Consider the following 72,089-nt stretch of genomic DNA (forward strand, 5'->3'; position numbering starts at 1 on the left):
TACATTGTAATTTCTCTCCAAAGATATTGCTTTTTCATTTCTCTAAACACGTTTCTGTGTGTTATTAGTCCTCCTTCCACCATTTGCTTTTGTTCCAGTGCCCGGATCATAGAAGGGTCCATGCCGTACGAGAAGTCAAAAGCAGTCTTGAGTACTCAGAACGCTTCTGCCAGATTGTCTAATGTCAATTTGTTTTCTGGCACTGCTTCTTCTATGTCTTCCTCCTCATCATCCAGCTCTGGTTCAGAACCACTCATCTCCATCAGGTCGTATTCTGTTAATTCCTCTGCTGTAGGGTCTGCTAGCTCTTGGATATTTCCAAGATCCATATTTTGGGACTCTTCACCCCTCCCACCTTTTCATGCTATATCCACGGTCTCTTTCATGATTTCCTTAACTGGCTCTGTCACAAATCCTGTGAAGGCATGTACAACACCTGGACAGGTTTCTTAAGCGGGAATTTATTGTTTGGGACTTTCATGGGGGTTTTTTGGTAACAACAATCGCGTCTTCAGTCATGTAATCCTTCCAGACTTCATGATGTTCTATCAGGGTTCTCTTCCATAGCATGGGCAATCATTTCCATAGAGTACCATGTGTAATGACCCTTAAAGTTTCCTTTGACCCTCTGACCTAGAGGCTTACTTAGAGATGTTGTGTTTAGGGGAAAGGAGACACTTTGACACCTTCAGTGTTGGACTCACAGGGTTCTGGGTGGCCAAGGCACTGTCCAGTATCAAAAGAATTTTAAAAGGCAGTCCCTTACTGGCAAGGTACTTTCTGCATCCAGGGACAAAGCACTGATAAAACCAATCCCCCCAAAGGGTTCCTGCTCTCTAGCCTTCTTGCTGTACAACTGAAACACTGACAGATGATGGTTATCATTTCCCTTTAAAGCTCAGAGTTTGCAGCTCTACAGGTTAGGGGAGTCCTGATCATCTGCACAAAAACCTGACGACATTTACACAGAATCATAGAATTAGCCTATCTCTTTCTGTCTCAAATCCTGGAGCTCATTTCCCTTCCTTACCCATGAATGTACTTTGTGGCATTTCGTCCAGAACAGGGCCCTTTCATCTGCCTTAAAACCTGTCCAGACAGATCTCCTTTCTCCTCAGGGATTTTCTGTTTTAAATTTTATTGGAGTATATTTGATTTACAATGTTGTGTTCGTTTCAGGTGTACTGCAAAGTGACATATATGCACCCTTTTAGAGCCTCTTTCCTCATATAAGGTATCACCGAACATTGACTTCCTGGTTCTATACAATAGATCCTTGTTGGCTATCTAGCGTAAATACCGTACTGTGTATATGTTCATCCCAAGCTCCTGATTTAACCCTCCCTGCCACGTTTCCTCCTTGGTAGCCATAGGTTCATTTTTGATATCTGTTTACTCTTTTTCTATTTTGTAAATAAGTTTATTTCTATCATTTTTTAAAATCATATTTCCACATTTGAGTGATGTGATATTTGTCTTTGTGTGACTTCACTTAATATGAAAATTTCAAAGATGTCCATTTTCTCCACTTATACTCAACATGATTTCAGAAGTCCTAGCCGTGGCAATCAGAGAACAGAAGAAATAAAAGGAATCCAAGTTGGAAAAGAAGTAAAACAGGCACTGCTTGCAGATGACATGATACTAGACATAGAAAGGCCTAAAGTTGCTACATGAAAACTACTAGAGCTCATCAATGAATTGGTAAAGTTGCAGGATACAAAATTAATATCCAGTGATTTCTTAATGACATATGGGAAACCACCTGTTGCCTCTTGATTTTGCAAAAGCTGCTTCTATTATTTTGATATTTTTAAGTCAAACTTCTTTCTGAAATTATCAGATCACCCTTTGCTGGCATTAAATTTTCCAGCATTAGATCCTTCGCCCACTTTTGCTTTAGGTTGTCATAATGACTTTGCTTTTTCTTCCATCATATTAGAGTCTATAGATATGTCTTGCTTTTAGCAACCCTGCACCCACATACAAGTTATATTTTCAATACAAGATAAAAATGTATTTCACAAAAAGCACAACATTTTCACACCTGCTGGTGTAGCTGCACTGAAGGCTTCATAAATTTCCATTTCTTTTCCTTACAGTAGTCCTTATGCTGGATTCATTCATCTTGAAACAGCGGCAACCATGACTGCAGATCCAAACCGGTATACAACAAGCAATTCAACTTTTTTGTATAATGTCATGACTTCTCTCTGCTTCTTGAGAGCACTTCCAGCACCACTAGCGGCACTTCATATGAGTCCTATTGTGTTACTCAAGGTTTACGGTATCGTACTAAACAGAGTAAGAAATAGCTGTGAACCATTGGTGATCACATTTTTTGAGATAACAGTTTAGTATAGAAACTGTTCATCAGAGATGAATAGTGCTATTCATGGTCCATAATCGTGTGTGTGTGTGTGTGTGTGTATGTGTGTGTGTGTGTTGTTCTTACTCATTTTAAGTGCAGCTGGTCTAAGTTTTATGCTTACCTGTGGTACTGCAAATTCTTCATTGGATTCTGGACCTTCTATAAAGGTTCTTTTGCTACTTATATAATTTTAAAATCTGGGTTGCTGAGGGGAAACAGGGTCTTGGAATTCCTGTTCCACTCTATTGCAGATGCCACACAGGCAAGACCCTTTTTCTCATTTCCTGATATGAACAATTTCACTCACTGTCCATTATCATTGGCAAGAAACTCCCAATTCTCTTGATATGTCATCTTGTTCAGAACCACAAAAGGAGATTCAAGGATTTTTGACTCATTATACAAAATATAAAAACCTTTGTATTTAACTGAAAAACAGCAATAAAGGGATATACTTTTTTCATAAACACAACTATGGAAGTGAAATTAACCTTCAATTTTAAGAAGAGTATTTGAATAGTGCCAAAAAGAAAGCCCTAAACAGGAAAAGATACATCTCCCAGTTACTGAGGTCAGGCAAGAACACAAAAAGACATAAAATGTGTTCCCTTTGGATCCACCTTGGCACTCAATTACCTGGAATACTTACTTCTCCTTTCAGCCTCAAGATGAAGGATCCGCCCTGGATGTCAGTATAGAGGAGCTGGAAGACTTGGTTCTGGAACATGCCTTCCCCATGGCAGTATCGCTTTCTCTTTCTCAGCTCTCAAGGCCTCTCTCTACCTCATCCTATGATGGAATTCAGGACTTCTGACGGCTGACAGCAGGAAGTGGATGCTACAGAACCCCAGTGGTTCTGGGTGGCTATTTCTTCCACTTCTTTTTAAGGGGCTTCCCATATATATCTGACAATTTCTACTCTGACCTGTGATTGCCCTCCTTAGACCAAAGGTTTCAAGTCCCTGACAACTGTACTGTGAACAAAATGTTCAGCTTGGGAGCTCTGCCTGGAGCCTTCTTACACCTACTATTCTAGGGTGTTGCATTCCTCCGTCCATGGAGTTGCATGGGTGTCTTCCTAAAGGCCCTTCTCCCTTTGATTAAAGACTTCTTGGGAAATGCCACATGCCTGAAAGGCCCTGAGTACTTTCCCTACTGCACACCTTGCAGAGAAGGAGTCCCTGTCCTAGGGGTGAGAGGAGATGGGAAACCCATGGCATAAGTAAGGGGCCCAGGTAGAGACCTGTGAGAGAAACAAAACGCGGTAACCTGTCCCTTCTCTCCTTCAGCCAGACTTCTCAGGCAACTTCTGTTCTAATAATTAAACTTTATATTTTACATCTAATAGATATTACTTTAAGCAAAGAAATGGCTGTGAGATGAGTTTTTTGAGTCCCTTACTGATCTTATAAGCTGATCTGAAACTTAAAACTGTCATATCTTTTAAGATGTTTGAAACCTCATACGTATGGATAGATGATCCTATTGTCAGCAAATACTATCTCTTTTTTCCTCTCTTCATATGTCACATTTATTTCGGCATTAATATTATTATTGGTCTGGCTGTGTATTACAATATCATAGTTCGACCCGAGAGTCCCTCTTCTTAATCCTTCATACATTTCTCAGTAACAAGAATAAAAAGGGAATTAAGGGCACAAGGTCAGATCTTGTGTCTTCCTCTCCTCAGTCCTCCTACATGGGGCCCTCATCTTGCTTTCTGTGTCTTGGATTAACGGCCTTTGGGGAAATTCCATGTCTCTACAAACCCTTGAGCTATGTTTGCTCTGCAGTGCTACAGAGAATGGGTCCCTGTCCCAGGAGTGATGGGAGATGGAGAAGCTCTAGTCCAAGGCAGCAGGAGTCCCTGGACAGGTGGTAGTCCTTTAGGGAGAAAAAAGGTAGATCTATCTATCACAGCCAGGTGAAGATTCTCATGTCATTCCCGTTCTGATAGGTTTACTTTGTATAGAGAAGAGACTGTAAGGATGATATGGAAACTCCTTGGTCTTCAGAGGTTACCTACCAGGGCCAATGTACATGCTTACACTGTCCCTGAATATTGTTTCTTTCACTTATCTATGAGGAATGAACAAGGGATACGTATCTTTGGTTAAGTATATTTGGTATTCTTAGTGCTCCGGCTACACATTTTGATCCAGTAACTTGAGCACAAGGGCATTCTTTTCTATCACCTAGGACAAACTTTGGAGTACGGAGAAAAGCACAGAAATAAAAGATAAAGGGTGGGGACTTTCCTCGTGGTCCAGTGGCTAGGATTCCAGGCTCCCAGTGCAGGGGGCCTAGGTTCTATCCCTGGTCAGGGAACTAGACCACACGTGCCACAGATAAATCCAGCACAGCCAAATAAATAAATAAATAAAAAGAAAATAAGGAAAAGGAAATGTCAAATGTTCAAAGTACTTGTTAAAAAAAAAGAAAAGGGTATGTCTCAGGTTGGGGGGAGAACAACAGTATGAGTGCTAAAGTAGTTTAGAGCAGGAGTCTATTCCCAGCTGTCATTTACCAGCCATATGTATTTCAGCACAAAACCAAACTCTAACTCTTTGAGCCTTGGGCTCCCCACTGTGAAGTAGTCGTGATAAGTCCTTTCTTGTCAGATTGGTGGAATATAAGTACTTATGGAAAGCTTCTGTCATGGCACCTGTCTCTATTGAGACATTAGGAGCAATGTCAGTTATTACTATGATTATCTTCACCTCAGATGTTACATCAGCTAGATTATTTTTGATCTATCAGATGTTAGAAATTATGCAGTGTTCCAAGTTGAAAAAAAAAAGACCCAACCTCCCAAATCAGCCAAAATTCCACTTAGCAATGAAACCAAAGTAATATGTTGTCTCCAACCCCTCTTTATCCTGCTTCTTTCTTGTTCTTCTTGAAGTAGAATGTATCTCAGCCTCTTCCATAGAATGACAGCATCTCTGAGAAACTATAATGGATGGAGGCTAGGACTTGTTTTGACTAAACATCACCAGTACAAGCATGAAGACTTCTTAAGAGCAGATTCTCAATGTTTGTGTAAAAGAAGAGCCACAAATAAATCATTTGCTATAATTTATATTCTCAAACATTCTTGAAAACCATAAACCATTAGCAGAAGAAAGCATGTATCTTTTACATGTACAAAAAGGGAGACTAAACAGAGAGTAAAGCAAGCCAAAAACTGAAGCAATTTCAGCTATCTCCCTACCGATGTATCGATGTTCTGAGCCTCTATTAGTGTGGTGTCTTTCACATTTCTAAGGACGTTCTTATCCTAAAGTGATGTTCTTCTCATTCTGGATCACAAAAGTGATGTGAGGATTTCCAATATTTATTTCAGAAAACAACATTCTTACTGCTAAATTTAACAAACAGCAAACTGTGTGTGACCCATGTTATTCATATACTTATATCATCAATCTAAATAAACTTTGTTGAAAAATTTTAAGAACTGAAAAGTGGGGGAAATAAAGTCAACAAGTTATTGATGCATATCAGGAACACAGGTTGACAGGCTTCTTTGGCCACAAAGTGAAGAAAGGCTTCAGACCACCCTAGGGGCGAGATGAGCTGCCAGATGTAGCCCTGGGGTGTGCAGTGGCCGAGGCAGTAGTGCCAGGCCTAGATGAAGCAGAAGGGCCAGCACTGGCCACGGCAGTAGTGCCAGGCCTAGTTGAAGCAGAAGGGCCAGCCCTGGCTTCAGCTCTGGCTCCGGAACTCTCTACCTCCTCTCTGCAAGCCTCCTCATAAAGCAGCGGGAAGGCAGTATGGACCGAATTCATGACCTTGGCCAAAAACTCCAGGATTTTCGTCTTGCTGGTTTCTATGAATGCTTTAGGACCCCACAGGAACTCATAGCGAGGGGGATCGCTGCCAGGCACCTGGCGGTACTCCAGGTACCTTTCCCGCACCAGATCTTCTGTGATGAGCTTCCGGGGCTCTCCAAAGATGAAGTGACTTCTTCCATCATAGATGCCCAGCGTACTCAGGAACTTCCAGATCTTCTCCTCAGGGACGTGGTTATCATTCAGGTAGATGATAGCTAGGAGAGGCATCAGAAGACCATTCTTCGGCATCCCCCATTCACTTCTCAAAGCCTCACTGTCGCTGAGATCTAGGTTGCTCACCAGGGTATAGGACTGACTGTTGGGCCTGACTTCCTTCAGCACCATGCCAAACACCACCTCCATGCGCTCAGAGGCCCTGCTGAGGATCTCAGGGAATTGCTCCTTGTACCTTCTATTGATTATCTTCAGCATTTCGGACCTCCTAATCAGCTCCCTCACCCTATACTTATACAGCATGTACTGCATCAACATGTCTGCCTTCCTGGTCAGAAGATCTGTGTGATAGCTCTCAGCAGCAGCTGAGGCCTGGCCGGAATTTTCACCTTCCTGAACTTGGCCCTCGGCACCTACACCAGATCTTTTGCGAGCTTTGGCACCTACACCAGATCTTTTGCGTATAGCACCTGCAGCAGCACTGGTGGTGCCTTGGGCTCCCTGAGGCCCCTTGCGGGTGCCAGCAGCAGAAGAGCTTGAGGGAGCGCTCTCTGCATCAGGAGGGGAGGAGTAGGTGGTCTCTTCTCCCCCAGATGTGGTGGTCTGATCATGAAGACCCTGGGTCTCAGCCCGGGCCTGGCGACGTTTCTCACGAGCACGGGCCTTACTCTTCTTCCCACGGGGCATCACGGCTGTGGTCAGGGTCCGCAGGCAGGAGTCTGCGTCGATAGACAGGGGATTGGTGCACCTGGAGGAAGGAGAATGAGGTGACATGAGCACCTTACAACAGGGAGATTCCACCTTCGGCTTCATCAAAGGCCGCCTCTGCAGGTGTCCTTGAGGACACTGCCCAAGAAACCCAAAAGGTTCCTGTTTTCCTGCTCACCCTGTCCCCACAGAATCCCACAGAGAAAGAGCAGAGGCCTTACTTTTCCTCTGCGTCCTCTCAGCCCTGCTTTGGATTTACTCAGGTGCCAGCAGTGGGGTTTTCTAAGTTTTACTTCAGTATTATCACGTCAAGTCCTGGCGAAGCCTGGGCACCCTTCCCTCTGCTACTCGGATGCAGACACTTTAGACCTCCCCATGATCCAGAAGCAAGTGAAGGGATGCCTCAGTCTGCTTCCCTGCCAGGAGATAGATAACATGTGCTGAGAGCTCATTAAGGTCTTTTCTATCCTCAGTTCACTGGGATCATCATTCAAGGTCCTTACCTTGGCTCCTTAAAACGTTTGGTATCATTCTCCGTTTGCTGACTGGTGTCTGACTCTTCAGACTAGGTATTCCCCCTCCCATAGACTTTGTATTAAACAGTATAGAAGATGCTCAACCTCACAGTCCTTCCCTGGTATTTCCTGGGCTGAAATCCGAGGGTTGGGATGGATGCACTCAGTCCTCACTCAGGTTCCTCAATTGAGCTCCTGGTAGAGAAGCTCAACTTTCTCCTGAAGTGATGACTGCTCGATAGGAAAAGCCAACTACCCGGTGTCCCAAACGTAGGAAGTGAAGATGACCTTATCTTACCAAACATGATCTCCTGAGAATAAAATCTGTTGCAGGCAGGTTCATGTCCCTGTGGACCCTCACGAGATCCCAATTCAAGGTCTAAAATATATTTTTGCATCTGTTTTCTTCTGTATGTCTTCCTAACAATAAATTTATTTTTTATATATTACAATATTAATTTATAATATTCTACCAGTTTCTGCCACACATCAGTATGAATCCGCCATAGGTGTGTCTTATGTCACCTCCATCGTGCAACTCCCTCCTACGTCACACCCCTTATAAGTTGTCACAGAGCACTGGGTTTGTGCTCTCAGGGTCATGTGACTAATTCCCACTGGCTATCTATTCTACACATGGTAATGTGAATGTTTCCAATGTTACTATTTCAACCTGGCCCTCCCTCTCCTTCCCCCACTGTGTCCACGAGTCTGTTCTCTATGTCTGCATCTCCACTGCTGCCCTGCAAATAAATACGTTCATCAGTACCATCTTTCTGGACTTCACATGTATGCATTAATATACGATATTTGCTTTCCTCTTTATGACTTAATTCACTCTGCATAAAAAAAACTAGGAATAAAACTATCACACGAGCCAACAATCCCACTACTGGGCATATGCCCTGAGGAAACAGTAACGGAAAAAGACACTTGTACTCATGTTCACTGCAGCACTATTTACAATAGCCAGGACATCGAAGCAACCAAGGTCTACAGTTGACTCATGACAGGGTCTAAGATTTCTCCCTCTGCTGACCACTCCATTCAGACCAAGACCCTTACTTCCCCGTTAGCCTGCAGTGGGAACCGACATGTATCCTTGAGGTCTCTCAGCCATGACGACAGGGAGATGTGGTCCGAATGACGTGGTGTGGAACATCCACAGCCCCCAAGGTTCTCTCCATCCACCAGGAAACCTGAAACCCTCCCTTGCCAACCTGAGGCTGCCCCCACTGACCTGGACCCTCACTTCCCTGAGATGTCCCTGGAAGTGTCAGGTCAAAACTCCCGATTCCCCCAGGCCTGAAAACTGGGCTGGTGCTTTATGCGACTCCATTTCTTATGGGAGGAGGCCCCATCCTCACTCTGCGTCACAGCCATTAATATTGTTGGGGACTAGGTCCCTTTGTTGAACTGGCTTTATTCCATTAGAACAAGGCTCTCACCTCCCCGATACCACCTCCAGAGGACACCAGGGGGCACCACAGTTGGCCAGCTCTACCCGGGGCCTCCTAGAGCCCAGTATAGGGGAGCCACTCAGTGTGACCCCCTTGCAGTGTCGAAGTCTGCTAATCAGCCCTCAGGGCCATTATCTAGACCTAGACCTCCTCTGGGGGTAGAATCCAGGCCTACACCCACAGACCAACGCCTTCACCCTGAGATACTCTAGACCGCATTCAGCCGATAGCTCTGAGGAACTCACAAGAGCCATATCACAGGGGTGGGATGTGGATGGGTCACTTTTATTACTGGGAGTGTTGGGAAAGTCCCTTCAACTACATTCAGGTCCTCACCTTGGCTCCGGATGAGTCCTGGACCCTGAATCACCACCGAACGGATGCCACGGCTTCCTGTTGCTCCGCTCACTTTCAAAGCGGAAGTGGACGGGAGCTGCGTAAGTTCCTACGTGAGGTCTCCCAAGGATGACTGCAGGGGCTGCATGCTACGGGAACCCAGTAGCTCAATATTCATCCATCCCTGGGTCCTCCTTGTGCAGCGTATCAGAGCCCAGGATGCCTCCTTCTATGAACCCGAGTCTTCCAGCTCCCAAGCAAAGCCCTCGCCTTCCCAAGTCCCTAGTGGCGGGAGTCCAGCTCTGCTCTGAGCATCTTTGCTTGTCAGGTGGGTCGCCAGTCTGTGAGCCTCCCTCGTTGGGGAAGAGATCCTCTCACTAGCACTGATGGTTCTCACCTTAAGTCCGGTTATGATCAAGACACCCCTATCCGCAGATCTGGGTTCTGATCTGGCTAGAGGAGACTCAGCCCTCCCTGAGATCACACAGGTTGAATGAGGGGACCACTCAGAAGTAGCTCTTTTGGGTCTCTCAGGGCTAAGAATTTATAGAATTGTTTGGCTCCCTCTGAAGGGGTCCCCTCTAACACTCAGCATCGCATGTGAGGTCCTCCTTGGGCTCAGGTCTGTCCCTCTGCAAAACTGCGGCTGATTGTATTAGGCAGATGTCTCACCTCGCTAAGACGTTGTAGACTGAAATAAACCTGACATCTGTGCCCAGATCTTCCTGGGGACCACAGCGTCAGTGATTTTCCAGGGCCTCCTTTTATAGTGTGTGCTACCGTGAGTCTACTTTCAGGTCCTTACATTGACATGTGATGAATCCTGTAATTACACTCTCTGCTTTATGAAGCTTCTTGTCTTACATCAAGGTCCTAGTCTACTGAGAATTCCAAGTTGGAAGTCAGGGTGATCCTCGTGTGATCCTAGTCCATCAGGGCCTCTGAGAATAGACAGTGGGGATGCAACTTGAGTCCTTCCGCATTCCTGTTGCTTAGCATCCTCACTACATCTACCACAGCCTGGGACTGCCCCTTCTAAGGATCTAAGATTCCTCTTCTTAGTCTTTGGGTGACCCCCATATTCAGGGGTGAGGGTCTCCTCAGCCCTCCTTCATGGAGGTTCCCATATCAGTTTCTGTCCCTTGATTAAAGGCTTTCTTGGAAATGCATATTCCTACAAATTGTGAGCAGTTACCCTCAAGCAAATCTTGGAGAAAATGGGTCTCAGTCCCAAAAGTGATGTAAGATGAGGAAAACACAGCAGAAATCAAGGAACTCAGGAGAGATGTTATGATGTCAGAGAGATATAGGTGATATATTCCTGGTCTTCAGCCAGATTTAGAGTGTGTGCTTAATCACTCAGTCATGTCCCACTGTTTGTGACTCCATGGACTGTAGCCTGCCAGGCTCCTCTGTCCATGAAGATTCTCCAGGCAAGAATACTGAAGTGTGTTACATGCCCTCCACCAGGGGTTGTACCCAACCCAGAGATCGAACCCAGATGTCCCGCATTGCAGGCACATTCTTTACCATCTGAGCCACCAGATTTAGGGTAGTTCTAAAATACTTCCTCTCTGCACCTCCCTGTTGGTCCAGTGGTTATGCGCTCCCAATGCAGGGGTACTGGGTTTGATCCCAAGTCAGGTAACCTGATCCCACATGCCACAACTAAAAATCTCACATCCAACAACTAAGCGATCTTGTGCCACAACTAAAATCTCACATTCCACAACTAAAATCTCACATTCCACAACTAAAGAGCCTGCATGTGGCAACAAAGATTCCAAGTGTCACAACTAAGACCCAGAGCAGTCAAAAAACAAAGAGAAAGAACTATTTTCAATTAAAAAAATAAAATGTTTACTTTCTACATAGGAGAGTGCCAGATAATCTTGTAAGCCCTCGATCACTTGAGGGTGTCTGAATTTGCACATGCAGATGATCATATGGTTACTGAGCATTATCTCCTTCTCTCCTTTAGTCATACCTCTTAATTATTTTGGTATTGCCTTGGCTATCTATTCCATCACAGTGTTTTTGTCACAGAGTCCTTCTTTCTGTCACTCAAGACACGTTTTGGAGTGCTAGAAGACAGTGAATTAACTGACTCATGAGCACCTCAGGCCGGGATAAGTGGAAGGGTACGTGCTGTGGATAAATTCAGACCAGCACTCTATTCCCAGCTCTGTCTCTTATCAGTTGTGTGGACTTGGGTCTATCCCGAAACCCTGGGAGCCTCAGGTGAAGTGCCTAGTGGCATGTAGCTAAAGTACCTGGCACAGTGCTTGGACCACACTGAGACTTTACACAATCTCTGTTTTTACTATGATTATTTTCATCCCGGAGGATACCACTGACCCTGATGAATTTTTTAAATCCAGGACATGTCAGAGAATCTGTGGCATTCTTGGACATGGAACACCAAGTCAGTCCAAAATGTTGTTTAGAAAGAATCTTTCATTTCCTCTACTAAATCATATTTTGAGTGTGGGGGTAGTTTTTTATCTGAATGAAATTCAAACAATCTAAATGTGATTCCAAGACTAATTCTGTCTTCCTTCCCGGCTGCTCTTTCATCTAAACAACTCCTAGAGTCTTCCTTAGTGATCCAGGGGTTAAGACTCTGTGCTCCGAATGCAGGAGGCCTGGGTTCCACCGCTGATCAGGGAACTAGATCCCACACGCCACAGCTACAACACAACTAACAGTTCGCATGCCACAACTAAAGATCCTATATGCCACAGCTAAAACATTCCTCGTGCCGCAACTAAAGAACTCTCAGGCTGCAAGGAAGATCGAGGATCCTGCGTGCGAAAGATAAGACCCAGCACAGCCAAATAAATAAGTAACTAAATAAATAAGCCCCTATCTTCATCAATTTCACCATCTCCTAAAATATACTCATCTCACAGACTTTGTGGAATTATCACCCTAGCTATAAACGCTGACTGGAATGCCCTTTCAATAAAATGAGCTCTGACTCCACGACTCACAGCATAGAGTGTCACCCACTGGCTTCTGAGTTCCCAGTTTCACTCTACTATTACTTTTATTTCACAGAATCTCCTTGGACATGATGTGCATGAAACATCTAGGTTGTGCACTGTGTTCACGTGCACTGGGACAGGAGCACAGGGCACATTCCGTCCCCACTCCAGGGGGGATTTCCCTCTGGTCTACTCATGTTGCTGTTTAGTCGCTCAGTCGTGTCTCACCCTTTTCTACCCCATGGACTGAACAGATTGCTCTGTCCATGGGATTCTCCAGGCAAAAATCCTAGATTGGGTAGCCAGTTTCTCCTCCAGGGGATCTTCCTGACCCAGGGATTGAACCCATGTCTCCTGCATTGGCAGGCAGATTCTTTACTACTGAGCCACCTGGGAAGCCTCATAATTCCAAAGCAATTGTTCAGGGTAGTTTTCCATTCCAGGATTAAGTCTCTCAACTTTGAGACCTGCCATCTGAGGGTTTGACCCCTGTTCAGTGTTTCCACAGCCTCATTTGTGGGCTCGCCATGTAGCCTAACTTAAAACTACCTTCCACTGCCAGACTTTTATTGTCCTAAAGTCTCCAAGTGCTTTGCCTCAGTGTATTTACACTAGACTCCTCATGAGGAAGACCTCAACCCCCTCACCTCCTTATACCTCATTTTTTTGGGGCCCCTAGATCTTTGTTCACCAGCTACTTTATATGAATGCTGCTCTTAGACTCTAGAATTCTATAAGAAGGGGTTGAGTTTATTTTTCTTAGCATCCCCAAAACCACCCAGTAGCCTTCCAAAGAGCAGATGCTAAATTGATATTTGAACAATTATAGTGCAAGTGTGCCAGAAATCAGTTTTACTGGGATTTCACTTCCTCCGCATTCTTAAATAAGCTAAGCCAATCCAGGTAAATAAACTTCAATTTTACAAAGAAAGACTAGAACGAATAAAACAAACCAATAAGTGAATACCTCTTACGATGTTTTTTTCTGTATCTTATAATCACACAGAATTCACTGTGGAAAAATTTCCATTTTCACAAAAAAATCCATATTCCAATATCATGTTGTCCTGTTCCGAATGACAAGAAATGATTCAAGGATTTCAATCTGTGCTATGTAATATGAAAATTCTTATTTTTCTACTTGATAATCTGCAGTACATCTGGGAGCTGTGCCATTAGTATACATAGACGCTGAAGCTAAACCATCTTTAATTAAAAGGAATGACATTTAAAAACAGAAAAAAGAAAAATCTCCAATTTGTGCATATTGTATAGGAACACAAATACGATATACTGAATTTCCATGAGCCCCAACTTGGTCCTCCGCTAGTCGGAAGATTGCCTGCTTTCTTGAAATGCAATGTGAAGTATCTGCTCAGACTTCACTAGGGGTGGGAGGAATGACATTTAAAAACAGAAAAAAGAAAAATCTCCAATTTGTGCATATTGTATAGGAACACAAATACGATATACTGAATTTCCATGAGCCCCAACTTGGTCCTCCGCTAGTCGGAAGATTGCCTGCTTTCTTGAAATGCAATGTGAAGTATCTGCTCAGACTTCACTAGGGGTGGGAGGAGCTTTGGACATGCTCTGGAAAGTGCACTGGCCCTGGCACGGGAGGAGCCCTGACTGCAGCTCTGGCCCTGGATTTCTCTTCTTCAGCTCTCAAAGCCTCTTCATACCAGGGTGGGAAGGCAGTGGCTTTGGTATCATTGACATTAGCCCCAAACTCTCACATTCTTTTATATATCTATATCTATCATGGAAACATCCCTTATTAGTTTACAAAATTGTACTCAGTCCTTTTTATAGCTATATAGTACTCCACTCTGTGGATATAACATGTTCCCTCAATTAACATGTGTATGGACATTTATGTATTTTCACATGGTTGTGGATGTCTCTTCAGGGTTCATTTCTGAAAACAATGAATTACCGGCTCAAATGTAAAAGCATATTTAATTTTCTGACATTACCAAATTGTATTTATGCTCTAATATCATTCTTTGACATGTCAGTACATTCTCTAACACTATGTACAAAAGTAAACTGAAAATGGATTAAAGACCTAGATATAAGAGTGGAAACCATAAGACTCTTGGAAGATAATATGAGCAAAACACTAGTTTTTTGGATCTGTCTCGTAAAGCTAGGAAAATAAAAGCAAAAAAAATAAATGGGTTGTAATTAAAGTTAAAAGCTTTTGCACAGCAAAGGAGACCATCAACAAAATGAAAAGGCAACCTACTATATGGGAGAAAATATTTGCCAATGATATAACCAGTAAGGGGTTAATATACGAAATATATAAACACTTTATTTAACAGTTTTAAAGAAACAATCAAGAAACAGATGGGCAGAAGACTTACATACACATTTTTCCAAAGAAGACATACAAATAGCCGAGAGGCACATGAAAAGATGTTCAGCATCGTCAACCATCATATGAATGCAAATTAAAACCACAATGAGGTATTATCTTATACCTATCAGAAGGGCTATCAACCAAAAGGAAGAGAAGTAACAAATGTTGGTGAGCATGTGGACAAGCTCTGTACACTGCTGGTGGGAATGTCAATTGGTGCAGCCATCATGGATAACAGTAAGAAGGTTCCTAAAACCTAAAAATAGAACTAGCAAAAGACCCAGCAATCCCACTCCTGGGTGTATATCTGAAAAAAAAATAACCCACTAATTTGGATGGTCTCCTTCAGGTACTCGATGCTTGTCTGAGTCTAAGGGTTTCCACTGCTCATCTCCCCTTCCCCTCCAGCCTCATCTATTCTCTGCCAGCGACCCCACCCCAGTCCAACCTCCCTGTTTATTAAGAAGGCACCTGTGTCTGGCAGAGCCAGTGTGAGATGAGGAGACAGTCCTTCCCAGCCACCAGAGAACCAAGAGTTTTGGCCGGACCTTTGAGCACACAGTGAGACAATGAGGAGTCAGACAAAAAGCACAGACTATGGCGCTGAAACAGATGAATAAGGAACTTAGTGATGTGGCCGGTGACCCTCCAGCACAATATTCTGCAGGTCCAGTTGGGGATGGTACATTTCATTGGCAAAACACAATTATGAAAAACAACTTCAGCCCATATCGAAGCAGTGTATTCTCTGTGACAATTCATTTCCCTAAAGAATACCCGTTCACACTACCTAAGGTTGCATTTGCAACAGAATTTATCATGCAGACATGAACACTAGTAGCAGCACTTGGGTCTATATTCTAAGATCACTGTGGTCTCTTGCTTTCATGATTTCTAAAGTTCCGCTATCCATTTGTTCCCTGCTATGTGATCGGAACCCAGATGATAGCCTCCCCCATGCCAGAGGTTGCATAAATGCATAAAACAGAAATAAGTACAAAAGAATTTTTCAAGAATGTACTCAGAAGTATGGCATGTGGTGCGACCTTAAAGTCTGAATAACCTGCATTAAAGCTTGAATAAACTTTAAATTACTGCTAAAAATGAAAAAAACCCCACTAATTCAAAAAGATACACACACACACACACAATGGAATATTACTCAGTCAAAAAAAGAATGAACTTTTGCCATTTTCAAGAACATGGATGATTGTAAGGTATTATGCTGACTGAAATATGTGAGATAGAGGAAGACAAACGCTGTATAGCACCATTTATATGGAGAATTAAAAAATAAAACAGAGTTGGGAGATGAAGCAGAGAAGGCAATGGCACCCCACTCCAGTACTCTTGCCTGGAATATCCCATGGATGGAGGAGCCTGGTAGGCTGCAGTCCATGGGGTTGCGAAGAGTCGGACACGACTGAGTGACTTCCCTTCACTTTTCACGTTCATGCATTGGAGAAGGAAATGGCAACCCACTCCAGTGTTCCTGCCTGGAGAACTCAGCGAGGGCGGAGCCTGGTGGGCTGCCCTCTATGGGGTCGCACAGAGTCGGACACGACTGAACGGACTTAGCAGCAGTAGCAGCAGGGAGATGAAGCAGACTCACACATATAGAGAACAAGCTAGTAGTGTTTACCAGTGGAGAGCAGCAATGGCGAGGGTATGGGCAGGGATAGAAGATTAAGAGGTGCAAACTAATATGTATCAAATAGATAAGCTACAAGGATATCTTGCAAAACAAAGGGAATATAGCCAATATTTTGTAATAACTATAAATGGAACATAACCTTGTAAAACTGTGAATCACTTAGTTGTGTACCTGAAACATAAAATATTGTACATCAACTATGAAAACGAAGTGAAAGTGTTAGTTGCTCAGTCTTGTTCAACTCTTTTTGACCCTATGGACTGTAGCCCGCCAGACTCCTCTATGGATGGAATTCTCCAAGTAAGAATTACCCACTGGAGTGGGTAACCATTCCATTCTCCAGGGGATCTTCCTGACCAAGTGATCAAACCCAGGTCTCCTACACTGCAGGCAGATTCTTTGCCCTCTGAGCCACTAGGGAAGCCCACATCAACTATACCTCATTTTAAATATATATATTCTCTCAGGAACTTTCACATAGACAATACAGTATTATTAACTATGTGCTTCCCTGGTGGCTCAGTGGTAAAGAATCTGCCTGTTGATGCAGGAGATACGTGTTCAATTCCTGGGTCAGGAAGATCCCCTGCAGGAGGACACGGCAACCAAATCCAGTATCCTCGCATGGAAAATTTCAAAGACAGAGGAGGCTGGCAAGCTACAATCCATGGGGTTGCAACAAGTAGGAAACCACTTGGTAACTTAACAACAACAATTATTAAGTACAGTCACCATGCTGTACATTATATCCCTAGGACTTCTTTATTTTGTAAGTGAAAATTGTGAATGTTTATGTCATTTGGTCACTTACACCCATTTCATCCATCCTCCAACCCCCTCTTGTGGCAACCACCAATCTGCAACATGATGGACCTAGAGATTATCATACTGACTGAAGTGATTCAGACAGAGGAGAAATATTATATGACATATCTTATATGTATAATTTAAAAAGAAATGATAGAAATGAACTTAATTACAAAATAGAAAGACTTACAGTCTCAGAGAACAAATTTATGGTTGCCGCTGGGGAAGGATGTGGGACAGGGATAGTTAGGGGATTTGGGATGGACATGTACACACCGCTATATTTGAAATGGATAAGCAACATGGATGTACTGTATCACACGGGGAACTCTGCTTAGTGTTATGTGGCAGTATTGATGGGAGTTTGGGGGAGAGTGGATACGTGTATATGTATGGCTGAGTCCCTTCACTGTTCACGTGAAACTGTCACAACATTGTTAATTTGCTATACCCCAACACAAAATAAAATAGTTAAAATTAAAAAAAAAAAAAACCTCTGCCTCCAGTGCAAGGGGTGTGAGTTCAAACCCTGCTTGGGGAATTAAGATCCCATGTGCCACATAGCAAACCAATCAACAAAATATCATCACAGAAAAAAGTGATGGGGATCAATGAAAGAAATAATTGATAAGCTAGATTTCATTCCCTTTAAACTTCTGCCCTATAAAAATACACCATCAAGAGGACAAGAAGATGAGCCATAGTCTGGGAGAAAATATTTGCAAAAGACATATCTGATGAAGGCTCTAATCTAAAATATACAAAGAACTCTTAATATTAATAAGAAGAAAACTAACAATCTAATAAAAAATGGAAAAAAGATATGAATATATACCTCACACCAAGGAAGATACACAGATGGCAAACAAACACATGAAAAGATGCTCTACATCATATACCATTAGGGAAGTGCAAATTAAAAAAAACCAAGCAGATACCACGACATGCCTTTCAGAATGGCCAGCATCCAAAGGAATGACAACACCAAATGCTGGTGAGGATGTGAATCAACAAGAACTCTCATTCCTCGGTGGTGGTGATGCAAAATGGTAGAGCCACTGTGGAAGACAGTTTGCAAGTTTCTCAGTAAACTATACATACTCAACACTGCTGGTAGGAATGTAAATTGGTACAGCCAATTTACAGGGAAAACAGTATAGCAGTTCCTCAAAAAATCAAAAACAGTGAAATAGAAGATGGCAGAGGAATAGGACGGGGAGACCACTCTCTCCCCCACAAATTTATCGGAAGAACATCTGATTGCTGAGCAAACCTCACAAAACAACTTCTGAACGCTGGCAGAGGACATCAGGCATCCAGAAAATCAGCCCATTATCTTCAAAAGGCGATAGGACAAAATATAAAAGATAAAAAGAGAGACAAAAGAGTTAGGGACGGAGACTCGTCCCGGGGAGGGAGTCGTAAAAGAGGAGAAGTTTCCAAACACCAGGAAACCCTCTCACCGGCGGGTTTGGGGGAAGATTTCAAATCTCGGAGGGCAACATAACCGGGAGGAAAAATAAATAAAACCCACAGATTACGTGCCTAAAGGCAACTTCCAGCAAAGAACCCTAGACGCTCGCATCCGCCACCAGCAAGTGGGGGCTGAACGGAGAGGAGCGAGCGGCACTGCTTAGGGTAAGGACTGGGCCCGAACGCCCTGAGAGCAATCTGAGGGAGCTAAGGTGAGATAGCAACCTAAACTGTGGGACAGCCAGAGAGAGAACTATCCCGCGAAAAGCCCAAATCTAAGGCACTGCCGGCCTGCTCACAGAACAAAGGACTGAGCAATACCAGAGGAGAGCTAGCCGGCTGCGGACCGCCCCATCCCCCCCCCCCTACCAGACGCAGCGGGCAGGCGGGGACCAGCCAGAGCTGGAAAGGGGCAAACTCGACCCCAGAGAGGGCACCCGCTACCAAACTGCAAACAGGCTTCCAGTTTCTAAGCAAAGACTGCCTGAGATCCCGGAGGGTCGACAGCCACCGGGAGGGTCACAGCCAGAGACCAGCTCCCCAGAACTGACACAAAGCACACCGGAGCCGGGTGCGCCCAGAAACCGAGGCAGGGACCAGGGAGGTGATAAGTCGCACCACCCCAACAGGGGAGAGTGCGCTCGCCAAACTCCTGGCTGCCCGAGCTGCTCCGACTGGATCGGCACAAGCCGCGGGCCCAACCGAGTCTGCGCCTTTGTGGAGTACCCGGGAACCCGAACCTGAGTGGCTTAGACCTGGGAAGTGCACGCATCTCAGGGCCCACTCCCCGGCAGAGTAACCTGAAGCCTGAGCAGGGTAGACGGGGAAAGCACACACGCCGTGAGCGGGGGCAAACCCAGTGCGGCCAAGACACTGCGAGCTCTCCACACACACGCCAGTGATACTGGTTTGCAGTGATCCTACCCACAGCACGACTGAACAAGCGAACCTAAAGAGACCACCTCCGCCCCTTTGTGTCAGGGCGGAAATTAGACACTGAAGAGACCTGCAAACAAAAGCCAAATAAACAGAGGGAACCGCTTTGGAAGTGACAGGCCAACAGATTAAAATCCCTGTAGTTAACACCCGACTACATTGAAAGGGGTCTATAGATCTTGAAAAGTATAAGCAGGAACAAGGATCTATCTGAAACTGAACTGACCCCACACTGCTCACAACAGCTCCAGAGAAATTCCTGGATATGTTTTTACTATTATCATTTTTTTTAACTTTAATTTTCATTTTTATAACCCACTATTACCTTGCAAAAAAAATACCCTATTTTTAAAGCAAACTGCATACATATATCTTATACTTTTTGTGATTTTGGTGTTTTTTTTTATATTGTATTTTTTTAAGAGTCTAACCTCTACTCTAGATTTTTAATCTTTGTTTTACATATTTGATATCAATTTTGTACATTTAAGAACCCAATCTTTAGTACCCATTTTTACTCAGGAGTGTGATTACTGGCTTGATTACTCTCTCCCCCTACTGACGCTCTTTCTTCTCTCCCAGGGAACTTCTATCTCCCACCCTTCTCCTTCTCTTCTCAACCCAATTCTGTGAATCTCTGAGGGTATTCTGGGCACCGGAGGACACTTTGGGAACAGAATACTGCTCAGATCTCTCTCTCCCCTCTTGATTCCTCCCTTTTTACTCATGCTCACCTCTATTACCTTCCTCCCCCCTCTCTAAGTATCTCCGTGAACCTCTCTGAGGGTTCCAGACTGTGGAGAGCACAGAGGGAAGTGATTACTGGCTAGACTGCTCTCTCCACGTTTGAGTCCCGCTCTTCTCCTCCTGGTCAACTCAACCCCCCCCCCCTCTTCAGCTCTCCATGTAACTCGGTGAGCCTCTCTGGGTATCCCTCACTGTGGAGAATCTTTTCACCTTTAACCTAAAAGTTTTATTATCAGTGCTGTATGGATGGAGAAGTCTTGAGGCTACTGCAAGAATAAGACTGAAAACCAGAGGAAACATTAATTAATAAGAGATCATCCAAAAGCCTCCATACATACACTGAAACCAAGCTCCACCCAAGAGCCAATAAGTTCCAGAGCAAGACATACCACGCAAATTCTCCAGCAACGCAGGAACATAGCCCTGAGCATCAATATACAGGCTGCCCAGAGGCACACCAATTCCATACACATCTCAAAACTCAATACTGGACACTCCATTGCACTCTAGAGAGAAGAAATCCAGCTCCACCCACCAGAACACCGACACAAGCTCCCCCAACCAGGAAACCTTGACAAGCCACCCGTCCAACCCCACCCACAGTGAGGAACCTCCACAATAAAGAGGAACTTCAAACTACCAGAATACAGAAAGGCCACGCCAAACACAGCAATCTAAACAAGATGAAAAGGCAGAGAAATACTCAGCAAGTAAAGGAAAATGATAAATGTCCTCCAAACCAAACAAAAGAGGAGGAGATAGGGAATCTATCTGAAAAAGAATTTAGAATAATGATAATAAAAATGATCCAAAATCTTGAAACCAAAGTGGAGTTACAGATAAATAGCCTGGAGACAAGGATTGAGAAGATGCAAGAAATGTTTATCAAGGACCTAGAAGAAATAAAAAGGAGTCAATATATAATGAATAATGAAGTAAATGAGATAAAAGACACTCTGGAGGGAACCAACAGTAGAATAACGGAGGCAGAAGATAGGATGCTTTCATAAAATTTATCTTTACACTATACGATAGGCTATTAAGTTGGCAATAGCATTATGCCTCAGAATAATATAGATATCTTAAATAAAAACACCTCTTTGCTAAAAGAAAAAAGATGCTAACCATTATCTGAGCCTTCAGTGAGTCCATCATTTTGCTGAGGAGGGTGTGAACATTGCAAATGTTATCAAAATGTGACACAGACATGAAGTAAGCAAACGGTGTTGGAAACATGGAGCCGGAAGACTTGCGGGAAGCAAGGTTGGCTGACACAAACTTTTAATTTGTTAAAGAAAAAGAACAAAGAAAAGAAAGCAGTACCTGTGAAATACAAGAAAGCAAAGTGCAACAGAGTAAAGTGTGCCTGTAACTGTTAAGGGCAGTTTCCCATCCCAGGCTTTGTCTTTACGGGGCCCACCATGTGAGAACCTGGCCCCTGGTCAGGATTACCACAGCCTCATCCAGCCCACCACGCACTCAACTTATAATTACTTCCCACTAAAGGACTTGTATTTTCCCAAGGCCCACCACTACCTTGCATCAGGGAATTCACATTTGACTGCTGTCATGTCACCATTTTTTAATATGATAGCTGCTTCTCAACTCCATAATTTTATGGTCAGTGGCTAGATCTTTTTGTCAGCTCTCCAAGTACTAGCATGGAGTCTTCTATGAGTAGAAGCTCAATTAATGTTTAGGGAATAAATGAGCCTGTGAGCGTGAGGATGAATTTCTTAGAACTTAAGTCTACATTTTTGAATTAACGAAGCATACACTGTCACTTATAATTCTGTAAAACACAGACTACAAAAGATGAGGAAACCAGATACCGACTATCTTACTTTCCCTCTATTCCTTGATCCCACAGATTTCACTGCTTAATTTTTTCATATTTTCAAGGAAATAACATGTTGTAATGCCATGTTACCTTGCACCAGCTTACTAAATAAGATGGAAGCTTCCCCATTTGTTTTACACAACAGAAAAACTCTTATCCTTAAGACCAATAAACAACAGCAAGTGTGACTGATGTCATTTGTACACTTAATGATGAGCTTTCATTAAGGAGCAACCTTTGTAAAGCAGCAAGAATATAAAAACACAGATTTATCTCTAAATTCCTCATACAGAACACAAAGCCCAAGGGATTATACACTGTGCACCCTCAGGGATCCCCAGTTTTAGAACATTGAATACTATCTTCAGCCACAAAGTACAGAATTTGCCTCAGCTTCATTAAGTATGGGAAGGATTGCTGGAGGAACACTGGGACACCCACCGGCTTGGGCCCTCTCTTCCTCACCTTTCAAAGCTGTGATACCCAGGATCTCCCATAGCTGACAGAAGGGGTGGGGCTGGGGGGGAAGAAGCCTGGTGGGGTGCTCTACAGTCCTCATTCAGAGTCCCCATCTTTGTATCTATCAGAGCCTGACACTCCTCCCTTTACTGAACTGTGTCCACAAGCCTCCAAAATTTCACCTCTTAGAGTTCGGCAGGGGAGCAGTTGGGGAAGTGAGTGCATGGGTGCCGCTTTGTGTCGCCATCTTTACTGCCCCATGCCTCGTTAGCACTCGGCGCTCTCCCAGTGACTGGAGTTAGGGCCTAGGTTTTCTTCATGTACAGAATCAAGTAATGGCTTATCATACAGAATGTCTTAGATCAAGATACACCTAAGAAATCAGCCTTAGAGAGTTGCAGGAACCGTCCCCTGCCGAGCACAGAGACGAGACTTTCGGCGTTATCTTTGTTACAGGACGGGGGAATGGTCCCTTGAGTCCACATTCAGGTCCTCACCTTGCCTTCAGATCAGTCCTGGGCATCCACTCTTAGCCACACGAATGCACTGAACATCAGTCCGAGCTCTTCGCCACCAGCACGGAAGTTTGGGGGAGACACTTCCGGCTATGGCTGCCCTGTGCACGATCTCTGAGGGATGATGGCAGGGGCGGGGCTCTGCGGGGACCCCATCTTTCAGTGTTCAGCGGTCCCTGGGTCATCCCTTAGGGTCCTCACCATGCCGTCTGCCAGAGCCTGGGACCCTTCGCCCTACGGACTTGACTCCTCCAGCCCCTAAACCAAGCCCTCACCTCTCCGAGTCCCTAGTGGGGAGTCAGGGGGCTTCTCTGAGCACCTCTCCTTGACAGGAGGAGCGCCACTCTGTGAGCCTTCCTCTTTGGTGCGAGAGACCCTCTCATTAGCACTGATGGTCCTCATCTTCCCGGTGGTGATGGCCAAGACGCCACCCTCCTAAGAACCGGGGTTCCATCCTCATAGAAAAAGCCCTTCCCTCGCTGAGAACAGACAGAAATGAAGAGGCTTCTCATCCCCATAACTCTGCCTGGAGCCCCTGGGGTTAGGAATAGGGGCAGGCGTCTGTAAAGCCTCCTCATTTGTGGGTCTAGTGATACTTCTTTCTCCACTCAGGGACCTCACCATGGTCCTGGCCAGTCCTGGGTCCTGACCTTCCAACCTGAGATTCTCCCTCTACTGAACTGAGGCCATTCTTAGCCTGAGACTTTGACCTCACAGAGAACTACAAGGCTTATGAGAGGGAATGTCCTGTCTGGGCGTTCTAGGCCTGAGAGCAAGTTTGGGCAGGTCTCGGAATGACCTGTATTTTAGTGTGGTTGTCTCTCCAGTCTTCCCTTACGGGGCCCAAATTTTGTCTATCTCTTGGATTAAAACATTCCTGGGGAACACCACATCTCGGCAAACTCTTGAGCAGTGTCCCTAATGCAAACCTTACAGTTTCATGTCCCAGACTTGACCTGAGATGGGGAAAATAACACAGAAGGCAGGGGGCAGAATGGGGTGTGCTCCCAGAGAGAAATGCTGATCCAGCCTTTTCAAAAGCCAGAGTCAGTCTCTTTTCATGTCTTGTTTTAACTGATTCACAGGCACACTTTTAAAACACTGTGCTGCATGAAATCATGCTTCACAAATACTGTGTTTTGTTACAAACTGAAAGTTTATGGTAACCATGCATTGAGCATGCCTATGGCACCATTTTCCAACATCATGTATTCACTTGGGGTCCCTGTTGCACATAGTGTTAATTCTTTACATATTTTAAACTCTTTCCTTATTTTATTTCTTATGGTGCTCTGATCAGTTGTCTTTGTTACTATTGTAACTGTCCTACACGTGTAAATTAAGCTATCTGCATTTTTTAGACACCTTCCAGGAAGTGTACAATAGGATTAACAATGTTTATAAGCACTGGGAATCCCCCAAATTCCTAATGATTTACTTTATGGCAATTTTCACTTTATTGCAGTGATCTAGAACCCAACTCACTATATCTGAGATATGAGTACAATTCTAAAGGAAAAAAGCCATCCAGGATGGTTTTGTGCTATTCTGATTGAGCGCTATCTGACACTGCACAGAGAGATGATCTTATTGTCCCTATCATCTGTTTCTCTTCCTTATTCCTGTCACTTACTGAGGTAGCCTTCAAGGCTTTGTGCCTCAAGAAGTGTATTGGAATATATCCAGAGTCCTTACTTTTATCCCAAGATACATTTGAGTGTTAAGGAACACAAGCTCTGCTTTACGACAAGAGGAGTCTAACAGCATAGGATCTAGAGGAATTCAGAGAGGAATCTAACTCCAGGCCTATCAGTCACTAGTGTTCCCCAGCAAGGGCTCACTGCCTGATGCACATGGAAGCCAATACTATGGAATGGGCTTTGAGAGAAAAACTTTAATCCCAGGTGGAGTAGCAAGAAGACAGGAAGTAGGGCTCTCAAATCTGTCTCCTCAATCCAGAGTTTGAGGTAAAATTAAAGGGTTTAGAGGAACTGCAATCTTGGAAGCTAATTGGCTAGTCTTGAATTAGTTCAGGTAAACTATCCATGCTGCTAGAAGCCAGATTTTCCTTGCTGAAGGACTTCATGCAGTTTTCCCATGGCAACATTCCTACTCTTTTGAGTTCCACAGACTGAGCATTCTTGGTTCTGGGGTCATCCTGGAAACATAGGCTCCTTTTTTGCACATGCATGATGCTGCCTCTAAAAATAACTCAAGGGTTGATTAATCAACAACCTGTTGTAAGAAGGGAAAACCAGTTTAAACTGCTCAGTGTTTTATGTTTCAATCCCCCCATTTCTCTTTGTACATTCTTCAAGCTTGTGGGAAATCATCCTCAATTTGGTTAATGATTCTCAAATTCTGTAGAAAATGATAATCCCAGGTCCCAGATTTTTGTACCAACAGGACTGGAGTGTTATATAAGCAGTGACAAGGTTGGATTAATTGGTATTTAAGAAGGGTGATTATCAGAGGCTTTGCTTCCTTCACATGTCTCTTCACAGGCTATTGCTTTAAATTTGGAGTTTTGGTGCCTGGATGGAATTTATTACTATTGGGTCAGCTGTCTTGGCTCTTCCTGGCCACTCATCAGCCCAAACTGAGCTCTGCAGTTGACTGACCAATTTCTTCCACTCTAGTGCTCAAAATAGTTTACATTTTGGCCAGCAAAAAGAGCCTCGACCAACTGTCTTTAACCAATGCTTGCTGCCTCTTCCCAGCCTTCATGGAGTGCAGTCGATATCAACCAGCACTCTTACAGGAACTTGAGGTCTCTGGATGAGGCCGAAATGTTGGCTTCCCCTGGAAAACCCTTGCATTCATGGGAGCTGTAGGGAAGTCTTCAGGGCTTGTCTATCTGTGGCTCAGAGCGCTTTGTTCCTTTTAGGAAGAAAATGGGCAAACTAGAGGCATCGCCCCTTAATTTAGGACCCAATTTCATTTCCTAATTTGGTTTCCAGAAAGACTTGGCTGTATGAATTCCCTGGAGAAGCCACTGAGAAGAATGGAAAGCCTCAAGGTGACCAGCTTGGATCTGAGGGATCCAAGAACCCTGAAAAGTTTTCCATTATATGTGGTTTTCAAACTGTAGCTTGAGAGGCACACGTGCTACCCAGCTTCCAAGGAATCTGTCCCACCAGTTCCAAGACTGGATCCCATTTGGTCAGGAGCTCCTAATATTTCTGGCCCGCCGTGTGCTGAGGACAAGTTTGTCTACTGAAGAGGGTCCTACGGAAGTTCAGACTCTGTCTCACTCTCCACAGAGAACAACTTACCTAGTGAGTAGGAGGCTGAGAGAGTGATTGCATCACATTGAAAAAAGTGAAAGAGGAAGCTGTCTTAGACTCAGGCAGAGCTGAATTTCAGAGAGCAATTCAGGAGCACACACGTTTAAACACCGATTTCTTCACTTCCTTTCTGAGCATGCTGGGGTTTAATCTTTCTGGTAGATGACCAAAATATTTTATCCCACCAGCAGAGATCACCGACAAGCAAATCTAGATGTCTGGGAAATTTCCAGGGGAAATACATTCACCCCAAGGCCTCTATGTAGCCCATGGCCTTTACGACCACAACCAATGGCTATTTTTCCTGGTAAAATTTCATTTTTAACATCACAGATGCACAAATATATAAAAGTAGTTCAGTACTACCTCCCTGCTATTCTCCCGGATACAGAATAGGACTAGACTTTTTAGTGAGGAAACACCAGAAAGTGTCCAATTGTATGAAATTCCTTAGGCGGATTAGGGTGCATTCTTCTATTGGAGGGGGGAGATTTTTCCTGCTTTACACTCCCTCATTTTACATTAATGCTCGCACCACAACAAGGTAATCAGAGCTGGTTTCATTAAGAATACACTCGTGTGGAACTCCAAGTATCATAAGAGACTACTACAAACAACTATATGCAAATAAAGTGGACAATCTAGAAGAAATGCACAGAATCTTAGAGAGGTACAACCTTTCAAGACTGAACGAGGAAGAAATAGCGAACGTGAATAGATGGATCACAAGTACTGAAACTGAAAGAGTGATTTAAAATTTTCCAATAAAATGTCCAGGACCAGATGGCTTCTCAGGTAATTCTATCAAACACTTAGAGATTCTATCAACCTCTTCCAAAAAATTACAGAGGAAAGAACACTCCCAAGCTCATTCTATGAGGCCACCATCACCCTGACAGCAAAACCAGATAGAGAAGCACACAAAAGAAAAAGAAAGAAAATGACAGGCCAACATCACTGAAGAACACAGATGCAAAAATCCTGACCAAAATAGACAGTCTCTTCAGTAAGTGGTGCCTTGAAAACTGGACAGTTACTTGTAGAATAATGAATTTAGAACATTCTCTAACACCATACACAAAAATAAACTCAAAATGGATCAAAGACCGAAATGTAAAGCCAGGCGCTATAAAATTCTCAGAGGAAAACCTTGGCAGAACACTGTTTGACATAAGTTGCAGAAGTATTTTTTCCTTTTAGTAAAATGGTTTTTGATCCACCTCCTGGAGTAATGAAAATAAAACCAAAAATAAACAGGTGACATTTAATTAAAGTCAAAAGCAAAAGAAACCATAAACAAAAAGACAACTCACAGAATGAGAGGAAATATTTGCAAACAAAGCAAACAACAGGGGAATAATCTCCAAAATATATAAATAGCTCATGCATCTCTGTGTCAAATAAACAGTCCCATCAAAAAATAGGCAGAGTGTATAAACAAACATTCCTTCAAAGAAGACATACAGGTGACCAAAAAGCATATGAAAAGATGCTCAACATCACTAATTATCAGAGAAATGCAAATGAAAACTACAATGAGGTATCACCTCACACCAGCCAGAACGGTCATTATCCCCAAATCTACAAACAATAAATGATGGAGTGTGGAAAAAAGGGAACACTCTTGCACTCTCGGTGGGAATGCAAATTGACACAGCCACTATGGAGAACATTATGGAAGTAACTTGAAAAACTAAAAATAGAGATACCATATGATTTACCAATCCCACTCCTGGTACATATCCAGAGAAAACCATGATTCATAAATATACATGCGCTCCAGTCTTCACTGCAGCACTAATTTACACTAGCCAAGATCTGGAAGTAACCTAAAGGTCCATCAACAGAGAAATGAATAAAGCAGATGTCTTACATATATACAATGGAATATTATTCAGGCATAAAAAATAATTAATTAATGACATGTGCAGCAACATGGACGGACCTAGGGAATATCATACTAAGTAAAGCAAGACAGAGAAAGACAAATAGCATATGCTACCACTCGTAAGTGGAATCTAATGTTTTAAAAAATGACACAAATGAACTTGCTTCCCTGGTGGCTCAGCTAGTAAAGAATCTGCCTGCAATGTGGGAGACCTGGCTTTGATCCCTGGGTTTGGAAGATCCCCTGGAGAAGGGAATGGCTACCCACTCCAGTATCCTGGCCTGGAGAATTCCATGGACTGTATAGTCCATGGGGTCGCAAAGAGTCGGATAAGACAGCGACTTTCATTTCACTTCACAAATAAAATTATTTACAAAATAGAAACTGACTTATGGATATCGAAAACAAGCTTATGACTACCACTGGAGAAATGTTGGGGGAGGGATACTTTATGAGCCTGAAATAAACATACACGACCATCGTATCTGACTCTTCATGACTCCAAGGACAGTAGTCCACCAGGACCCTCCATCCATGGAATTTTCCAGGTCAGAATACTGGAGTGAGTTGCTATTTCCTGCTCTAGGGGATCTTTGTGACCCAGGGACTGAACCCGCTTCTCTTGTGTCTCCTGCACTGGCAGGGGGATTCTTTACCACTGCGCCACTTGGGAAGCCCACATCTACAACTAATACATATAATAGCAGTAATCAAAAAGCGCCTACTGCATAACACAGGGAACTCTACTCAATACTCTGTAATAATCTGTATGAGAAAAGAATCTGAAAATGAGTGAATATGTGTATGTATAACTGAATCACTTTGTTATACACCTGAAACTAACACAACATTTTAAATTAATTATACTCCACTAAAATGAAATAGAAAAATAATATTACCATCATATCCAGCAATCCGACTCCTGGGCACATATCCTGAGAAAATCATAATTCGAAAAAGGAACAATCACCTCAAAGTAAATTGCAGCAATATTTACAATGCCCAAGACATGGAAGCAACCTAAATGTCCATCAACAGAGGAGTAGATAAACATGGTAACATTCACATCAGAGGATGTAACATAGAATGTGCTTGAGGTAGAATCTTTCCCAGTTGGAAACAACTCAAAGTTCTTAAAATTTTTGTCACTGACCAGTATCTTCCCTCCCAGCTACCCTTTCATCTAAATAATGAATATTTCCATGTATTTAACTACCAAGAAAAAATGTAGAACTTGCCTAGAATTTGCCCAGTTACACACACGAAAAAATAATCGAGTACCTCCTTAAGGAGAGGTCTCTTGCTCCCTCAACCCAGGGTAAATGTCACCAGTCCAGGAGACTGTAGATTCTCTGAGGCCCTCCATCTGAGGATCTGGCCGTGCTCACCACTCCCACTGTCTCTCTAGCCCACCAGGCAACTTCACTTGAAATGACCTGTCACTGAAGGCTCTGCGATTTCCTAAGGCTCCAAACATAGACAGTGTATTAAAAAGCAGAGACATCACTTTGCCGACAAAGGTCCCTATAGTCAAAGCTACGGTTTTTCCAGTAGTCAGGTATGGATGTGAGAGTTGGACCATAAAGATGGCAGAGCGCTGAAGAATTGATGTTTTCAAACTGTGATGCTGGAGAAGATTCTTGAGAGTCCCTTGGACAGCAAGGAGATCAAGCCAGTCCATCCTCAAGGAATCAACCCTGAATATTCATTGGAAGGACTGATGCTGAAGCTGAAGCTCCAATACTTTGGACACCTGATGCGAAGAGCCAACTCATTGGAAAAGACCCCAGTGCTAGGAAAGAAAGATTGGAGGCAGGAGAGGAGTGGGCAGCAGAGGACAAGATGGTTGCAAGGCACCACTGACTCAATGGCCTTGAGTTTGACAAAACTCTAGGAGACAGTGAAGGGCAGGCAGGCCTGGTGAGCTGCAGTCCATGGGGTCACAAAGAGTGGGACATGACTTAATGACTGAACAACAACAAGGCTCCAAACTGCCTCACCGCAGGCCATTTACACTTGCTTTCAACTCCAACTGCCTGCCCTCTTTACCCCTGCTTTTTACTTCTTCTTTCAGCAGTCCCCAACCTTTTTGACACCATGGACTGGTTTTATGGAAGACATTTTTTTTCATCAGACTTGGAGTGGGAGATGGATTTGGGGTAACTGAAGCACATTACATTTATTGTGAACTTTATTTCAAATCTAAATGCCACTGCTGATCTCACAGGAGGTCCTGGTCCAAGGCCTGAAGCTTGGGGAACGCTGCTTTTGGTCATAGACAGTATCTCACCAAATTTTTATGTAATAGTACCTCCTAGGTTCTAAAATTCAATGGGCAGGGGCTAGATCTTGTTTTGGTGGTTGCTGTTGTTCCAATTTTTTTTTTTATCAAAAAGCAACTACAGTACTAGAAAGCATCCCAAAAAGCTCATTCTCAGAACTTCCCTGGTGATCCAGTGGATAAGACTCCCTGCTCCCAATGCAGGGGGCATGAGTTCGATCCTGGTTGGGGAAGGTCCCTCATGCTGCACATACCCCGCTCCCCAAAAATCAGCTCCTTCTCAACTAATAATTGGGAAATAAATAAGAGAATAGAGACAGGACTTAGACTTTTCCTCTGCATCCCCTCAGACCTGATTTGGATTTAGTGAGGTGACAGCGGCTCCTGGCAGTGGGGTCCTCTCAGCTCATCTTTAGTATTACCACGTCAAGACGTGGCGGAGCCTGGGCACCCTTCCCTCTGCTACTCTAATGCAGACACTTTAGACCTCCACATGATCGAGAAGCAAGTGAAGAGATGTCTCAGTCCACCTCCCTCCCAGGGGATACCCAGTGCTGAGAGCTCAGTAGGGTTTTTTCCATCCTGAGTAAACTGGGATCATCATTCAAGGTCCTTACCCTGGCTCCTTAAAACTTTGGGCACCATTCTCCATTTGCTGACTGGTGGCTGCACCTTCAGACTAGACATTTCCCGTCCCCTAGACTTGATATAAAGCAGTGAAGTACATGCTCAGCCTGACAGTCTTTCCCTGTGATTTCCTGGGCTGAAATCCAAGGGTTGGGATAAATGCACTGAGTACTCACTCAGGTTCCTCAATTGGGCTCCTGGTAGAGAAGCTCCACTTTCTCCTGAATTGATGCCTGTGCGATAGTAAAAGCCACTCACCCTGTGTCTCAACAAGAGGAAGTAAGATGACCTTATCTTACCAAACACAGTCTTCTAAGAACAGGTGCTCTTACAGGCAGGTTGATGTCCCAGTGGTCCCACACAAGATCCCAATTCAAGGTCTATAATATTTTTTTGCTTCTCGTTTCTTCTTTATGTCTTTTAAAAATTAAATTTATTTACTACTAATTGGAGGATAATCGCTTTACAGTAGTGTGTTTGTTTCAGCCACACATCAATATGAATCAACCATAGGTATAGCTTATATCCCCTCCCTCTTGAAACTCCCTCCCACTTCCCACACCATCCCACACCTCTAAGCTATCACAGAGCACTGGGTTTGAGCTCTCTGTGTCCTATGAATAATTCCCACTGGTTATCTATTTTACATATGGTAATGTGCATGTTTTCAATGTTATTCTCTCAGTCTGTCCCTCCCTCTTTCCGCCAGTGTTGACGAGTCTGTTCTCTATGTCCGCAACGCCACTGCTGCCCTGCAAATAGGTTCATCATTACCCTCTTTCTGAAATCCATGTATATGCGTTAATATACAATATTGGCTTTGCTCTTTCTGACTTACTTCACTCTACATAAAAAATTAGGAATAAAATTACCACATGAGGCAACAATCCCACTATTGCGCATATTCCCTGAGGAAACAGTCACTTAAAAAACACTTGTACTCCAATGTTCATTGCAGCACTCTTTACACTAGCCAGGACATAGAAGCAACCAAGGTCTACATTTGACTTATGACAGGGTCAAAGATTTCTCCCTCTGCTGACCATGCCCCTCAGACCAGGGCGGAGTGGTCTAAGGGGAGTTGCTTTCCCTTTAGCCCGCAGTGGGAACCGCCATGTATCCTTGAGGTCTCAAAGGGATGATTACAGGGAGGATGTGTTCCGAATGATGTGATGTGGAACATCCCCACAGCCCCGAGATTCTCACTATCCCGCCAGGGAACCTGAAACTCTCCCTTCCCAACCTGACGCTCCCCCTTTTGACCTGGTCTCTCATTTCCCTGAGATGCTCTGGCAAGAGTCATGTCAAAACGCGACTCCGATTGCCACTCCGTTTCTGATGGGAGGAGCCCCCATCCTCACTCAGCCTCACAACCATGAATCGTGTTGCGGACTAGGTCCCTTTGTTGAACTTGGTTTATTCCTTTAGAGCAAGGCTCTCACCTCCCTGATACCACCTCCAGTAAACGACGGGTCACTACAGTCGGCCAGCTCCACCCGGGGCCTCCTAGAGCTGAGTGCAGGGGGACCGCTCAGTGTGGTCCCCATGTGGTGTCGAAGTAGGCTCATCAGCCCTCAGGGCCCTCATCTAGGACCTCGAGCTCCTCCAGGTGTAGAATCCGGGCCTATTCCCACAGACTAATGCCTTCACCTGAGCCACGCTAGACCGCATTCAGCTGATACCTCTCAGGGACTCGAAAGAGCCAGATCCCAGTGGTGCGATGCGGCTGGGTAACTTTTTTAATGGTGGCTTGACAAAGTCCCGGAGAAGGCAATGGCACCCCACTCCAGTACTCTTGCCTGGAAAATCCCATGGACGGAGGAGCCTGGTAGGCTACAGTCCATGGGGTCGCTAAGAGTCGGACACGACTGAGCGACTTCACTTTCACTTTTCCCTTTCATGCACTGGAGAAGGAAATGGCAACCCACTCCAGTATTCTTGCCTGGAGAATCCCAGGGACGGCGGAGCCTGATGGGCTGCCGTCTATGGGGTCGCACAGAGTCGGACACGACTGAAGCGACTTAGCAAGTCCCTTCAGTTACATTCAGGTCCTCACCTTGGTTCCGGATAAGTCCTGGACACTGAATCTCTGCCGAAGAGACACCACGACTCCTGCTCAAGCTCCTCGCCTTTGAAGTGAAAATGGAGGGGAGCGGCGTACGCTCCTACGTGGGGTCTCCCAGGGATGACGGCAGGGCCAAGGCGCTACGGGAGCCCCGGTAGGTCAATATTGATCCGTCCCTGGGTCTTCCTTGCGCAGTGTATTCAAGCCCGGGACGTCTCCATCTATGAATCCAATTCCTCCAGTCCCCAAACAAAGCCCTCGCCTCCCTGAGTCCCTAGTGGGGGGAGTCAGGGCTCTGCTCTGAGCATCTCTGCCTCTCAGGAGGGGTACCACTCTGTGAGTCGCCCTGTTTTTGAGGAGGCCCTCTCACTAGCACTGATGGTCCTCACTTTAAGTCCGGTTATGGTCAAGACACCCCTCTCCGCAGATCTGGGGCCTAATCCTGCTAGAGGAGGCCCTGCCCTTCCTGAGATCACACAGGTGGAATGAGGGGACCACTCAGAAGTAGCTCTTCCGGGTCTCGCAGGGCTGTGAATTTACAGAATTCTGTTTGGCTCCCTCTCCAAGCGTCCCCTCTAACAGTCAGCATTGTCAACTGAGGTCCTGCTTGGACGCAGGTCCATTCCTCTCTGAAACGGAGGCTGATTCAATTAGACAGAGATCTCACCTCGCTGAGACTTTCGAGACGGAAATCAACCTGACATCTGTCCCCAGAGCCTCCTGGGGAACACAGCGTCAGTGATTTTCCAGAGCCTCTTTTGATGCAGTGTATGCTACCCTGAGTACACTTTCAGGTCCTCATATTGACACATGATAAATCCTGTAACTCCACTCTCTGCTTTATGAAGCTTCTTATCTTACATCAAGGTCCTAGGCTCCTGAGAATTCCAGGTTGGAAGTCAGGGTGATCCTCGTGTGATCCTAGTCCATCAGGGCCTCTGAGAATAGACAGTGGGGATGCAGCGTGAGTCCTTCTAGATTCCTCTTGCTCAGCATCCTCACTACATCTACAACAGCCTGGGACTGCCCCTTCTGCTGATCTAAGATCCCTCTTCTTAGTCTTTGGGTGACCCCCATATTCAGGGGTGATGGTCTCCTCAGCCCTCCTTCATGGAGGTTCCCATATCAGGATCTGTCTCTTGATTAAAGGCTTCCTGGGAAATGCATATTCCTACAAACTGTGAGCAGTTACAACCTCTAGCAATCTTGGAGAAAAGGGGACTGGGTCCCGAAAGTGATGTAAGATCAGGAAAACGCAGCAGAAGTCAAGAAACTCAGGACAGATGTTATGCTGTCAGAGAAAAAGAGCTGATATATTCCTGGTCTTCAGCCAGATTTAGGGTGTGTGCTTAGTCGCTCAGTCATGTCTGACTCTTTGTGACCCAATGGACTGTAGCCCACCGGGCTCTTCTGTCCATGAGGATTTTCCAGGCAAGAATACTGAAGTGTGTCCATACCCTCCTTCAGGGTATGTACCAGGGAATGTACCAAAACAGGAATCAAACCCAGGACTCCCTCATTACAAGTGCATTCTTTAATTTCTGAGCTACTATGTTTATGGTAGTTCTAAAATATTTACTCTTGGCACCTCCCTGATGGTCCAGTGGTTACGACTCTGCACTTCCAATGAACAGGGCCTGGGTTTGATTCCTGGTCATGTAACTGGATTACACATGCCAGAACTAAGAGTTCACGTGCCACAACAGAATAAGTCACATGCCGCAGTTAAAGAGCCTGCATGTGGCATCAAAGATTTCGAGTGTCACAACTAAGATGCAGCGCACCCAAAAAATAAAAAAAATATTTTTAATTAAAAAAAAAAAAGTTTAGTTTCTGCATAGAAGGATAGCGTCAGATAATCTTGTATGCCAAGCCCTCAATCACTTGAGGCTGTCTTCATTTGCACATGCAGATGATCATATGGTTACTGAGCATTATCTCCTTCTCTCCTTTAGTCATACCTCTTAATTACTTTGGTGTTTCTATTGCCTTGCCTATGTATCCCAACTCATGTTTTTGTCACAGAGTTCTTCTTTCTATCACTCAAGATACACTTTGGAGTGCTAGAAGACAGTGAATTAACTGACTCATGAGCACCTCAGGCTGGGCCAAGTGGAAGGGTATGTGCTCTGGACAAATTCAGACCAGTGCTCTAGTCCCAGCTCTGTCACTTACCTGTTGTGTGGACTTGGGTCCATCCCCAAACTCTGGGAGCCTCAGGTGAAGTGGCCTTTGTAGGGCTAGAGGCATGTAGCTGAAGCACCTGGCACAGTGCCTGGACCACATGGAGACTTTACACAATATCTGTTTTTAATATGATTATGATTATTTTCTTCCCAGAGGATACCACCTACCCTGATGAATTCTTTAAATCCAGGAGATGTCAGAGAATCTGTGGCATTCGTGGACATGGAACACCAAATCAGTCCAAAATGCTGTTTAGAAAGAATCTTTCATTTCCACTACTAAATCATATGTTGAGTGTGAGGGTCGTTTTTTAACTAAACGAGATTCAAATAATCTAGAATTTGGTTCTGAGACTAACTCTTTCTTCCTTCCAAGCTGCTTTTTCATTTCAGCAAATCCTAGAGACTTGCCTAGTGGCCCAGTAGCTAAGTGGCTAAGAATCTGTACTCCAAATCAGTGGGCCTAGGCTCCATTTCTGATAAGGCAACTTGCCCCCACACACCACAAGTAATAGTTTGCATGCCACGACTAACGATCCTATATGCCACAGCTAAAACATTCCTCATGCCGCCACTAAAGAACTCTCAGGCTGCAAGGAAGATCGAGGATCTTGCGTGCAAAAGATAAGACCAAGCACAGTCAAATAAATAAGTAACTAAATAAAATAAGCCCCTACCTTCATCAGTTTCACTATCACTTAAAATATACTCATCTCATACACTTTGTGTAATTATCAACACTGCCATAAACACTGAATGGAATGCCCTTTCAATAAAATGAGCTCTGACTCCATGACTCACAGCAAAGAGTGTCACCCACTGGCTTCTGAGTTCCCAGTTTCACTCTACTATTACTTTTATTTCACAGAATCTCCTTGGACATGATGTGCATGAAACATCTAGGTTGTGCACTGTGTTCACGTGCACTGGGACAGGAGCACAGGGCACATTCCGTCCCCACCCCAGGGGGGGATTTCCCTCTGGTCTACTCATGTTGCTGTTTAGTCGCTCAGTCATGTCTGACCCTTTTCTACCCCATGGACTGAACAGATTGCTCTGTCCATGGGATTCTCCAGGCAAAAATCCTAGATTGGGTAGCCAGTTCCTCCTCCAGGGGATCTTCCTGACCCAGGGATTGAACCCATGTCTCCTGCACTGGCAGGCAGATTCTTTACCACTGAGCCACCTGGGAAGCCCCATAATTCCAAAGCAATTGTTGAGGGTAGTTTTCCATTCCAGGATTAAGTCTCTCAACTTTGAGACCCGCCATCTGAGGGTCTGACCCCTGTTCAGTGTTTCCATAGCCTCCTTGGTGGGTTCTCCATGTAGCCTAACTTAAAACTACCTTCTACTGCCAGACTTTTATTGTCCTAAAGTCTCCAAGTGCCTTGCCTCAGTGTATTTACACTAGACTCCTCATGAGGAAGCCCTCAATCCACTCACCTCCCTACACCTCATTTGTATTGGGCCCCTAGATCTTTGTTCACGGGATACTTTATATGAATTGTTCTCTTAGACTCTAGAATTGTATAGGAAATGATTGGGTTTATTTTTCTTAGCATCCCCAATACTACTAGGAAGCCTCCAAACAACAGATGGTAAATTGATATTTGAAGAGGTACAGTGCAAGTGTGCAAGATGTCAATTTACTGGGATTTCACTTCTCCCACATTCTTAAATAAGCTAAGCCAATCCAGGTATATACACTTCAGTTTTACAAAGAAAGACTAAAGGGAATAAAACAAACAAAGAAGTGAATACCTCTCAAGATTTTTTTTTTCTGTATCTGATAATCACACAGACTTCACCATGGGATAATTTCCATTTTTGCAAAAAATATACATTCCAATATCATGTTTTCTTCTCCGAATGACAAGAAATGATTCAAGGATTACAGTTTGTGCTATGTAATACAAAAATTCTTATTTTTCAACTTGATAATCTGCAGTACATCTGGGAGCTGTGCCATTAGTATACTTAGACGCTGAAGCTAAACACATCTTTAATTAAAAGGAACAACATTTAAAAATAGAAAAAAGAAAAATCTCCAATTTGTGCATATTTTATAGGAATACATATACTTTATATGCTGTTTCCATGAGAAACACCTTGGCCCTCCACTAGTTGGAAGATTGCCTGCTTTCTTGACATGCAATGTGAAGTATCTGCTCAGACTTCACTAGGGGTGGGAGGAGCTTTGGACATGCTCCGGAAAGTGCACTGGCCCTGGCACGTAGGAGCCCTGGCTGCAGCTCTGGCTCTGGCTTTCTCCTCTTCAGGTCTCAAAGCCTCTTTATACCAGGATGCGAAGGCACTGGACTTGGTATCACTGGCATTAGCCCCAAACTCCCAGATTCTTTTATATGTCTATATCTATCATGGAAGTACTCCATATTAGTTTACAAAGATCGTTCTCCTTCTTTTTTATACCTGTGTAGTACTCCACTCGGTGGATATATCATGTTCCTTCAGTTAACATGTTCAGGGATATTTAAGTATTTTCATATGGTTGTGGATGTCTCTTCAGGGTTGATTCCTGAAAACTCTAATTACTGGCTCAAATGTAAAAGCATATTTAGTTTCCTGATAATACCAAGTTGTGTTTAGGCTCTAATCTTATTCTTTGACATGTTGCTTTCAAAGAATGAGATTAGTACATTCTCTAACACTATACACAAGAATAAACTGAAAATGGATTAGAGACCTAGATATGAGTGGAAACCATGAAACTCTTAGAAGACACTATGAGTGAGACACTCTTTGATATAATTCATAATAATATTTTTTTGGATCTGTCTCCTAAAGCTAGGAAAATAAAAGCAAACATAAATAAATGAGATGTAATGAAAGGTAAAATCTTTTGCATAGCAAAGGAAACCATCAACAAAATGAAAAGCCAACCTACCATATGGGAGAAAATATTTGCCAATGATATGACCAGTTAATGGTTAATATTCAAAATATATAAACACTTTATTTAACAGTTTTAAAGAAACAATCAAGAAACAGATGGGCAGAAGACTTACATACACATTTTTCCAAAGAAGACATACAAATGGCCGAGAGACACATGAAAAGATGTTCAGCATCGTCAACCATCATATGAATGCAAATTAAAACCACAATGAGGTATTATCTTATACCTATCAGAAGGGCTATCAACCAAAAGGAAGAGAAGTAACAAATGTTGGTGAGCATGTGGACAAGCTCTGTACACTGCTGGTGGGAATGTCAATTGGTGCAGCCACCATGGATAACAGTAAGAAGGTTCCTAAAACCTAAAAATAGAACTAGCAAAAGACCCAGCAATCCCACTCCTGGGTGTATATCTGAAAAAAAATAACCCACTAATTTGGATGGTCTCCTTCAGGTACTCGATGCTTGTCTGAGTCTAAGGGTTTCCACTGCTCATCTCCCCTTCCCCTTCAGCCTCATCTACTCTCTGCCAGCGACCCCACCCCAGTCCAACCTCCCTGTTTATTAAGAAGGCACCTGTGTCTGGCAGAGCCAGTGTGAGATGAGGAGACAGTCCTTCCCAGCCACCAGAGAATCAAGAGTTTTGGCCGGACCTTTGAGCACACACTGAGACAGTCAGGAGTCAGACAAAAAGCACAGACTATGGCGCTGAAATGGATGAATAAGGAACTTAGTGATGTGGCCAATGACCCTCCAGCACAATATTCTGCAGGTCCAGTTGGGGATGGTACATTTCATTGGCAAAACACAATTATGAAAAAAACCGCCAGCCCATATCGAGGCAGTGTATTCTCTGTGACAATTCATTTCCCTTAAGACTACCCGTTCACACTACCTAAGGTTGCATTTGCAACAGAATTTATCATCCAGACATGAACACTAATGGCAGCACTTGGTTCGATATTCTAAGATCACTGTGGTCTCTTGTTTTCATGATTTCTAAAGTTTTGGTATCCATTTGTTCCCTGCTACGTGTTCCGAACCCTGATGACACCCTCCCCAGGGCTAGAGGTTGCACAGATCTTTAAAACAGACAGAGAAGGTGAGGGTGGGACGTTCTGGGAGAACAGCACTGAAACATGTATATTATCATATGTGAAACAGAATGCCATTCCAGGTTCGATGCATGAGACAGATGCTCGGGGCTGGGGCAGGGGGATGGCCCAGAGGGATTGGATGGGGAGGGAGGTGGGAGAGGGATTCAGGACGGGGAACACATGTAAACCCATGGCTGATTCATGCCAATGTATGGCAAAAACCACTACAATATTGTAAAGTAATTAGCCACCAACTAAAATAAATAAATTTATTTTTAAAAAAAAGTAAAAAAAAAAAAAGCAGAGACATTACTTTGCCAACAAAGGTCCGTCTAGTCAAGGCTATGGTTTTTCCAGTGGTCATGTATGGATGTGAGAGTTGGACTGTGAAGAAAGCTGAGCGCCGATGAATGATGCTTTTGAACTGTGGTGCTGGAGAAGACTCTTGATAGTCTCTTAGACTGCAAGGAGATCCAACCAGTCCATCGTAAAGGAGATCAGTCCTGGGTGTTCATTGGAGGCACTGATGTTGAAGCTGAAACTCCAATCTTTGGCCACCTGATGTGAAGAGTTGACTCATTGGAAAAGACCCTAATGCTGGGAAGGATTGGGGGCAGGAGGAGAAGGGGACTACAGAGGATGAGATGTCTGGATGGCATCACTGACTCAATGGACATGAGTTTGGGTAAACTCTGGGAGTTGGTGATGGACAGGGAGGCCTGGCATGCTGCAGTCCATGGGGTCGCAAAGAGTTGGACCTGACTGAGCGTCTAACACACACACACACACACACACACACACACACACACACACAGAGTGTGTAGGCTTTCTGAACTCGCTTTTCATTCAGCAGTTTGCTTTTAAGATTCCTCCTTGCCTTTTTATGGCTTACTAGGTCATTTTTATTGCTGCGGGTGCTACAGTTTATCCATTCACCTACTGAAGGACATCTTGGCTGCTTCCAGTTTTTGACAATTATAAATAAAGCTATGATTAATACTCAAAAAAAAAATACCATTGGGGACATGACAGCTTAAACACCCAGGACATTCTGAGTCCTGTGGCTGGCTGGGACTCCCAGGATGTTGGCACAGTCTGGGAAGGTGAATCTAGGGGGATCCTAAAAAAAATGGGGACCCGTCTGCCCCTTACCTGTTGTTCAAGCCATCTTGCCTGACCTGCTCCTAGTCCTTTACTTCCTTCCTCGTCCTCCTTTTATCCTTCCTGCACCTTGGAAGATAAACATTTGAGCCTACTCCTATTTGTAGTTTCATTGTAGGCCTTCAAACTCTCTGTGCCTGAAGATAAGAGCCAATCACAAAATGCTCATTTCTTATTCTCTCGGGTGCCTTGTAATGGAGTTTTTTAATGGGAAGATTATTTTTGATTGGAATATAGTTGCTTTACAATGTTGTGTCACTTTCTGCTCTACAACAACATGAATCAGCTATCCATGTATGAGTGCTCAGTCACTCATGCAGTTGTGTCCAACTCTTTGTGACCCCATGGACTGTAACCCACCAGGCTCCTCTCTCCATGGGATTTTCCAGGCAAGAATGCTGGAGTGGGTTGCCAGGGGATCTTCCCAACCCAGGGATCAAACCTGAGGCTCTTGTGTGTATACATATATCCCCTCCTTCTAGAGCCTCCTTCCTACTCACCCCCATCCCACCCCTCTAGATCATCACAGATCACTGAGCTGAAATCCCTGTGCTATACAGCAACTTCCCACTAGCAATTTAATTTACACATGGTAGTGTATATATGTCAATGTGACTGTCTTAATTCATCCCACCCTCCCCTCCCCACAACCCCAGGTCCACAGTTCTGTTCTCTATGTCTGCGTCTCTACTCCTGTCCTGCAAATAGGTTCCTGGAGTTTTATGCGAATAGGTTTCAAAGTGCTGCCAAATCTTATGTGAGCTACTTCTATCAGTTCTTAAGCAGTCCTGCCATCAAGAAAGCTCTGCCTTTTACCTAGCACGTAACCCTTCTGTTTTATTTAGGACTGGATTCTTTTACTAAACCTCTGGGGAAGGAAATGGGCTCTTTCAATGGTTTTTTGTGTGTATATTATAGTTGTGAGGTTACATGACTGCTCCCCAAGCCACTCCCCCCTACACACACATCCCTCAGTAAGCTCCTGGCAAATGTTTTAAGAGCAAGGAAGTTGCCTTTTCCTCCTTAGCTTGACCCACAGCACATGATCCCATGCTGAGCATCTATTAGGTGCTCAGTAAATCTTAGATGAAGGAATTGGGTGAAAAAATCTGATGATTTGGAAACGCTAATGATATACACAGATCTTGTAATAAAAGCAGAAAGGACTTTATACAAGACAATGTGAAAACTGTCCACCCTTAATGAAGAAATAAATACCTGGCTCCTTGACCTATTCAAAAAAAATAATAATAAAACAGACAGAGATAAGTACAACAGAATTTTTCAGGGGTGGACTAAGAAGTATGCCATGTGATGCTACCTTAAAGTTAGAATAACCGCCATTAAAGCTTGAATAAACTTTAAATTACAGCTAAAAATGAAAAAAAAACCTCACTAATTCAAAACTTCCATGCACTCCAATGTTCATAGCAGCATTACTGACATTTGCCAAGGTACAAAAGTAATCTATATGTATACAGCCTATATACACACACACTCACATACACACACACACGCATAATGGAATATTACTCAATCATTAAAAAGAACGAACTTTTGCCATTTTTCAACAACATCTATGGCGTTGGAGGGTATTATGCTATTAAGTAGTAGATAGTTGGAGGGTATTAATGAAATAAGTGAGATAGAGGAAGACAAACGCTGTATGATACCACTGACATGGAGAATTTTAAAAATAAAACAGACTAAGGAAATGAAGCAGACTCACAGATATAGAGAACAAGCTAGTGGTTCCCAGTGGGGAGCAGCAAGCAGGAGGGGAAGGGCAGGGACAGAAGATTAAGAGGTGCAAACTAATATGTATAAAATAAGCAACAAGGATATATTTTTCAACAAAGGGAATACAGCCAATATTTGATAATAACTGTAAATGGAACATAGCCTTTAAAAACGGAATCACTTTGTTGTTCACCTGTAATTTATAAAATGTTGTACATCAACTATGAAACTGAAGTGAAAGTATTAGTTGCTCAGTCTTCTCCAACTCTTTTTGACCACATAGACTGTAGCATACCAGGCTCCTTTGTCCATGCAATTCTCCAGGCAAGAATACTGGAGTGGGTAACCATTCCCTTCTCCAGGGGATCTTCCTGACCCAGGGATCGAACCCAGGTCTCCTGCCTTGCAGGCAGATTCTTTGCTATCTGAGCCACCAGGGAAGCCCACATCAACTATACCTCACTTTTAAAAAATCTATTCTCTCAGGAATTTTCACATATACAATACAGTCTTATTAACTATGGGGTTCTATACTGGCTCAGCAGTAAAGAATCTGCCTGTCGATGCAGGAGATGAGGGTTCGATTCCTGGGTTGGGAAGGTCCCCTGGAGAAGGACATGGCAACTGAATCCAGTATCCTCGCATGGAAAATTCCATAGACCCAGGAGCCTGGTGAGCTACAATCCATGGGTTTGCAGAGAGAAGGAAACCACTTAGCGACTTAACAACAATTATTAACTATAGTCACCATGCTGTACATTACATCCCCAGGACTTCTTTATTTTGTACATGCAAGTTGTGAAAGTTGATGCTGTTTGGCCACTTACACCCATTTCATCCATCCTCCAATCCCCACTTGCGGCAACCACCAATCTATTCTCTGTGAGTTCATTTTTCTAAAATTTCACATGTAAGTGAGATTATATAGTATTTGTCTTTGTCTGACTTATTTCACTTAGCATAATGCCCTCAAGGTGCATCTGTGTTACTGCAAATGGCCACATTTCCTTTTTTTCTTTTATTGGCTAAATAATATCTGAGTGAGGATCAGTGTGTGTGTGTGTCTGTGTGACATTTTCTTTATCCATTCATCCATTAATGACAGTTATGTTATTTTCATAATTTGGTTATGGTAAATGTTTCAACAAACATGGGGAGTGCAGATGTCTTTTCCAGGTTTAGCTTCATTTCCTTCAGCTAAATTTCCAGGAGTAGATTTGCCAGATCACATGGGAGTTCTATTATCAACGTTTTTTATGAGCAGCAATACTGTTTTCCATAGTGGCTGCATCAATTTACATTTTCATAATTTCACATTTTCTTTAATAAGTATATCCTAAATGCAAAAGTTATATATGTTTCTAAATTTAAAAGGCATATATCTTTGAAATTTAGGAATGAGAGACTGAATACAGTAAGCTAGACTCATAACTGAACCACTTTAAATTATTTTTCTCTTCTTATCCTATCTTAGTGTGGGGTTTTCCTCATTACCAAGGATATCCCTATTCCAATGCCATGCAATCTTGCTCTGGATCACAGAGATGATTTAAAATTTTTCAGTTTGTATTTCAGAAAGCAAAATTCTTATTTCCAAATCTGATAAACAGCAATAAGTGTGTGACCCGTGTCATTCATAAGCTTATGTTCTGAATCTAAATAAACTTTCTACTGAAAAGAAAATCACTGAAAATTACCACCCCACCGCCGCAAGAAAAGGATAAGTCGGAAAGTTATTGCTGCATATCAGGAACACAGGTTGACAGGCTTTTCTGATTACAAAGTGAAGAATGGATTCAGACCACACTAGGGCTGGGGTGAGTGTCTGGATGCGGCCATGGAGTGGGCACTGGCCGCAGAAGGGCCATTACTGCCCGAGGCAGAAGTGCCAGCCCTGGCTGCAGCTCTGGCCCCAGTGCTCTCTAGTTCCTCTCTCCAAGCCTCCTCATAATGGGGCAGGAATGCAGTGGGGACCTTATCGTTGGCCTTGGCCAAAAACTCCAGGACTTTCACCTTGCTGGTTTCCATAAGTGCTCTGGGACCCCACAGGAGCGCTCCCAGATCCCCCCACTGTGAGGGGATCATGGCCAGGCAGTGTGAAGAGAAACAAATTGACAAAATGTCAGCCTCAGACTGGGAAGAGTGAAACATTGTAGACTCTAGAGCAATGCAGACCAGACTCTACACTCAGTTCTGTCACTTTATCAGCCGGAAGTTGTCTGCCAAGTGAGTTTGATAAGCCTTGGGTTACAGAAGTATCTTGAGAGGCCCTTGGACTGCAAGGAGATCCAAGCAGTCCATTCTAAAGGAGATCAGTCCTGGGTGTTCATCAGAAGGACTGATGTTGAAGCTGAAACCCCAATACTTTGGCCACCTGATGCGAAGAGTTGACTCATTGGAAAAGACCCTGATGCTGGGAAGGATTGGGGGCAGGAGGAGAAGGGGACGACAGAGGATGCGATGTCTGGATGGTATCACCGACTCGATGGACGAGTTTGGGTAAACTCCGGGAGTTGGTGATGGACAGGGAGGCCTGGTGTGCTGCGATTCATGGGGTTGCAAAGAGTTGGACACGACTGAGCGACTGAACTGAAGTGAACAGAAGTATCAGAACATATGTAGCTTGTGTAAAGCGCCTGGCAATGCAGTTGGCAATGTTTAGGTCTTAATGACACTTATTTTCACACCAGAAGAAAATCTATGGGAATGTCTACCTTCATCTATGGGAATTTTTCTTTATCCAGGAGAAACTAGAGACTGTGTGGTCTAATAAACAAAGAAAGCTAAGTCAATCAAACTGCTGCTTAGCAAGAAACCCTAGGGCTTCCCCAGTGGCTCAGTGGTAAAGAATCCACCTGACAAGCAGGAGATGCCAGTTCAATCACTGGGTTGTGAAAATCCTCTGGAGAAGGAATTGGCAACCCACTCCAGTATTCGTGCCTGGAAAGTTCCATGGACAGAGGAGCCTGGCAGGCTAATGTCTACGGGGCCACAATGAGTCAGACATGACTTAGCAACTAAACAAGTAACCCTAAGTAAATTTTCTCTATTAGAGAATATGTTATTGAATTTAGAGGCAAGTATTTTTACCAGGATGGAACTCAAAACCTTATAGAATTCATGTCAAGGGCCAGTAATTCCCCTGCCTCACAAAGCCCTCCCAACTAAACACCTAGATTTTCATCTATTTCACCACCACGAAAATCTAGCCCCTCTCAGGAGGTCTACTAGATTGCACTCGATACACCCTCTTGTTTGGAGTGAGCTGGGGCTCCTTGCGTCCAGGGCGCAAAGGGCCAGCACAGTGACATCTCAACATCCCATCACAAAGGAGACAATAATATGCATCAAACACCTGGTTTTCAGACTGTGTTCACCTGCTCTGGGGCAGGAGCAGTGGACACCTTCTGTTCTTTCCCCAGATGGAGATTCCCTCTGGCTAACTCACAATCTCAGGGTAACTGTTCAGGGCAGCTTCTCATTTCAGTCTCAGCCTCCCAACTTTGAGGCCCCCCATCTGGGGATCTGGGTCTGGCTCAACATCATCACAGGCTCATCCATCCCACCACGCAGCCAACTTAAAATGACCTCCCAAGAAGGAACAGGAACTCAAAGATGTATATTATGATTAGCTTTCCAGCGCCACCTTAGCCTCTCACAACTTAAAAGATTGGGAGTATTGGTCAAATGCAGAGTGAAGAAGTTGCCTCTGACCTCACTAGCGGCCGGAGGGACTGCTAGACGTGACCTTGGAGCACACACTGGCCTTGGCAGGACTACAAACCCTGACTGCAGCTCGGGCTCTCTCGTCGTCCTCGCTCAGACTCTTCACAATGGGGTGGGAAGGCACTGGGGATGTTACCATTGACCTTGGCCAAAGTACCAAACCCCAAAGGTTTGGTTTGAGAGAATCAAGGCTGAGAGAATTTACACCTCACTGCTCTCATCCCACCTCCCTCCCCAGTATCCTCCCTGCTTTTTCTCACTTGTCTTAGATCATCACACCACCTTCCTTATGGAATCACTTCTCATATACTCAAGACATCTACAGGCAGGTGCAGGGTCTCCTTTATCTTCACAGCACCCCCACCAGTACACAACCTTCTGAAGAGCAGATGCTCAAGAAAAGATGGGAATAAAGGAGACACCAAGCAAGGAATGTAGTTTCTTATTGTTTGTTTTTATCGGCATTCTTGAATAAGCTAAGAACATCTAAGTGGGTATCACTGAATGTTATAAAGAGAATGACAAAGATGAATAAGAAAAATCAAAACTTGACTACAGCTTACTCCATTTTCATCTATTTTAAAAGCACAGCATTCTTTCACATGTCCAGGAAAATTCCTATTCCAAAGCTATGTTATCTTGTTCTGGATCCCAAAAACATGCAAGGATTTTCTGAATTGCACTACACAGTACCAAAACTCTTATTCTTAGATCTGACAGACAACAACAAATGTGTGATCCGTGGCATTCGTAACCTTGGATTCTGAATCTATGTAAACATTCTAGGAAAAGAAACAACATTTGAAAGGTAATAGTGTAAAACAGGAACACAAGGAAGATACATATTATGACCTTTCCAGCCCCACTTTAGCCTCTCACTACTTAAAAGATTGGCAGTATCGGTCAAACAAAGTGAAGAAGCTGCCTGAGAACTCACTGGGGGGTGGAGGGATTGCTGGGTGGAACCTTGGAGCAGGCAATGGCCTTGGCAGGAGCACGAGACCTAACTCGAGATCTGCCTCGGGCTCTCTTTCCCTCTTCTCTCAAAGCTTCCGCATAATGGAACGGGAAAGCACTAGGGATGGTACCATTGATCTTGGCCAAAAACTCCAGCACCTTCATCTTGTTGGTTTCAGCGTGGGTTCTTGGGCCCCACAGGAACTCATAGCTCAGGGGATCGCTGTCGGGAATCTGACGATACACCAGGTAGTTCTGCTGTACCAACTCTTCCGTGATGAGCTTCCTGGGATCCCCAAAGATTTACATGCTGCTTTCCATCATAGATGCCCAGAATATCCAGGAACTCCCAGACATCAGCCTCAGAGGTGCGGTTGCCATTCAGGTAGATCACACTCGGCAGAGGCATCAGGAGCCCACTCTTCAGCACCCCCAAGTTGCTGCTCAGCACCCCATCATTGATGAGGCCTACCTTGCTGACCAGGGTATAGGAGTAACCATTCGGCTTGACTTCCTTCAAGTCAAGACCAAAGGTCAGCTCCATGCACTCAGCTGCTCTCCTGAGGATCTCGGGGAAGCGTGTCTTGTAACTTTTGTGAAAAAGCTTCAGCATATCTATCTTCCTAATGGGCTGTTTCATGAAACTTCTCATGTTTGCATCATGAAGTGCATCAACACCCCTGCCTTCTTGGTCAGAGGATCTGGGGGAGCGGTCTTAGCAGACGTTGAGGCCTGGGAAGAATTTGTACGTTCCTTAACTTGGCGCCTGGCACGTACTTTAGATCTTGGGCCCGAAGCCCCTGCAACAGAAGAGCTAGTGGCTGCAGCTCCCTGAGGCTTCTGACCCGCACCAGCAGCGGGGGAGCCTGGGGGAGTACTCCCAGAAGTAGGGGTGGGGGAGGCAGTGGCCTGAGCATCCCCGAGATCCTTGGTCTCCATGCATGCCTGGTGGCGTTTCTCTCACACAGGGTGCTTGCACTTCTGCCCCCGAGGCATGATTATCTGCAGGCACAGCAGGCAGGGGACCGGGCAGGCTAGTAGGTGATGCTGGAACCTGGAGAAGGGAAGATGAGTGGATGTGAGCTCCTTCAGCAGGGAGGGAAGAAGGCTGCTCTGCCCATTTCCTTGAGGGCCCTGCTCCAGGAACTGCTGAGCTCTTGTCCTTGGTCGGCCTATCCCCTGAGAACCCGGTGTAAGAAGTGAGAGTGAGCGAGCCTCAGGCCACACCCTGCCTGTGGCTGCCTGTGGTGACTGCAGGTCCTGGGCGGCGGGGCCCTCTCTGGGTCCCTTCGTTCACACACAACTGTCACATCAGCTCTTAGTAGAGCCGGGACCCCTGCCATGTGCCGCTTGAAAGGTGACGCCTCAAAGCTCCCTGGGACCCATGAGAAGGAACCGAGTCTTGGACACTGGCGGGGTGGATGGCACTGGCAGTTCTGGGGGCCTGCTCTGTCCTGAACTCGTTGGTTCTGCACCATTCAGGGTCCTCATCTTGTCAACACCAAGGGTGTGGGCCCCTCCCTCCTGCCTCTGGTGCTGCTCTTTCAGGTGAAGAACCTCATCTCCCTTAGAAATGATACAAAGAAATGAGGGGCCTCAGCCTGCTGGTCATGATCTGGACCTTCAGAGGCTGAGCGGAGGATCAGGCAAGACTAGTGGTTTGTTGGATTAGCTGGAAAGGGGAGCGTGCTACCTTCAGTCCTCATTCGCCATCCCCACTGTATGACTCCTGGGAGGATCTGGGGGCTCCTTGGTCTCCTGAGTTGAGGACCTTTCCTCACAGCAAGGCCTACAGCTGCCTGAGATCGAATGGGGGAAGCCACGGTGCCCTTACCTGGCCTTACTGCCCACGGGGTCTGGGGCCTGAAGAGCTGCAGCAGGAGGTTGAGCCCCTGTAATGTGTGCTACTCGTGCAAGGTCCCCAGATTTTACTCAGGGGAGTGTCTAAGATTCCTTCCTCTGCTGATACTTTAGACCAAGGTGCTCACTTCCCTGTTGGCTGTGAGTGAGGCACACTTCTGCCCGCCATGTATGCCTGGGGGTGCCAAGGAGTGACAGTGAGACTGGAATTCTGGGAGTTTCCCACAGTCCTCAGCATCTTCTCTGTGAGTCCTGGCAAATGCTAGAAATTCTCCCCCTGCTGACCTGAGCATGCTGAGGTTCCCAAGGTGAAGAAAGTGCGAGCCACCTCCAGTCACCCCTGTCTCTGACCTCCCTGGGACGGCAGCAGGGGCTAGACTCTGTGGGACTCTACTGTTCTGCCATCGCTGGCCCCTTTCATCCTCACGTGGGTGTGATCTATGCTCCTGCCTCTGTCCATGCTGACTCTTCTGGCCTCAGATGAAGGCCTACATCTCCCTGAGTCCCTGGGTCTGGAAGTGAGGGGTGACATCTGGCGACGCCTGCCTGGGGTGCCCCAGGGCTGACAGGGGCTGGGACTTTGCTGGCCCCCATTGCTTTGGGTAGGTGTTTATCTAAGTCATCTCTTTGGGTCCTTATTGTGACTCTGTGACTCCTGACAGCACCGGGAAATCTCTGTTTTGACTTGAGATCTCTCCTCTCCTCCTAAGGCCCCCATCTCCCTGAGACCACTAGAAAGCAGCCATTTTCCCAATCTCTCTAGCTACAGCTGTGTGTGGACTCCTGATGCTGATAGTCAGGAAGAGATTCTGCACTGCCCTCTGTTGTCGTGAGGCAGATGGGTGGTCCCCTCAATTCTTAGGTCCTCTCCTGGGCTCCTGGTACTAGCTGCAAATGCTCCAGCGGTGGACCTGAACCCATACTCCCATCAGTGAAGTTCCTCACCCCCCTGAGAGGCTCTGGGGAGAAGGGAATGGGGGTCATCTGGTCCCCATGCCTGGGGCTCCCAGGTCTGAGAGGAGTGATGCGACTATGTGGTTCACTTCCTTCTGGGTGGGGGTCTCGCATGTTCATTCAGTGGTACCACTGTCATGCCTTTTAGGAACCGGGTTTCCTCCCTATGTTCAATGAGGCCTCACCCATCAGACCCAAACCCTGATGTCTCTGAGACCATCCTTGGAGGAAATGAGAGGGCACCTCAGCCTGAGAGCTCTAACCCAGCATCCCACGGCAACGGCAGAGGTGGCAGTCTGTGTGGGCTCCTCTGTTCTGGGGGTGTCAGTTGTCTCATTCCTCACATAGAATTGGTGCCTCAACATCTGTCCTGGCCTGGGAGTCCTCGTTTTCTGCTGACCTGGGCAGCCGGACCTGAAACCAAGGCCCTCATCTCCCTCGGACCCCACAGGCGGAAGTCAGGGGCACCAGAGCTGGCCAGCTCTGCCCGGGATCCCCCGGGGCTTACAGCAGAGGCGGCATCAGATGTGGCTCTCTCTACCGTGTATGGATCTTCTCCTCGACTCCGAATCCTTCCTGGGACTCTATCTTCTGCCGACCTGAGCCCAAGACCCTGTGAAAAGGTCCTCACCTTTCCCGGACCCAAGCTGACAGAGTGAGCCATATCCTGACAAAGCTGATTTGGGGCTGTGCTGCTAACCACAAGGGTGGGACTCTCGACCCCCATCCCTCACAGATCTGGAGTCAGGGGCTCCCTGAGTCCTCAATCGGGATTCTGGGTAGCGTTTGGGAGCCTTCCCTCTGCTGACCCGAGTCTCTATGCCCCAGAGCAGAACTCTCACCTCCTGAGTGGCTGGAGGAGAAGCTGGGGCTCCATATCCAGCTACCTTGTTTGGGGATGTCCGGATCTGAGAGCGGGCTGCTCCTTAGTGCAGCAATCCACTTGGATGCCAGGTCAGCTGACTAGCAGTGAAGGTCCTAGCTTGACTCCTTCTAAGTCTGAGACTCCTCCCTATGCCTATCGGGGTTACCTTATCTATCATTCTATGTCTTTATTTATTTACCTTTCACAACCATTGCTTTTATTATGTAACTGGTAGTTTCTGCATCTTAACCTTCCTCACCTATTTCTCTCCTCCCCCACACCCCCAACCCTAACGCCCATCAACCACCTGGTTTTTCTCTCTTGCGTCTACAACTGTTTCTGTTTTTCAGATTCCTCATAGAAGTGAAATCACACAGTATTTCTTTTTCTCTGACTCATTTCACTTAGCATACATAATACTCTCTACGTCCATATCCTTTTATATAAAGGCCTTTCTCTACCTGAATGTCCCTTAAGCCCAACGCCCGCCATCCCCTGCACACCGAGCAAAAATGATGGGTGCTCTCAGCCTCAATTACTCTATGGTAATTTGGACCCCTGTGGTAGGGGTCCAAACCTTCCCATTCTAATGCCTAATGATCTGAGCTGGAGGGGGATGTAATAATAACAGAAATAAACTAACAAAGTAATGCGCTTGAAGCATCCTGAAAACATCCCCTTAGCCTACCCCACCCTACCCTCATGCCACCCCACCCTCCTTCGTCCACCGCATGGCAGTGGATGACCACTCTATTCAGCGGTGATTGTCTCCTCAGCCCTCCTTCGTGGAGGTTCCTATATCAGCTTCTGTCCCTTGATTAAAGGCTTCCTTGGAAATGCATATTGCTACAGACATTGAACAGTTAACCTCTAGCAAATGTTGGAGAAAACAGGTCTTGGTCCCAAAAGTGATCTAAGGTTAGGAAAATGCAGCAGACGTCAAGAAACTCAGGAAAGATATTATGCAGTCAGAAGAAATGAGCTGATATATTCCTTCTCTTCAGCCAGATTTACAGTGTCTTCTTAGTAGCTCAGTCATATCTGACACTTTGCAACCCTGTGGACTGTAGCCAGCCAGGCTCCTGTGTCCGTGGGGATTCTCCAGGCAAGGGTACTGAAGTGGGTTGCCCTCCTCCAGGGGATCTTCCCTACCCAGTGATTGAACCCAGGTCTCCCGCATTGCAGGCAGATTCTTTACCATCTGAGGCACCAGATTTAGGATAGTTTTAAAACCTTTACTTTCAGTACCCTCCTGTTGTTGGTCCAGTGGTTAAGACTCTGTGCTCCCAATGCAGGGGGCCTGGGTTCGATCCCTGGTCAGGTAACTATATCCCACATGTCACAACTAAGAGTTCATGTGCCACATCTAAAAATCTCACATGCTACAACTAAAGAGCCTGCAGACATGGCAAAAAAGATCCTGAGTGTCACAGCTAAGACCAAGCATAGCCAAAAAATAAATTGACAAAAATATTTTTAGTACAAATAATAAAATATTTACTTTCTACATAGAAGGATAGCACCAGATAAACTTGTAAGCCCTTGATCCCTTGAGGGTGTCTGGTTTTGCGCATGCAGATGATCATATGGTTACTGAGCATTATTATCTATTTGTCTCCTTTATTTATCACTCTTAATTATTTTGGTTATGTGGCAGTATGGACGGGATGGGAGTTTGGGGAAGAGTGGATATGTGTCTATGTATGGCTGAGTCCCTTCACTGTTCACCTGAAACTGTCACAATATTGTTAATTTGCTATTCTTCAACACAAAATAAAAAAATAAAATTAAAAAAAAACTGTGCTTCCAGTGTAACGGGTGTCAGTTCAAACCCTGGTTGGGGAATTAAGATCCCACGTGCCACATAGCAATCAATTGATCAATAAAAGGTCATCAAAGAAAAAGGTGATGGGGATCCATAAAAGAAATAATTGATAAGCTAGATTCCATTCCCTTTAAACTTCTGCTCTGTAAAAATACACCATCAAGAGAACAAGATGAGCCATAGTCTGGGAGAAAATATTTGCAAAAGACATATCTGATGAAAGCTCTAATCTAAAATATACAAAGAATTCTTAAAATTCATAAGAAAAAAACTAACATCTAATAAAAAATGGACAAAACATATGAATAGATACCTCACCAAGGAAGAAACACAGATGTCAAACAAGCATATGAAAAGGTGCTCCACATCATGTACCATTAGGGAACTGCAAATTAAAAAAACAAGCAGATACCACGACATGCCTTTCAGAATGGCCAACATCCAAAGGACTGAAAACACCAAATGCTGGTGAGGATGTGAATCAACAAGAACTCTCAATCCTCAGTGGTGGTGATGCAAAATGATAGAGCCACTTTGGAAGACAGTTTGCAAGTTTCTTAGTAAACTATACACATTCAACACTGCTGGTAGGAATATAAATTCGTACAGCCAGTATGGAAAACAGTATAAGGGTTCCTGAAAAAATCAAAAAGAACACATAATATCTTCCACAATTCCACTACTATCCAAAGGAATTGAAATCAGAACCTCGAAGAGAGCTCTGCACTTCCATGTTCATTGCAGCACTATTCACAATAGTCATGACAGGAAAGTTGCCTACCTGTCCAGTGACAGATGAACGGATAAATAAATACAATATACATACAATGGAATATCATTCAGCTTTAAAAAGAAGCTAAGCTCTCCCGTCATGACAGCGTGGATAAATCTCGAGGACATCATGCTAAAGTGAAATTAGCCAGACACAGAAGGACAAATACTGCATGTCCCTTCCATGAGGAGTCTAAAATGGTCTAAGTCAAAGAAGCAGAGAGCAGAGTGGTGGTTGCCAGGGGCTATGGGAGGGTGAATGAGAAGGAACTGTAGACTTAAAAAATATTCACAAGCTAAAAGCTGACAGTTATGCCCAGTGAGGGCAGAGTGTGCCATTCTAGCGGCTTCTGGGCATCATCCCACCTCAGGGGAGTGTCACCCTGATTCCTCAGAAACTCTGTGGATAGAAGGCAACGTGAATAAAACATCTAATCTCCATATGGCTCACCTGCACCTGAACAAGAGCTACATGAAACATTCCATGCCAGCTTCATGTGATTTCTGTCTGATTTACTCACAATTCCAAAGCACAGGCAGACCCAGAAAATACCGCAAGTTTGGTTCCCAAGCTCTGAAGGACAGTCAATATCACAATTGAGTCACAAGAAATTTTTGATTTCCCAGTGCCTTCATAAAATTTATGTTTACACTATACTATAGGCTATTAAGTGGGCAATACCATTATGCCTCAGAATAATATAGATATCTTAAATAAAAACACCTCTTTGCTAAAAAGAAATTGCTAACCATTATCTGAGCCTTCAGTGAGTCCATCTTTTTGCTGCTGAGGGTGTGAACATTGCAAATGTTATCAAAATGTGACACAGACATGAAGTGAGCAAATGGTGTTGGAAACATGGTGCCAAAAGACTTGCTGGAAGCAAGGTTGACACAAACTTTCAATTTAGTAAAGAAAAAGAACAAAGAAAAGAAAAGCAGTACCTGTGAAAAATAATAAAGCAAAGTGTAACAGACTGAAGTGTGCCTATAACTGTTAAGGGCAGTTTCCCATCCCAGGCTTTGTCTTTAAACTACGGGGCCCACCATGTGAGCACCTGGTCCCTGGTCAGGATTACCACAGCCTCATCCAGCCCACCATGCACTCAACTTATAGTTGCTTCCCACTGAAGGACTTATATTTTCCCAAGGCCCACCACTACCTTCAGTCAGTCAGTTCAGTCACTCAGTCGTGTCCAACTCTTTGCGACCCCATGGACTGCAGCACGCCAGACTTCCCTGTCCATCACAAACTCCCAGAGCTTACTCAAACTCATGTCCATCAAGTCAGTGATGCCATCCAACCATCTCATCCTCTGTCATCCCCTTCTCCTCCTGCCTTCAACTTTTCCCAGCATCAGGGTCTTTCCAATGAGTCAGTTCTTCGCATCAGGTGGCCAAAGTATTGGAGTTTCAGCTTCAGTCCTTCCAATGAATATTCAGGACTGATTTCCTTGAGGATGGACTGGTTGCATCTCCTTGCAGTTCAAGGGACTCTCAAGAGTCTTTACAGCACCACAGTTCAAAAGCCTCAATTCTTTGGTGCTCAGCTCTCTTTATAGTCCAACTCTCACATCCATACATGACTACTAGAAAAACCATAGCTTTGACTAGATGGACCTTTGTTGGGAAAGTAATGTCTCTGCTTTTTAATATGCTGTCTAGGTTGGTCATAACTTTTCTTCCAAAGATCAAGGGTCTTTTAATTTCGTGGCTGCAGTCACCATCTGCAGTGACTTTGGAGTCCCAAAAAAATAAGTCTGTCACTGTTTCCACTGTTTCCCCATCTGTTTGCCATGAAGTGACGAATTTATCTTACATATCTAAATAATATAAGCAAACCCAAGTATATAACATTAATTTTTAGAGGAAAAGCACAGGAAGGAATCAGATAAATCAAAAATTAACAATCTCTTAGTTATTCATACTCTTTCTTTCTTTCAGCCTTCATTGGTTAAATACAAAGTGCCTACTGTATACTTTGCACTATGTGCAGACTACAACTCGAAATAAGACCAAATATCTGATCATTTCAAAAAAGAAAAATGCTTTATTGAGATGTGATTATCGTAAAAGATCTGTACTAATTTAATGTATACAGCTTGATGTGTTTGGAAATATAGATACACTTGTGAACCAAAGCTACAATCTGTGCCATCAACATGTCTATTACCTCCAAAAGATTCCTCCTACCCTCTTTATTTATTTACTCATTTATTTTGGGGGAGGTGGGGAGGAACAAGAGCAATTAATGTAACATCTACCCTTTTAGCAAATCTTTAAGTGTACAGTATGGAATGGTTAACTATAGGCTCTATGCTACACGGTACATTTCTAGAAATTATTCACTGTATATAACTGAAAATCTGTGCCCTTTGACAATCACTTCTTCATTACACCTCCTCCCAGCCCCTGGCAATCACCATCCTACTCTGCTTCTATCAGTTTGCCTATATTAGATTCCTCATTTAAGTGATATCATCTATTTCTCCATCTGAGTCTGGATTATTTCACTTAGCACAATGTCTTCTAGGTCATCTCTGTTATTGCAAATGACAAAGTTTCCTTCCTTTTAAGGCTGAATAATACTCCATTATAGGCTTCACAGGTAGCTCAGTGGTACAGAATCCACCTGCCAATTTAGGACACACAGGAGACTTGGGTTCAATCCCTTGATTGGGAAGATCCCCTGGAGGAGGAAATGGCAACCCATTCCACTATTCTTCCCCGGGAAATCCCATGGTCAGAGGAGCTTGGTGGGCTACAGTCCACGGGATAGAAAGAGTCAGACACAACCGAGTGACTGAGAACACACACACACAACACTCCATGATATGTATATACCGTATATTTATCCACTCATCCATCAAAGGATATTTAGGCTGCTTCCCTGTCTTGGTTATTGTGAATCATGCTGCAACAAATATGGGAATACTGATATCTCTTGGAGAGTCTAATTTTAACTCCTTTGGATAGATACCCAGAAGTGGTTTGCTGGATCATATGGTAATTCCATTTTTTATTTTTTGAGGAACCTGAATACTATTTTCCACAGTGGCTTTACCCATTGACATTCTCACTAACAGTATAACAGAGTTCTTTTCTAAATGCTTGTACTTCATCAGCTTACTCTCTATTGGAGAGAGAGCAAGGCAATCAAAATTTCAAATTATTGTTGTGGTAAAAACATTTAACATTAAATCTACTCTTAAAATTTTAGCCACACAGTACAGTATTGTTAAAAACAGGCACAATGTTGCACCGCAAATCTCTGGAAGTTATTCATCTTGCATAACTCAAACATTATACCAAGTGAAAAGCAACTGCCCATTTCTCCCTCCTGTGGGCCCTCTGTGTTTCTATTTGTTTAAAAAAATTTGATACCTCATATAAGTGGAACCATGCAGCATTTGTCCTTCTGTGACTGGCTTATCTCATTTAGAATAATGTCCCTGTGGTTTCTCCATGTTGTCCCATATAACAAAATTTCTTTCATTTTTAGGGTGAAATTATATCTCATTGTCTGTGTCTACCACATTTGCTTTATCCATTTATCTGTTGGTAGAGATTTGGGTTGTTACCATATACTGGCTATTGTAAATAATGGTGCAATGAACACAGGAGTGAAGATGTCTCTTCGAGATACTGATTTCACTTCCTTTGGATAAACAATTGACCCTTGCATCGTGTGGAGTTTAGAGGCACCAAACCCCCATGCAGCCTAAACCCCTTGTATTCTTTTGACTCTGCCCACATGTAACTACTAATAACCTACTGTTGACTGGAAGCCTTACTGATAAACAGTCAATGCATATTTCGTATACTATTAGTATTTTCGACTGTATACTTATGCTAAAGTAAGCTAGAGACAACGAAATGTTCTTAAGAAAATCATAAGGGAAAATATATCAACAGTACTGTATTTATCAATACTGCAGGATTACAGCATCCATTTACAAGAATTGTCTGTTAGTACCTACAGCTATATTGTCTTACTGACACAAAAGACTATAGATACAAGACACTATATATCAAAACTGAAAACATCATGTGAAAAGAAATTCATATTTCATTACAGGTATAATGATTCAACCATTGATCATGAAGAAGAAGAAATATAATTGCTTTATAGTAGCCTAGTGTACTTGATAGGAGTGCTTCATGGTAGCTGAGAATATACACTAATGAATGAATCACTAAAATTTTTTATATCATACACTATTATGGTCACATTTATAAGAGAGTCCTGAAAACATTGTTACTTTAAGAGAAAACAACTGTGATGACAGGCTGATATGCAGTTTATCCATTCACAAGAAAGAGGTGGGACAGTGTAGAGTAACATAATTCCTTGAAAGGAATGTCATAAAACAGTAAAAATATGAAAACATTATTAATCTTATATTATTTTTTTTTTAAATAAATTTATTTATTTTAGTTGGGGGCTAATTACTTTACAATATTGTAATAGTTTTTGCCATACATTGACATGAATCAGCCATGGGTTTACATGTGTTCCCCTTCCCGGACCCCCCACCCACCTCCCTCCCCATCCCATCCTTCTGGATCATCCCATTGCCCCGGCCCTGAGCCCTTGTCACATGCATCGAACATGGAATGGTGCTCTGTTTCACATATGACAATACACATGTCTCAATGCCATTCTCCCAGAACGTCCCACCCTCACCTTCTCCCTCAGAGTCCATAAAATTGTTCCATGCGTCTGTGTCTCTTATTCTGTCTCGCATATAGGGTTATCGTTACCATCTTTCAAATTCCATATATATGCATTAGTATACTGTATTGTTGTTTTTCTTTCTGGCTTACTTCACTCTGTATAATGGGCTCCAGTTTCATCTTATATTAAATGCCACTCACCTTCTGCCTATGTAATGGTAGGCTATGCACTTCAATACAAGTCTTCCACGCTATGTTCTACAGGAAGATCACTTAGCTGGTGGTGATGATGAAGGTGATGATGACACAGAAGCATCTCATACAGTCCTTGCCTACAGTTATTAGCTCTTAGCACAAAGACACTCACACACATATTCAGCAGATAAGTTGATTACCCATACGGCATGATGATTATTTACTACTCACTGAGTGGAGGTGGATCATCATGAAGGTCTTCATTCCTGACACCTTCTTGCTGAGTAGGCTGAAGAGGAGGAGGAAGAGGAGGGCCTGACCTTGATGAGTGGCAGAGATGGAAGAACAGAGGAGGTGGAAAGGGAGGCAGGAGAAGCAGGCACACTCAGTGTACCTTCATGAAAATACATTGTAATTTTTGTCCAGAGATTTTTATTTTTCATTTCTCTAAAAATGTTTCTGTGTGTTATCAGTCCTCCTTCCACCATTTGCTTTTGTTCCAGTGCCCGTATCATAGAAGGGTCCATGCCGTACAAGAAGTCAAAAGCAGTCTTGAGGACTCAGAACGCTTCTGCCAGATTGTCTAATGTCAGTTTGTTTTCTGGCACTGCTTCTTCTACATCTTGTTCCTCATCATCCAGCTCTGGTTCGGAACCATTCGTCTCCATCAAGTCATATTCTGTTAATTCCTCTGCTGCTCTCCCACCTTTTCATGCCATATCCACAGTCTCTTTCATAATTTCCTTGACTCTGTCACAAATCCTGTGAAGGCATGTACAACACCTGGACAGTTTTCTTTAGCAGGAATTTATTGTTTTGGGCTTTCATTTTTTTTTTTTTTGGTCACAACAATAGCATCTTCATTCGTGTAATCCTTCCAGACTTCATGATGTTCTATCAGGGTTCTCTTCCACAGCATTGGCAATCATTTCCATAGAGTACCATGAGTAATGAGGCTGAAAGGTCCTTTTGACCCTCTGATCTATAGGCTGACTTAGAGAAGTTGTGTTTAGAGGAAAGGAGACCACTTTGATGCCTTTGGTGTTGAACTCGTGGGGTTCTTTGTGGCCAAGGGCATTGTCCAATATCAAAAGAATTTTAAAAGGCAGTCCCTTACTGGCAAGGTACTTCCTGAATTCAGGGACAAATCACTGACAGAACCAATCCCCCTCAAGGGTTCCTGGTCTCCAGCTTTCTTGCTGTACAACTGAAACACTGGCAGATGATATTTATTATTTCCTTTTAAGGCTCAGGGTTAGCAGCTCTATTGGTTACGGGAGTCCTGATCATTTGCACAAAAACTTGACGACATTTACACAAAATCATAGAATTAGCCTATCTCTTTCTGTCTCAAATTCTGGAGCTCATTTCCCTTCCTTACCAATGAATGTATTTTGTGGCATTTCATCCAGAACAGGGCCCTTTCATCTGCCTTAAAACCTGTCCACAGATCTCCTTTCTCCTCAGTGATTTACTGTTTTAAATTTTATTGGAGCATATTAGATTTACAATGTTGCATTTGTTTCAGGTATACTGCAAAGTGATTCAGTTATTCATATACATATATGCATTCTTTTAGAGAATCTTTTGTCATATAAGTTAACACAGAATATTGAGTGTCCTCCTCTATACAGTAGATCCTTGTTGGTTATCTACCTTATATACAGTTGTGTGTATATGTTCATCCCAAGCTCCTGATTTATCCCTCCCTGCCACGTTTCCTCTCATTTCCTCTTTGGTAACCATAAATTGTCTTTGATATCTGTTCAGTCGGTTTTTATTTTCTAAACAAGTTCATTCATATACTTTTTAAAAATAAAAACTATTTCCAGATGAGAACAAGGTGGCAGAGGAATAGGTGGACGTGGAGTACATCTCCCTCCACGGATACATCAGCAATACACCTTGAGACACAGAAATGCATGCAGAACACCAGGTGAGAGTCGACAGGAATACCTGGCCGGCAGAAAAGACTATATAGAACCACGGAAAACTTGGTAGGAGGAAGGAACTAGGGGGAAAAACAGGAGTGTTAGTAGGACTGGACATGCCCTCGGCGGGTGGGGGCACTGAAGCAGGGGTTCGATCCCCACATCGGGGCAACTGTCTGAGTCAGAGGAGAAACATTTAAGGCTGAGAGTGAAACAGCTCGTCTGTGGCAGCCTAAATGGAATGAGAATCAGACAGTCCTTGCCACAGCCATACATATCCCGGACTGGGACACAGGTCCCCTAAAAGGCACAGTGGCTGGCAACTGGAGTTTAGGGATTGTGGAGCAATCCCATGGCGAGGGCTGCTGTTGGCCATGGATTGAACAATTGAGGGGATGTGAGAGAGGAGATTGTGGTGGGAAATGCCTGTGGAGGAAAGACAGGCAGCCATGGAAGCAAGGCGATACTACTGAGTCACATGTAGAAGGTGAAGCCATCACCATAGCCTCTCTCCCCCCACACGCCAGCATCGACAGCTAGAGAATAGAAAGGCTAGCCCATCAAACGCCTGATGCACTGAACTACAGAATAGGATCCCACCCAGGGTGCCCCTTTAAGTGCCTGATATGCCGATCTACACAGTAGAGTCCCAGTCCGGGGTGGGGGGGAGGTGGATGGTGTGGGGGGGAGGGCCCTCTATGTGCTTAATGCACACAACAGAGAAGAACCACAGGTAAGGGAGCCCTCTAAATGCCTGAATGGGCAGAGCTACCGAGAAAGACTGGCCAAAGAGGCCTTCTGATCACAAGCTACAAGAGGCTGGAAAAAAGACTCTGATAGGGCCACAATTCCTGCAGTGGAAGCAGTCCGTGTCCCTGCACACTTGGTGCTGCCAGGGTCCCCACAACCCAAGTAGTTGTGCCACCTTCACAATCAATCCTCACTGGGACAGAGCTGCCACAGGCAAAAAACTCTGGTCTCTATGCATGTAGGGTTGCTTCGTTCATGTCCAACTCTTTGCAGCCCTGTGGACTGTGCCTGCCAGCCTTCTCTGTCAGGGGGGTTCTCCAGGAAAGAATACTGGAGCATATTGGCCAGTACTGGGTGCCATACCATTCTAGAGCACTACATTTCCTGCTGCCCTAGCCACCAACTCCCCTGAGTACCTGGTGCTGCCGGAACCCCTGCGACCCAAGCAGCTGCACCACCTCCACACTTGGCCCTCATTGGGGCAGACCTGAGTCCTCCAGGGCAGCCTCAGGAGTAACCCCAGTGGACGACTCACATGCAGAGGTGGAAATAAAACCACAACTGAAACCCAGGGGCAGTGTGGCTAAGGAAGAAGACCCAAAACCTTCCCACCAGCTGTATAAGCTGCAGGTTAAATCCACACAATCAACTAGGCAGACTCTGTGCCTATGGAATATATAAAAGGTCTTTGAGAGCTCCCACAAAAGAAAACGCACTGGTTCTAATAACTCTGGACATGGGAGGCAAGAACACAGAGTAGTAGGACCAGATTAGAATTTGAACTGCCCCCAGAGCATGTCCAGAGACCAGCACAGTGTTGGAGGGCATCCTAGGGAGGTGAGGTGGACTGTCAATCCCAGCAAGGGAAAGGACTCTGACAGCAGTGACTCAAGAAAGCACTCATTATTCTTATGTTTTGACTTGTTCTGTAGATTCTTTTGGATTTTTTTTTTCTTTTCCTTCCCTCCACCCCCATTGTAGTTTTCAACTTTATTGGCACTATTAAGTCTAATTAAGCTTTCAGGTTTTTTTTCAGTCACACTTTTTAATGTTGTTATAAACCTCTGCAACTACGTTGGGTTTGTGCAGTTCTGTGGAGATTTCCTTTTTTTTTTCTTTCTTCATTTTTTTTCTATTCTAATTTTAATTTTTAAAGCCATTATTATTTATTCTACATATATTCCTTTGTTTGCTTTTCCTACTATTCTTTGCCCCTTGCAGTTAATCTTTAATGCATATAAATCTTCTTTATCTACCTCTATTTAACTTTGCATATCTATTCTTTCTTTCTTTCCTTTCCTCTCAACACTTTTGTTAGTTTTGTTTTCATTGCTTTATTTCCCACTTGACATCTTGCTTTAGTTTTGTTTTCCAGTTTGTGCTTTAGTAAGCTTTGTTCTTTTTTTTTTCCAAATAAATTTATTTATTTTAGTTGGGGGCTAATTACTTTACAATATTGCAGTAGCCTTTGACATACATTGACATGAATCAGCCATGGGTTTACATGTGTTCCCCTTCCTGGACCCCCCTCCCACCTCCCTCCCCATCCCATCCCTCTGGGTCATCCCATTGCCCCAGCCCTGAGCATTTGTCTCATGCATCGAACATGGAATGGTGTTCTGTTTCACATATGATAATATACATGTTTCAATGCTATTCTCCCAGAACGTCCTACCCTCACCTTCTCCCTCACAGTCCATAAGACTGTTCTATGCATCTGTGTCTCTTATTCTGTCTCGCATATAGGGTTATCGTTACCATTTTTCAAATTCCATACATATGTATTAGTATACTGTATTGATGTTTTTCTTTCTGGCTTACTTCACTCTGTATTATGGGCTCCAGTTTCATCCATTTCAATAGAACTGATTCAAATGTATTTTTTTAATGGCTGAGTAATATTCCATTGTGTATATGTACCACAGCTTCCTTATCCACTTCCTAACACCATACACAGAAATAAACTCAAAATGGATTAAAGATCTAAATGTAAGACCAGAAACTATAAAACTCTTAGAGGAAAACATATGCAAAACCCTCTCTGACATAAATCACAGCAGGATCCTCCATGACCCACCTCCCAGAATATTGGAAATAAAAGCAAAAATAAACAAATGGGACCTAATTAAAATTAAAAGCTTTTACACAACATAGGAAACTATAAGCAAGGTGAAAAGACAGCATTCAGAATGGGAGAAAATAATAGCAAATGAAGCAACAGACAAACAATTAATCTCTAAAATATACAAGCAACTCCTGCAGCTGAATTCCAGAAAAATAAACGACCCAATCAAAAAATGGGCCAAAGAACTAAACAGACATTTCTCCAAAGAAGACACACAGATGGCTAACAAACACATGAAAAGATGCTCAACATCACTCATTATTAGAGAAATGCAAATCAAAACCACAATGAGGTACCATTTCACACCAGTCAGAACGGCTGCTATCCAAAAGTCTACAAGCAATAAAAGCTGGAGAGGGTGTGGAGAAAAGGGAACCCTCTTACACTGTTGGTGGGAATGCAAACTAGTACAGCCACTATGGAGAACAGTGTGGAGACTCCTTAAAAGACTGGGAATAGAACTGCCATATGACCCAGCAATCCCACTGCTGGGCATACACACCGAGGAAACCAGAATTGAAAGAGATGCGTGTACCCCAATGTTCATCGCAGCACTGTTTACAATAGCCAGGACATGGAAGCAACCTAGATGTCCGTAAGCATTGTTCTTAACTGGTGGATATAATCTTGGGTTTCTTCTGTTTGCTGGGTCAATCTATTGTACTTTATTTTCATTGGATTCTTTTGGTTTTGCTTACGAGTTTATATGTATATGTGTATATTCCATTATTTTATTCATTATTTGCCTGATTTTGTAACTGTCATTTGTCTGGGGTCCATCTTTGGTTTCTTGTTTTTGAGTATTTGTTTTAATCTCATTTAATACCATAACAAATCACTTGTGGAATCTTTCTTCCTGACAGAGATCAAGCCCTGAACCTTTAGAGGGGAGTACTGACTCCAAGACCCTAGACAACTAGAGAACTAACCCTAGGGAGTATCAAGTAGTGAGAACTCACACAGAAGAAACCACCTAAATACAAGACCCAGCATTACCCAACCACCTGTAGCACCCTGTGCAGGACACCTCATCTAAACAACAAACTAAACAAAAATACACACCCAATCATCAGCAGACAGGATTACCAACCTCACTCAGCCTTGCCCATAAGGGGAAAAACAAACAAAAAATCTCAGCACAAATCTCACCATATACAAGGTTACACATACCACTGGCCAACCTTAGGAGGGCATGAACCAAAAGGAAGAAAGAATTCAACCTTGAAGCCTGGGAAAAGGAGACCTCAGACACAATAAGTTTATTTTAAAAAAAGAAAGAAAGAAAAGGCAGAGAAATGCTACACAAGTGAAGGAACAAAGTAGAAACACAGAAGTCCAAATAAATGAAGAGGAAATAGTCAAACTATCTGGAAAAGAATTCAGAATAATGATAGTATAGATGATCAAAAACCTTGAAAACAAAATGGAGAAATTCAGGTATCAACTAACAAAGCCATATAAGAATTAAAGAATAAGCATACTGAAGCAAACAACACAATTACTGAAATTAAAAATATTCTCGAAGGAATCAAGAGCAGAATATCTAAAGCAGAAGAATGAATCGGTGAGTTGGAAGATAAAATGGTGGAAATAACTTCTGAAGAGCAGAATAAAGTAAAAGGAATGAAAAGAACTGGGGATAGTCTCAGAGACCTCTGGGACAATATCAAACACACAAACAGTCAGATTATAGGGGTCCCAGAAGAAGAGAAAAAGAAAGCATATGAGAAAATTTTTCAAGAGATTACAGTTGAAAATTTCCCTAACATAGAAAAGGAAATAGCCAATCAAGTCCAAGAGGTGTAAAGAGTCCCATACAGGATAAAGCCAAGGAGAAACATGCTAAGATACATTCAAATCAAACTAACAAAGATTAAACATACAAAAAGAACATTACAAGCAGCAAGGGAAAAGCAACACGTAACATACAAGGTAAACCCCATACGTTTAAGAGCTGATCTTTCAGCAGAAACTCTGAAGGCCAGAAGGGAAGGGCAGGATATATTTAAAGTACTGAAAGGGAAATGTCTACAACCAAGATTACTGTAGCCAGCAAGGATCTCATTCAGAATTGATGGAGAAATAAAAAGTTTTTCAGACAAGCAAAAGTTAAGAGAATTCAGTACCACCAAATCAGCTTTACATCAAACGTTAAAAGGACTTATATATTCAAGAAATACAACTGAAGAAAAAGATCTACAAAATCACACCCAAACAATTAAGAAAATGGCAATAGGAACATATATATCAATAATTACTTTACATGTAAATGGATTAAAGGCTCCAACCAAAAGACACAGACTGGCTGAATGGATACAAAAACAAGACCCATATATATGCTGTCTATAAGAAACCCACCTCAGACCTAAAGACACATATAGACTGAAAGTGATAAAATGGAAAAATACATTCCATGCAAACGGGAAGCAAAACAAAGCTGGAGTAGCAGTCCTCATATCAGACAAAATAGACCTTAAAATAAAGAAGGTTACAAGACATAAGGAGGGACATTACATACTGATCAAGGGATCAATCCAAGAGGAAGACATACCAATTGTAAATATCTATGCACCCAACATAGGAGCACCTCAATACATAAGACAAACACTAACAGACATAAAAGGAAAAATTGACATTAACACAATAATAGTAGGAGACTTTAACACCCCACTCACACCAATGAACAGATCATCAAAACAGAAAATTAATACGGAAACACAACTCTTAAATGATAAATTCGATGAGATGGATATCATTGATATCTTCAGGACAGTCCATCCAAATGCAGAAGAATACACCTTCTTCTCAAGTGCACATGGAACATTCTCCGGAATAGACCACATCTTGGGTCACAGATCAAACGTCAGAAAATTTAAGAAAACTGAAATCATACGAGGCATCTTCTCTGACCACAATGCTATGAGACTAGGTACCAATTACAAGAAAAAACTGTAAAAAACAGAAACACATGGAGAATAAATAATATGTTTCTAAATATCCAACAGGTTACTGAAGAAAGCAAAAGAGAAATCAAAAAATGTCTAGAAACAAATGACAATGAAAACACGACACAACTCAAAACCCATAGGATGCAGCAAAAGTAGTGCTAAGAGAGAAGTTTATAGCAATACAATCCTACCTCAAAAAACAAGAAAAACGTCAAATAGACAACCGAACTTTACACCTAAAGCAACTGGAAAAAAAAGAACAAAAATATCCCAAAATTAGAAGAAGGAAAGAAATCATAAAGATCAGAGCTGAAATAATTGAAAAAGAATTGAAAGAAATAATAGTAAAGATGAATAAAACTAAAAGCTGTTTCTTTGAGAAGATAAAACTGACAAACCTTTAGCCAGATTCATCAAGAACAAAAGGGAGAAGAATCAAATAAATAAAATTAGAAATGAAAATGAGAGATTACAACAGACAATGTAGAAATACAAAGGATTATCAGAGGCTATTATGAACAACTGTATGGCAATAGAATGGATAACCTGGAAGAAATGGACACATTCTTAGAAAATTCAATCTTCCAAGACTGAAACAGGAAGAAATAGAAATTATGAACGACCCAATTACAAGCACTGCAATTGAAGCTGTGATAAAATATCTTCCAAACAACAAAAGCCCAGGACCAGATGGCTTCACAGGAGAATTCCATCAAACATTTAGAGAAGAGCTAATGCCTATACTTCTAAAACTCTTTCAAAAAATTGCAGTGGAAAGAACACTTCCCACCTCATCCCACAAGGCCCCTATCACCCTGATACCAAAACCAGCCAAAGACAACACAAAAAAAGAAAATTACAGGCCAATATCAGTGGTGAACATAGGTGCAAAAATCCTCAACATAATTTTAGCAAACAGAATTCAGCAACACATCAAAAAGCTCATACACCATGATCAAGTTGGGTTTATTTCAGGGATGCAAGAATTCTTCATTATCCGTAAATCAATCAATGTGATACATCATATTAACAAATTGAAAGATAAAAACCAATGATAATCTCAATAGGTGCAGAAAAAGCCTTTGACAAAATTCAGCACCCATTTATGATTAAAACTCCTCACAAAATGGGCATAGAAGGAACCTACCTCAACATAGTAAAGGCCATATATGATAAGCTTACAGCAAACATTATTGTCAATGGTGGAAAACTGAAAGCATTGCCCCCCAAGAACAGCAACACGGCAAGGGTGTCCACTTTCACCACTAGTATTCAACATAGTTCTGGAAGTACTAGCTACAGCAATCAGAGAAGAAAAAGAAAGTAAAGGAATGCAGATCGAAAAGAAGTAAAGCTCTCACTCTTTGCAGATGACATGATACTGTACATAGATAACCCTAAAGATAGTATCAGAAAATTACGAGAGGTAACCAACGAAGTTAGCAAAGTTGCAGGATACAAAATCAATACACAGGAATCACTTGCATTTCTATATACTAACAATGAAAAATCAGAAAGTGAAATCAAGGAATCAACCCCACTTACCATTGCAACAACAAGAGTTAAATATCTAGGAATAAACTTACCTAAGGAGACAAATGACTATACACAGAAAATTATAAGACACTGATGAAAGAAATCAAAGATGACATAAACAGATGGAGACATACTCCATGTTCCTGGGGTGGAAGAATCAATATTGTGAAAATGACTATGCTATCAAACGCAATCTACAGATGGCATTTTCCACAGAACTAGAACAAAACATTTCACAATTCATATGGAAACACAAAAGACCCTGAATAGCCAAAGCGGTCTTGAGAAAGAAGAATGGAGCTGGAGGAATCAACCTTTCTGACTTCAGATTATACTACAAAGCTACAGTCATCATGACAGTATGGCAATGGCACAAAAACAGAAATATAGACAAATGGAATACGATAGAAAGCCCAGAAATAAACCCATGCACCTATGTGTACCTTATTTTTGACAAAGGAGGCAAGAATATGCAATGGGGCGAAGACAGCCTCTTCAATAATTGGTGAAATAATGGTGAAAACTGGACAGCTTTGTGTAAAAGAATCAAATTAGAACACTTCCTAACACCATACACAAAGATAAGCTCAAAATAGATTAAAGAACTAAATGGAAGACCAGAAACTATAAAACTCTTAGAGGAAAACATAGGCAGAACACTCGATGACATAAATCAAAGCAAAATCCTCTATGTCCTACCTCCTGGAGTAAAGGAAATAAAAACAAAAGTAAACAAGTGGGACCTGATTAAACTTAAAAGCGTTTGCACAGCAAAGGAAACTATAAGCAAGGTGAAAGACAGCCCTCAGAATGGGAAAGTAATAGCAAATGAAACAACTGACAAAGGATTAATTTTCAAAATACACAAGCAGCTCATACAACTCAATACCAGAAAAAACAACAACCCAATCAAAAAGTGGAAAAAGACCTAAACAGACATTTCCCCAAAGAAGACATATAGGTGGTTAACAAACACATGAACAGATGCTCAACATCACTCATTATTAGAGAAATGCAAGCCAAAACTACAATGAGATATCACCTCACACCGGTCAGAATGGCCATCATCAAAAAGTCTACAAATGATAAAGGCTGGAGAGGGTCTGGAGAAAAGGGAACGCTCTTGCACTGTTGGTGAGAATGTAAACTGATACAGCCACTATGGAAGACGATATAAAGATTCCTTAAAAAACTAGGAAAAAAACCATCATGTGACCCAGCAATCCCACTCCCTGGTATATACCTTGAGGAAACCAAAATTGAAAAAGACACAGGTATCCATTGTTCATTGCAGCACTATCTACAATATCTAGAACATGGAAGCCACCTAGATGTCCATCAACAGATGAATGGGTAAAGAAGTCGTGGTACAAATAAACAATGGAATATTACTCAGCCATCAAAAGGAACACTTTTGAGTCAGTTCTAATGAGGTGGATAAACCTAGAGCCTATTATACAGAGTGAAGTAAGTCAAAAAGAGAAAGAGAAATATTGTATTCTAACACATATATATGGAATCTAGAAAAATGGGACTGAAGAATTTATTTACAGGGCAGCAATGGAGAAACAGTCATAGAGAATAGACTTATGGACATGGGGAGAGGGGAGGAGAGGGTGAAATGTATGGAGTGAGTAACATGGAAACTTACATTACTGTGTGTAAAATATATAGCCAATGGGAATTTGCTGTATGCCTCAGGAAGCTAAAATGGGGCTTTGTAACCATCTAGAGGGGTGGGATGGAGAGGAAGATGGGAGGGAGGTTCAAAAGGGACGGGATATATGTATACTTATGGCGGATTCATGTGGAGGTTTGACAGAAAACAACAAAATTCTGTAAAGAAATTATCCTTCAGTTAAAAAAACTATATTTCCACATGAGTGATGTGATATCTTTTTCTGACTTCACTTAGTATGAAAATCTCAAGGATGTCCATTGTCTCCACTTACACTCAACATGATTTCAGAAGTACTAGCTGTAGTAGCCAGAGACGAGAAAAAATGAAAGGAATCCAAGTTGGAAAAGAAGTGAAACTGGCACTGTTTGCAAATGACATGATACTAGACATAGAAAAGCCTAAAGATGCTACCAGAAAACTACTAGAGCTCATCAATGAATTGGTAAATTCTCAGGATACAAAATTAATACCCAGTGATATACTTAATGGCATCTGGGAACGCATCTGTTGCCTGTTGATTTCGCAAAAGCTGCTTCTCGTATTATTTTGATATTTTAAGTCAAACCTCGTACTAAAGTTGTCAGGCCATCCTTTGCTGCCATTAAATTCTCCAGCTTTAAATCCTTCACCCCCCTTTTGCTTTAGGTTGTCATAATGACTTTGCTTTTTCTTCAATCATACTAGAGTCTATAGATATGCCTTGCTTATAGCAATCCTGCACCCACATACAAGCTATATTTTCAATACAAGATAAAAAGGTATTTCACAAAAAGCACAAGGTTTTCACACCTGCTGGTGTAGCTGCAGTGATGGCTTCATCAATTTCCTGTTCTTTTTCGTACAGTGGTCCTTATGCTGGATTCATTCATCTTGAAATGGTGGCAACCATGACTGCAGACCCAAACTGTGGTACATAACAAGCAATTCCACTTTTTTGCATAATGTCTTGAATTCCATCTGCTTCTTGAGAGCACTTCCAGCACCACTAGGAGCACTTCATATGAGTCCTATCGTGTTATTCAAGGTTTACAATATCATAGGAAACACAATGAAAACTACCTGAGAACCATTCGTGATCAGTTTTTTTGAGATCACGATTTACTACCGAAACTGCTCATCAGGGATGAATACTGCCATTCATGGTCCATAAGTGTGTGTGTGTGTGTGTGTGTGTGTGTGTGTGTGTGTGTGTGTGTACGCGTAACTTTTGATAAATTTAATCTTTTCATATTTGTGTATATTTTATGGTAGTACGTGATAAAATCGACTAGTATCTACATCAATTTTATGCATTCATGACACATTTTTCTTAATCTTTTGATATTCCGAGGCTATGTGAGTCACCTGTTTTTTCAAGTCATCTCAAATCTCTGAATAGTTTTCCAATGTATTTGTTGAAAAAATTTCATCTATATGTGGACCTGCACAGTTCAAATTTGTGTTGTTCAACGGTCGACCGCATACAAGGTAGTGGTAATGCTGAGTTGTACGATAGTCACATTTGTGATTTTCTGAGGAATCTACACACTGTTTTCCATAGTGGCTGTGCCAATTTATATTCCCAGAAACTGTGTACAAAGGTTCCCTTTTCTCAACCCTCTTGCCAAAACGTGTTATCACTTGGCTTTTTGATAATAGCTCTCCCAACATGTATGAGGTGATCTCTTAATGTGGTGTGGATTATGATCTCCCTGATGGTTAGTGACGCTGAGCTCCTTTTCATATAGCTGTTGGCCATCTGTATGTCTTCTTTGGAAAATAGTTAGGTTCTTTGCCCATTTTTTAGTTATTTTCAATTAAATAATCTGTTATTGAGTTGTCTGAGTTCCTTTTATAAGATATTAATTTATCAGATATATGGCTTGCAAACTTTCTCCTATTCCACCTTTTCATTTAGTTGTTTCCATTGCTATACAGAATGTTTTTAATTTGATGTAGTGCCATTTATTTTTGTTTTTCTTGCCTGTGTTTCTGTTGTCAAATTAAAAACGAAAAATTCCTAAAATCCCCAGAACATTGACAAGACAAATGACAAGAAGTTCTCCCCTATGTTTTCTTCTAAGTGTTTTAAGGTTTCTGGTCTCATTTTTAAGTCTTGCATCCATTTTGCATTTTCTGAGTATGATGTAAGATACGACTCCAGTTTAACACTTTTCATGCAAATATTCAGTTTTCTCAACAATATTTGTTGACTGAGGATACTATCTTTTTCACTGTGTATTCTTAGTGCCTTTGTCAAAGCTTACTTGACTATATGTACATGGCTGTAATTCTAGGCTCTATTCTGTTCTACTGGTCTGTGTGTCTATGTATATGCTGGTATCACAGTGTCTTGAACAAAGGCAAGAAGTGCCAGACTTCCACCTTTGCTCGTCTTTCTCGACATTATTTTGTCCATTCAAGGTCTTTTGTGGTTTCATAAGAATTTTAGCATTTCTATTTCTCTGGAAAATTCCAATGGAATTATGACACACAGTACATTAAGTCTGTAGGTCACTTTGGGCAGTATGGATATTTTAACAGTGTGACTTCTTCCAATCCATATACTTGAGACATCTTTTTATTTGTGTCTTTTCCAATTTCTTCCATCAGTGTCTTGTTGCTTTCAGTGTATAGATATTTCACTTCATTGATTAAATTTATTTCGAAGTAGTTTATTCTTTTTGACATATTTGAAATAGAACTGTTTCCTTAATTTCTTTTTCAGATAGTTTGTTGTTGGTATTTAGAAACACAACTCATTTTTCTGTGTTATTTTGTGTCCTGCGCCTTTCTTGAATACATTTCTTAGTACTAACAGTTTCCTGGACACCCAAAACATTCACCCCACTGTCACTTTCCCCTACCAAGAAATGTC

General features: G+C 43.1%; 1 protein-coding gene and 2 pseudogenes across 2 annotated transcripts; 1 reads left to right on the forward strand and 2 right to left on the reverse strand.

Moving 5' to 3' along the window:
- Positions 1–5,438: 5,438 nt before the first annotated feature.
- LOC145535433 (melanoma-associated antigen B2-like) lies at positions 5,439–33,404 on the reverse strand. Of its 2 annotated transcripts, none has more exons than XM_081563870.1 (2): positions 33,323–33,404; positions 5,439–7,126 (listed from the first exon to the last, which is right to left on the reverse strand). In XM_081563870.1, the coding sequence occupies exon 2, from the start codon at positions 7,063–7,065 to the stop codon at positions 5,932–5,934; it is 1,134 nt and encodes a 377-aa protein (XP_081419996.1). In that variant the 5' UTR covers positions 7,066–7,126; positions 33,323–33,404; the 3' UTR covers positions 5,439–5,931. The 2 variants fall into 2 exon arrangements, with proteins under 2 accessions (XP_081419996.1, XP_081419998.1); XM_081563872.1 differs by lacking the exon at positions 33,323–33,404 and adding an exon at positions 9,398–9,474.
- A 5,731-nt stretch (positions 33,405–39,135) lies between these two features.
- LOC145536640 (ubiquitin-conjugating enzyme E2 D3-like) lies at positions 39,136–42,006 on the forward strand (annotated as a pseudogene).
- Positions 42,007–47,090: 5,084 nt separating this feature from the next.
- LOC145535435 (melanoma-associated antigen B1-like) lies at positions 47,091–48,110 on the reverse strand (annotated as a pseudogene).
- Between the last annotated feature and the right edge of the window lie 23,979 nt (positions 48,111–72,089).

The sequence above is a fragment of the Giraffa tippelskirchi genome, chromosome X (assembly GCF_054371585.1).
Source record: "Giraffa tippelskirchi isolate mGirTip1 chromosome X, T2T-mGirTip1v1.2.pri, whole genome shotgun sequence".
NCBI lineage: Eukaryota > Metazoa > Chordata > Mammalia > Artiodactyla > Giraffidae > Giraffa > Giraffa tippelskirchi.

What these genes read in the sequence shown, in the direction of transcription:
- LOC145535433 (XM_081563870.1), bottom strand. Translation starts at nt 7,065, where the DNA reads ATGCCCCGTGGGAAGAAGAGTAAGGCCCGTGCTCGTGAGAAACGTCGC.